At 42.2% G+C, this 57,802-nt stretch overlaps 2 protein-coding genes across 3 annotated transcripts; one reads left to right on the top strand and one right to left on the bottom strand.

Annotated features, from left to right (window-relative positions):
- Positions 1-3,979: 3,979 nt before the first annotated feature.
- EIF3L (eukaryotic translation initiation factor 3 subunit L) lies at positions 3,980-19,339 on the bottom strand. 2 transcript variants are annotated; one of them, XM_054989209.1, is made up of 13 exons: positions 19,225-19,339; positions 18,833-18,881; positions 17,033-17,243; positions 16,324-16,403; positions 14,779-14,840; positions 14,551-14,620; positions 13,550-13,623; positions 12,736-12,907; positions 11,563-11,717; positions 9,900-10,070; positions 7,547-8,044; positions 5,309-5,389; positions 3,980-4,178 (listed from the first exon to the last, which is right to left on the bottom strand). In XM_054989209.1, exons 1-13 carry the CDS (start codon positions 19,252-19,254, stop codon positions 4,140-4,142), a joined length of 1,692 nt encoding a protein of 563 aa, XP_054845184.1. In that variant the 5' UTR covers positions 19,255-19,339; the 3' UTR covers positions 3,980-4,139. The 2 variants fall into 2 exon arrangements, with proteins under 2 accessions (XP_054845184.1, XP_054845185.1); XM_054989210.1 differs by lacking the exons at positions 16,324-16,403; positions 18,833-18,881; positions 19,225-19,339 and having other exon boundaries at positions 17,033-17,111.
- A 1,854-nt stretch (positions 19,340-21,193) lies between these two features.
- Positions 21,194-45,946, top strand: ANKRD54 (ankyrin repeat domain 54). The gene is made up of 8 exons (XM_054989445.1): positions 21,194-21,510; positions 23,064-23,111; positions 26,686-26,784; positions 27,685-27,756; positions 30,673-30,720; positions 30,816-30,940; positions 34,026-34,133; positions 44,210-45,946. The coding sequence occupies exons 1-8, from the start codon at positions 21,282-21,284 to the stop codon at positions 44,282-44,284; spliced, it is 804 nt and encodes a 267-aa protein (XP_054845420.1). The 5' UTR covers positions 21,194-21,281; the 3' UTR covers positions 44,285-45,946.
- The last annotated feature ends 11,856 nt before the right edge of the window (positions 45,947-57,802 follow it).

Here is a 57,802-nt window from a genome sequence, read left to right as displayed (position 1 = left end):
GTAGGTACGCCGGACCAAGGCTGTGAAGAGCCTTGTATGTGCTAACCAATACCTTGAACTAAGTACATTAACTTTATAGCATCTTGATAGCCAATGGAATGACTGCAGAATGGGAGTGATATTCATGCTCCTGCTTGCTCCTGATAACAGCCAAGTGTTTTGCACCAACTTGAGTATCCTAGTTAACTTAGATGGGAGACCTATACTCAAGTCTCGATGTTACCATAGCATGGATCCAGGTGGCCAGACTGGCCATGTCGAGGTAGGAAGCTATTAGTTGGTAAGTGCTGCTAGTTGCCCAGGACTAGAGCTGGATCAGTATGGCTTCTTATTTTCCTTACACTGCTCTCAGTCTTTGATCCTTTCTTTCCAGCCTTTCCTAACCATGTCCTTGCCCAAATATCTGGAATTCTGTGCAGAACTTTAATGCAACTAGTAGAGCTACATGGTTTATGCTGAGTGCAAAATATTGCCACCATTTATACCCAAGTCTTAACTGCAGTGACATGAACCTGCAAAAAAAAAACAAAGAAGAAAATCTCAATTGAAGACACATACTGTCTAGTAGGTTATGTACTGCTGTATGCCTCTGTGGATCGCTGCGATTGAATTGCAGAATCTTTTTCATGATACATCAGACAATACAGCAATCTAGAACAGGGAAGAAGTTAGAAGGGAGATATGTAAAGGTGTTTTGTTCATTAGCACTAATGGTGGGATGGAAGAAGGAGGGAGAACATCTCCATATTGACATGCTCCCGAGGGCTTGAGGATTCCAGCAACAGATCGGCAAACAATACTCAAGATGAAATTATTTCAAGCATCTCCTAACAGCTTGACTCCCAATGCTACGTGCAATTCCCAACATTCAGTTAGGAGAAAACCCAGACATGCTAGCATCAGAACATACCCTTTGTATTCTTTCTGGACATCTTCTATAGCAGTCTCGAATAATAAAAATAAGGGAAACTGACTTACAGTGGATCAGGCTAATGGTCGCTCTGTTCTGCCAGCTGACTGGGGCAGCAGATCCTGAACCTAGGAACTAGTATACTGGGACTTTCCCAGCCTTGCTGGTCTCAGAGGCTGTTTGATTACCAGACAATAGGAGACAGCTCATATTGGGCTGACAGGGCAGCACAGTGGGAGACAGACATGACCCTACTATCCATAGTAGCATGTGTGGGAAGATGCCATTTGGATTGTCTGTCTGGTAGGGTACAATGCTGTCAGTTTTTTACTTTTAATATATTCTTGACTTTTAATATAAAGGGCAGCAAGGTTTGGACTATGGGGACACACATGAGAAATGTCAGGGTACACAACCTTGTTTACTTCTTCAAATCCACTTCCCTTTGCTACCCAAAGCTACTTGTTTACAGAGTGCATTTATTCTGCGATAATAGTGATGAGTTCCTACCTAGAGGCTCTGCTCCTGAGCTTTCACTAACAGCCTCTGATTAACTCTTTTGATCATACAACACAAAACCAATTGGAATACCTTAAAAAGTCTGTAATGACCATGCAAACAAACCCAAGTTCAAACTGTCAAGGTTTTACCTTTAACCTGATTTAAATATGGCACCAGGTATGTAAGAAAATCATGCCCTGTCGTATTCCACATAGTTGCCACACTTGGGCACACAGTGTTAATAGGCCAGAGCTGGGGACTGGCTGACACTGCACTTTAGTAGTGGAGGGCTTCATTTAAACCATAATAGTGGTAGTACATGGATAAGTTCTTCTCTCACCCAGCATTAAATTTAAAACAAACTATTTTTTCCTTTTCCTTGTTCCTGCAGAACTTCTTGCTTAAAGAATTGATTCTATCCCACTTACAGCAGTCCTATAAGAGCCAGTCTTATTCCCAAATCCTATTAGGAAGAACCTGCTTCCTTCAGATCTGACAAGGGTATTTTTCTTACTCAAGTATACCATCCTCCTGAGTTCGTTGCACCAGCCAAGTCTGGAGCTGGGAATTAAAACAATGTCTCTCTACACAGACGTCAATGGCATTTCAACAATTGGACCGTTGATGCGGTTGCATGCTCAGAATTCCTTTAACCTCAGTTGGTGCCAGGCACAGACTCTGAATGAACCCATCCTCCTCCTTACTGCAAAGACCAACTGGTCTGGTTTCTTTCCAGGAGGTCAGCTGCGGTGAGTGAACATGTTCCATTTTTGCAACTTTGTCCTGCACTAGCAAGTGTGTAAATGCATGGTGCCTTCATTCGTACACAAAAACTTGAAAAGCATAAAATAGAATTTACATATTGGAGCATTTTATGTGCAAGTGCCACCATGTATTTTTACCAAACACACTCAAAATATAATAGGCAGTACTGAAGCCTCTCTTTCTTTCCTCTAAAAATGGCTAGGCAGGTAACTCCACACTTCTGCAAGAAGCTTAAGGCTGAACTCCTATGCTAATTTTCTTGGGAGTTTGTTCTACTAAACACAAAGGGACCCATTTACAAAGAAAGATGTACCACATCAGGCTGTAAAGTAGCAATGATAAGCAAGGTCAACAGAACTAAATGTATCTGGCTTCCAGGTAAGCAGTGTTTTGTTTTGGATCATGCCTTTGCAGCACTACCCTACTTATTAGAAAACAAGTACCACTGAAATTGTGGAGATTTACTCCCAGATTAAGTGTAGGTAGGGTCAAAAGCTAACAAAACCAATCCAGCAGTTAGAGTAAAACACATGTAAGTATGTGTACTTAACTTTGCACAATATTCTGTTTCCAGGACTCTGATGGCCTGCGAATCTAGGCTTCCAGAGTTTTCAATGACCAGGGAGGTAGAGGAAAGTCTGGAGACCAAAGATGCATGACCAGTATTGATAGAATAAGAGAACATAGCCTTAAGCAAAAAACCAGAAGGGAGAAGCAAGGAACTGACAGATCTGTTCAACCCTACTCTGGTTCCCAAGCTTCTGAGGCATTGCTGATTTGTTTCCAAACATTATTCCACAACAAGATGTGAAAGATTTTTTTAGAGGAGGGAGGAGAGAAATTTTTTGGATGCCAAATTCTAAGACAGACCCAGTTTCATTCTCATGCTGTGACCCTGTCGTGATGGATACGCACTCTCCTGGTTATGCTTATTTTCGCATGTGAGTCCTTCCAGGTTTCCAGTTTATGCATGAACACAGCTTAAGCTGTCTCCCAGAAAGCAAACACATCTTCCTAACTAATGCTAACTTCAGAACGAATACAAAGATAAAAGCTAACTGCAGCCGTAGCTTCAGTAGGAATAGAAGGGAGTGGAAACAAACAAAATTGCTCGTGTTCTTTCCACAATGCTTTTTCATCATTTCCAAAACACTTGCTGTTTTCACTCATACAATGTCTCATTTCAGCATGTGCTCAGGCATTTTGCTTGTTATAACAAGCAAAAGTGTAAAGGCAACCTGAAAGGACAGCAGTGCTACCTGGTCCATTATAGAGGGCTTTTTAAAAGGGACCAATAAGCCATTGTTCATTTCAGCACATTTCAGAAAAAAATTATCGGGGACTTTTTAATGCATATAACTCACTGCCAGTGGCCAACCTAGACTTAACCCAAGGATACCAGGTGTGTACTATGAAAAGTAAACAATCTACTGCTTGTACCGCTTGAGATTTGAAAAGTATCTCAAATGAAACTGGATTAAACCCACACTGCATCATAGAAAAAGGTAAGTCCCTTCTCTTTTCCTTCAGGTTTTCTTCATGTGCTGTAAAGTGGTAGAGGAACGGGACACAGATCTGTGGTTTTGTTTTAAAATGAGCATATCAAGGTTAATTTTCAAAGCAGTGAACAGCTATGTGAGAATTTCCATACACGTGCTGCCTGTCAATCATCCCTACATACCTCCCAGAAAGTGGAAATGGTGCATTGCCCACAATGTATGCCAATATATCAAAGGAACCTGAAAGCCTGCTCAGTACCTCTTCCTTGAAGAGACAAACAAACTATAACTCAAGAGATGCAGATAGATTTCACTCATTTAATTAGATTTCTTAGTCCTTTGTATGAGCTAAACCATCTGCTATCCAAAGCAAAATGGCACAGAACTATAGAAAATTCCAGAATCCATAGCTCATTTCCCCTCCTACTTCATTTGCCTTCAAGACAAAAAAGCCAGAGAATGGTTCAAGGTCTTTGGCCCATCTTCTTCAGAGTCCGATTCAGCTGGAAAAAAAAACACACCCACATAATTACAAGAAGATTCTAGGGGAACACACACGTGTGTAACCTGAAGCTATTGCTCAATCAGGTGCTCATCTAGTGATATGCCCCAACTAATTATTCACCCAGCTAGCTTGTTGAGTGCAGCAAAGATGTAAATCTAACCCACTTACAGACACTACTGAGATGGAGAGTTTCCAGCAGCAGCTAAAAGCTCGTACTATCAATTTAAGCAGGAAAGGGATTTCAAGGGTGATTAGGTATCAAATCTGCAATGATAGGATTTCCCTAGAACTGTATCACTCTTGTCTGGCTTAATAACCTCCAGAGAAATCAAAGCATATCCTTATGCATTCCATACTATTAAAGTTAGGAAATCAATAATCAGTCTGAAGGTGGCTGCACACAATCTGCATCTATTGCTTCACTTTTTCCCTTCAAGTCTTCTCGTTTTTTGGGGTGCTTTTTAGAAATCTGAAAAATCTGAAATCTGTTCCCCTCTAGTCACCAAATTCCTTACTCTAGGTTACATATGACTAGTTCCTTCCAACTTTCTGAATGACTGATGTATGTTCTCCAGTGAACTAAGTCTGAATCTTTAATTATTATATTTTGGTTACGGAGAAAAAAAACACACTATTCCAGGTGATGCCCATCCAAAATCTAGAATGATACTTTTCCATCCCAGTCCCATGCTTACTGCTTCTGATAATGAGATTCAAAAGGGCACGAACAGTAGGAATGAAAAGAACAGGATGGCCATTGTCCTCACAGAATGCTCATTCTCTTGGAAGAGATCCCTAGATGGGTTCCTGATGCTTTGGTGACCTCTGCTGGGAAGCTGCAGCACCTTCATTACATAACCCTTTGCAAGCTGCAGGAGACACGAGGGTATGTAGCCTTTGGCGAACTCTTTACTCTCACAGAAGTATGGCAGCAACAGCTCCCGTGTCTCTAGCATTCATGGCAACGTTACTGAGAACGGATGCCCATTCACATTTCTCATACCAAAATGACAGCAAACCCACCCTTCTCCTGAAGCACCGGCTGAAAAGCTGCACAAGGATGTTTTACGTCACCTCTCAGATTTCTTAGCAACACTTTTTTTTTAGCCCATTCACTTAGTAGCTCACCTCCTCAAACTTATGGATCTGACGGATGAAGAAGTCACCATAGCGGCGAGCAACCTTTGTGTCTGCAATGTGGATCATGTCCTGCCAAGGGAGACAGAGAACAGTAAGGAACAGTCCATAAACTATTAACAGGGAAGTGCTGGGTATTATGTTTAATCCAGCCTGGAAATGGAACTATAGTTCAGATTTTGTTCCTCCATATCAAGAAAGAAAAGCCAGCGACTAAGCAGGCCTATGTGTTTTAACTAAAGTTCTCTCCATCTAAGATGGATCATTTGCCCTTGAATTTGTCCCTCCCATTAGATACCACCCATTTTAAAAAATGAAAAGAGATTATGGGGTTCTGGAAAAATGTTTTCCTACAGACCAGTTTCCAACCTGTAATGCAATACATATCTCAAAGTACTGTCTTTCTAAAACTTCAGAGATTAATATGAAGTATTAAGATTAATATGAGGTATGAAGCAGGGGAGGAAACCTTAATTTAACTACGTTAGTTGCATTTCAAAGAAAAGGATGAAAATTAAACAATATGAGAGGAAAAGAACTCTCTTTACTACCCTGGGCTAGGGGTGCACGATCCAGCATTCAGATACTGGTTAAACAGACAGATTCATATTACAGAATCCCAGATCAGATCCAGGAAGACAGATACTAATGAGCAGGATTAAACTGATTTCATCTGGTTTAATCCAGCAAACACTGCAGGCTGGCTTCTCCAAGCTTTTTCCCCCCAGGCATGGGGCGGGGGGGGGGGGAGGCAAGACTCTCCCCTTCGCCCCTGCCCGCATGGCTCCCCCAGGTGGCTCCTCTCCCACCCTCTCTGCTTGTTGCCCCCTGTTCCCTACTGGCCTCACACTGCTCTCTTGCCATGGAGTTTGCCTTGGTGCTTCAAGCCACTTTGTGCTGCTGCCCTCCTCCTGCTGCCTGCTTTTCTTTGCAAGGGCTGTGGATTCTCATCCTGCCTCCACCTCCAACCTCCGAAAGAGCCCTTCAAACGGCTGCTGGCCGCTTTTTAAATTCCATGTCTTCCCCACAGAGCCCCACACACCCTGCCTTTAGTTTGGGCTTCTCTGATTTACATTGGGGCTCTATGGTTTCACACTGGTTCCCTTGCCAGTTTGGTTCTGTTGGCCTTTGTTGGTTCAGCTTGCATTGGGAGCAGGGCTTGCACTGGGACTGGCTTTTGGCCAGGGATTGCCTTTGCTTAAGGGTTTTCTTTGCCTGGAAATATTTTCTCCATAGGAAACTTTGGGGAGTGGCTGGGAGCGCCTTGTTCAGGGGCCCACAGAACTAGACCCTGGGGCCAATCTTCCTGAAACTTGGGGGGTCTTTAGTGGACAGAAAAGAATAGGTAGCCTGAAAATTTGGCAGAATTTGCTTGAAAAATGCCCCCTAGCCTCCCAGATAGTTTTGTTTTCCTCACAGGGAATAATGGTTGGCTAAATGTGGGATTCTCTAATCTTACTGAACTGGATTAGTGAATCTGACCAGGATTTCATGGATGCTGAATTTTTATGGTATCCTTGATACCTAGCCGCTGGATTGAACAGGAGCTCTACCCTGAGCTCCTTAGACAAAAAGGGTGGGATAAAAGTGTAATATGCATCACCCATATGGGGAACATAAAGATTCAAGATATGGAAAAAGCAGGAACAGCGTAACCTTGAGAACAGTTACACTGTTCTAAGACCACTGACTTCAAGAGACTGAACAGGGTGTTACTTTGCTTAGGACTGCACTGTAAGTGCTCTCCAAGAAACACAGTTCATTTGAATACAAAACTTCATTTTTCCTTGTAAGAACAGGTGAAGTGATATGCACAGGACACACTGCACATACTATGAGAAAAGGAATCAATTTGATGATGGCATGTGTGTGCATTTTCCATTTAATAGTATGTAGCTACAGGAGACAAAAATGAAAAATTGGGCCAAGGAGGACAGCTAGGTTTCAGAGGGGAATGGAAAGCTTGGGGCAGGAGTTGAAGAATGTCTCACTTTGAATGTAAGCATATGGGGCTAATAATAGGGTATGAAAATGTACCTCTTGTGTTAGGCTGTATACAAATCAAGTGTATTTGACTGTCAGTGTTCATGTCAGCCTCTCACCCCTGCCTTTTTCAACCTCAGAATTCATTCCTACATATATGGAGAGCACATTTCTCTCCAATGAGTTCTAAAAACTGCACAGCTTGAATAATCTGGGCTTCCTACTGTGGATGGAGAGGTGACAGACCTTGTCAATGTAGAAATCCACCTCTGAGGCCGACTGGAACTCCCCATCCAGGGCAGAGATCCCACTTGTCCAGACCAGGTTCTTCATCTTGTGCTTAAAGACCAGCAACTGAATGCGGAACTCCTGCTCAGTGAGGTCTAGGAAGCCGGCCAGCTTGGCGACTGGCATAGTAGTGTAAAGCTTTAGGAAGCTGCGGATTGTGGACAGCTGGGCTTGCTGTTGAACTTCATCAGCAAAGACCTTCAGCTGCTGCAAGAAAGGCTCCTTGTGATAGTTGGGATGTACGTTGTCATAGTTGGGGACCACAGGCGAGAGGAACTTGGGGCAGGCGTAGCTAAAGAGCTCTTCATATACTTGGGGATCTCCCTTCTGCATGCGCAGCATCTTGTCCCCATACTTCTCTCTGAGCTGCAGGTGAATGCTTTCATCTATGCGCATAGGATACATAGTGAGTGCAATCGCCAGAAGGGCATGCATCTGTTCATTCTGCTTGTTAATCTGCAACACAAAAGAAGTTACATTAGAAACATTCACTTCTGCACCTTCTAGCATAACATAAAGATTAAGAGAGTGATGGAAGTCACTAGCTCAGGGGTAGGCATCCTTTCTTCCCTGAGTTCCAAAAACCAGCAGCATCTATCAACAAGCTGCAAGCAAAAAGCAAGGATAGAGACAAGAGCTGTACAGGGCCACACATAATGGGAGCTACCCATTTGAGGGTCCGAAAGATAATGATAATGATAGGCATAAGCCATGTCTGGCATCATCTCCTACGAAGCCAGCATCTTGGGGATTCACTGCTTGAGCCAAGAGCCAGCCCTGCGTGATAAGCAAAATGATGTGATGTGCCACTGTTCAGCATACATGATGGAGAGCTGCCTAACCCTGCTCTAGCTCTTTTGAACTCACCAGATGGTCTTCTCAGAGACAGAAAGACTAGCATGACACAATGCCTGAAATTCCACACTGAAAGCTGCCACTGGACATTCCACTTCAACACTTACTGTAGCTCTGCTTTTCTATGGTGAAAGACTTACATGCCTGAAACTGGCAATCCATTCAACAGTAGAAGTGCCAACAAACATGTCTTTGGATCATAACCCTTTTGTGGCCTTAGGCAAGCTATTATTTCTAAGTTCTTGTTCTGACATACACACCCATCTGCATCATGGAGAATACTACTACCACCATACTTTACAGGCTATGTTAAGGATAAGTGAGATGTAGGGGTGTGCTATTCGGGTTTCGCTTTGGGTAAAGTTACCCGAAGCGGACCCAATTCAGCAAGCCTCGGCATTCCCCAAGTGGGGCCAGAATGCTGGCCCCGCTTCAGGAATGCCGAAGCTAAGCTTACCGAAGTGATTGTTTAAAGGGCCCCGTTGCTGCTTGCAGCTGATAACCGCTGCCCAGCTGATAACCCCGCCGCCATCAGGTAAGTGGGTGGGGGTTGGAGGGGTCTCCCCAGCGTTGGGGGGGTGGAGGAGTCTCCCCGGGGGGGTGGAGGGTAGAGGGGTTGCCCCAGGGAGGGTGGTGGGTGTTGGTGGGGAGTTTCCCCCACTCGCTTCAGTATGTTCTGAATCTTCAGGGAGCATACCGAAGCGATTCCCGAAACCCGAATCCGAAGCGGCTTGCAAGAAAAGGTCATATTAATAAAAGGAAGTTTGGAAGGTGAAGTTGCTGGGGCCGATAATCAGCAGTCAACAAGAAGCTGGCTCCTAAAAAACTTTTAAGGAACAGCTTTCTGAATAAGTTTGGTGGCAGAGTACCAGGAAGCCTGTAGTCAAAAAAGATCAAGTAAAGAGATGATCAAAAAGTCTACAATAAGCACACAATGTAGCCAGGGAAATGGAAGTTACAATTAACATTTCCATGGGATGAACTGGAGAAGACAGATCCATGATTAGCTCTCTTCGATTTTCTTTAAGAGCTATTGTAACTCTTGATTTGAAACAGGGTATGATACTGCAGCAGGGTTTTAACCCTTCCCTTTGCATTCAGTGCCTGTGAACTATTTTAGACCCCAACAGGGGAAGGCTGTCTCTTTTCCCTATCAGAGTTGAAGCAGCTTGGATTTGCCAATTTCTCCAAGTGCCACTGCCCTAACTCAATCTCAGTTAATCCCTTAAAAACAGTGTTTCCGCCATGTTTCCTACTATATTAAAGGATGTAAACATTTTACGGTACCCTTAGTTAAGCCTTTTTTTAGTACAAATCTAATAATGTATTTCCTGCATGATGTCTAGTATGAACAACATGCCTGGGAAGAGGAAGGGACAACATCAGCAAAACTGAAGATTTCACCCAGCTGTTCTCCAGGTAAAGAGGACAGGAAAAGTGCCTCAGAGCATCTTACCATCTCATATTTGTAAGTGGTCCTCTGGAACATGCTCTTGGTCCTCTGAATGTACAGAAGAATATTGGCAAAGACACGGATAGCATCTTGGTAGCGTCGCATCATGAGGTATGCAAAGCCCACATAATAATAGGTGGTAACCTGGCACTCAGGCACTCTAGAATACATACTCTGGAAGGAGAAAGAAAGGGAAGGCAAATGAAAAACTCAGGAATTAATCCTTTCCAGACTCCAATGATAATAGCTTTCTTCCAAGGGGCTTGGTAGAAGAGCAGGGGTGCTATGTTCCTTCTATTACTGATGGCAGAGAGGCAGGGCCATCTGTGTAGTGATACTGAGGTGGTGCAGAGAACATCTTATGCTATGCATGGTAACTACTCTCTAATTTACAGTTTTATTTGGCTTTTTAGCCAACTTGAACAGTCGGAATTTTTAAAATAATTAATAATCAGCTACCTTCATCAGTCTGCAAAAAAAAGGTATCCTCCTACATTTCATGTGGACATGTAAACATATATACGTGATTAAGGAAAGAAGGATGCCACACGGTGCTGCAAAGTAACTATACTTGGCCATAGACACTGACAACATAGAAGCGCAGTGATTTTTTTAGCAACAGCTGTATCCTTTTTGACAAGAATATCCCACATAAGATTAGCTGGACTACTCCATTTGTATGCACATGCAATTTGATTTTAGTGCTAAGCTGTCCTCATACACTTGCTCTGCATGATTTATTTCTATCTGGATGCAAACTATAGTATTTTATTTAAAACAAATACTAGCTTAACAGCAGAGAAGATATGATTGGGAGGTAGTAGGTAAACATGGGGAATGTGACTTGGTAGTCACAAAGAAGGAACAAGTAATTTGTAAGATGTCTTTGATACATGCTTTTTGGTTCTGTCAATAGTACAGGACACTTATGAAGACATGGGTAGCATTGCATCAAGAAGCAAGCGTGTAATAATAGATGATGACTTGACATTCAAATACTTGAGACTGAGAATATACATGCTGGGAAACAGAGGGAAAGACAGAAGCTTTGGCTCCACTAAATACCACATGCTTGTTTTCAAATGCACATCCCCCAATGTTGAGTGTAATACCACACTCATTCCAGATTCCCCAAAGTTTGAGTCATGTACAGGTGCTAGTTGGAACTAAAGACAAACAGCCTTGTATGGTATCAACTGTTTGCACAAAGAACCTATAGGCAGTGTGTATATGTAGGAATAGGGATTTCATATTTGACACAAATGGCACCAAAGGAGGGAGCTGCATTGAGCCTCACCAGCTGCATAACTCCCTTTTGAAAACTAGAGTGTGGTTCAACATTAGGGGGATGGGGAGGGAACAGATAAGCTTTTCTTACAGGGCATATTCTTTTTCACATGCTATGCTAACTGAAGCCCTGACCTGAATGGCCCAGGTGAGCCTGACCTCATCAGATCTCAGAGGGTCAGCCTTGGTTAGTAATGGGATGGGAGACCTCCAACAAAGACCAGGTTGCAGAGGCATGCAACAGCAAACCACCTCTGATAGTCTCTTGCCATGAAAACCCCACCAGTGGTCGCCATAAGTCAGCTATGACTTGAGGGTACCACGCACACACATGCTAACTGAAACTGAAGAAAGGATTTCAGATTAGGACCTTTATTACCTTTTTGTTAAGTTCAATGTTCTCCAAAACTTTGATGGCCTGATAGTAATCTCCCAGCAGTGAATGGAGACGCAGCAGACCCACGAGACTGAAGTAGCCCAGCATCTTATACAGGGAATGGCGGCCATACTCTCCAGCCACGCTCTCAGGGTCACCTAGAACAAAACAAGGAGTGGTTTTAATTGGGGTTTGTAAGGGCACACTGTGACAGATATGATTATATCTGTTCCCTTTCTTTCCACATTACACTGGCTCATGACCAGGCAGAAACAGTAAAGAAGAAAATAATCTCCATATAAAACCAAACATTAATAACAACATAACTGGAATTATCCAAGTACAAAGACGTTACAATCAAGAACCCAGTGGCATAAGGAACAGAAATCTGTCACCGTTTTAAAAAATGTTGGTACTTCCACTGATGCCTTAGCTTCTTCCTTCTGGACAAACACCCCATTACCAATTCTAGCCAGTCTACAATAGCTACCAATCTCTGGCTCTATAGTTACTACTAGCAAGGTTTAGAATAGCAACTTCTCCTATTAATATACACTCACTTAAAAAGAGTCTTTTAACTATCTTTTTGAATGCAGGTAACAAACAATTAACCAGATCTATATTTACACATACCCATTTTTAATTGGGCAAACTTTAAAAAATGCTCAATTATGCAGCCCAATGTTGCAACCCTAAGCACATTTACTAAGGAGTAAGCCTCACTGAGCTTTGGGTCTTACTTCTGAATAACTTATGTTTGTGCAGCAATTCCTTAAGGGGAAACTAATCCACTTTACTTAATATTTAGATTGCATCCAATATGTTCAAAACCTAGCATTTCTTTCAGCCCAAGCTGTGTACAAACGAAGACCACACATTTAGATTTACTTAGCTCCCATAAACATAATGAGTAGAATTTAAATTAGAGTAACAGAGTTGTGGATTACGCTGTACCTATCAAGCAGATAAAAGGCCAAAAGAGTATCTGAGGGCCTCTCAATGCTGGCATTAAGAAGTAATCAAAGGACTCACAATAAATGTTTGTGAAATGATTTGGGCAGACCTTTTTGCAAGCCAACAAATATCACTGAGTTAGCCTAGCTCTGCAGTCAAACTGTAATTCAAGGAGTAAGATTGCTTCCCACTTCACAACATCCACCTTCCTCTTTTCATTACCTCCACTAGTGTAGACCTCTAGCTGTCGATTGATGTTGGATTTGTCCACTAGAGAATGCAACACATTCAGTACACTGTGGACATTCCAGATCTTGGGGTTTGAACGCAAGAAATCAATCTCTTCCTCAGACTTTTTGGCTGTTTTGCAGCGGTACTGACTGAAGGACTGGAACTGTCCAGGAAGATAAAAGTAACATATGAAAGAAAGCAGTACCACCATGTAAGAGCTGCCAATGGCAAGAACACAGGGGGAGAGGCAATTTTTATTTAACATAAATACCTAAAGCCTCCATAGACCAGGGGGAAAACTCCAGATTAAAATACAGTTTAGTTAACCGTTATGTTCTTTATTCAATATAAAAAGCAATTCAAGAACCTATGTTAACCAGACACTGAACTGTAGATACAGGAATTTGATGGGGAATAGACATACTATAGGAAGCCATAAAGAAAACAAGATGTGGAATATTTAATTATACAAGTCACCCAAAATTCCATAAAACAATCATAGATGTCCAATTTATAGGTCAGAGCACCAAGAGAGAGGTGAAGTGACAGCTGTCTTGGTGGTCCTTACGTAGGCAGAAGGTGGAATATAAATTTTGTTAAAGAAATAACTAAATAAATACAAAGTACAGAAGATCCCCATAAAAGATAACTGGCAGCTCTGTGGAAAGAACCACCTGATTTATGAGCCTTTAGTATATCTGTCCTGCATTTTCCAACATTATTATTAGCCATAAAGGATAAAAACATTTTTTTAACCTTAAAAAAGCAGGTTGAACAAAGAAACCTTGGAAACCAGCTATCATACCTGATAGATGAACTCATCAATGATATCCCAGAGCCACTGATTGGGCAGTTCCAGGGGAGCTGGGCCATCTGCATCTATAGAACGCAGGAACATATAGAATGAGACAGAGCACTGGGAAGCAAATTTTCACGTCACAGTTTAAATCAGTAAAGAAGCATTTTTATATGGTGTTTAAATACAACAATAGCAGAAGCCAGATGGATGTCAAATAATAAAGAATTATAATGGTAGAAAATATGCAAAGGAGAAAGGGCATATTAAGGGAATGGAAACTTTAAACTTTGGGTTGCTAAGTTAATTAAGCTAAACAGGAGTGGACAACTTTTGGGGGTCTTGTGCTGAAAAAAATGCAATGTCCACTTGTGAAAGATTGTGGATTGGCAAACAAGAGTGGGAAAGAAGAGATGAGAGTTGTACTTGACCAGTCAAACTACATATGCTGAATATAGATGTTTTAAAATGAGAGTAAGGGCTGAAATAAAGCTACTTTCAAAATGTCTATATGAAATTTCAGTGGTTTTGCTTTCAATGCATGCTCTTGGGAATATGACTGCAAAATACGACTGTGATAAGGTTTTTCTGTGAGCAGAGTGTTAAAAGGGGCACAAGGGCAGCAGATAGAGAATTTACACTTCAACTTTCACTCACACAACCACCACATTACAAATTCTAGCTTTAAACAACTATAACTATACAGGAGGGGACCCTTCCTCGGGATTCTGTAGGATTTCAGACAAACTTTCTGCCTCTGAGCTGTCTAAATTGCTGCTGAGCAAAACAGTCAGGCATACAGGGAACTATCAAGCTCTGATCTGGTATAGTCCTACTGCACTGGTTATTGTATGTCTTATGCTGTCTGATGGAATTTTTAAAAAACATTTTGTAGTAGACTGCCTTGAGTTTCAGCAAGAAAGTCAGGTGATAAACGAAGCAAATAAAAGAAAGTATATAAATATATCCCTGCTTTTGGAGACACTGGTAGTTCAGTTCTAGTAACTCACTGAGAATATAGTTGAATAGATTGCAGTAGTTGTAGTAAGATTCAAATCTCTGTTCCAAGGATGGACCACCCTGCACAGAAAATAACAACAGTAGAGGAATTGTTCAGTTGTCCAGGCTTCAAGGAATACAGTGCATACAAAAAACGACACATGGCCATATAGATGAATAGAGCTATGGAAACAGCAAATTTGCTTCATCCAGAAAAAAAATATCAATCTGATACTCACACTGACTTTAGCATAGATGTGCCTATAATACAGTTCTTTGTACAAAATCAGGAAGACTGCATCTACAGAGGAAAAAGCAGACAAGCGTGTTGGTAAATCAAGAGTGTGGCCAGTTTCTCTCACGACAAAAGAGAGAGGAAAGCATTCTTCTCAAAATGTAATTCAAAGATTCTATGAGCCAAGAAGAAGCAAGTTGCTTGAACTCCCATGCTACATTGACCCCAACAGAGCAATCTTAAGCAGAGTTACTCCAGTCTAAGCCCATTGATTTCAATGGGCTTAGACAGGAGTAACTGTTTAAGATTGTGCTGTAAGTATCTAAATAATGCCCAGCAGGTGCTTTGGATCTCTTCCATCACCATCTTTTCTCACTATTTGTAGTCAGATTAAGTTCAACTGACCACTGCAATATACACGGTATTACTAATGTGACCAAGTATTCTCAAACACAATCAGCAGCTTCCAGTTAAAGTTACACAACTTTACCAACAAAGCCAGCAAACATACACATATCAAAGCAATTTCTGTAAGTAAGGTTCATCATGTACGTTCTTATAATAACATAATAATAATAATAATATTCAATTTATATACCACCCTTCAGGACAACTTAATGCCCACTTAGAGCGGTTTACAAAGTATGTCATCATTATCCCCACAACAAAACACCCTGTGAGGTGGGTGGGGCTGACAGGGCTCCAGATAGCCATGACTAGCCCAAGGTCACCCAGCTGGCTTCAAGTGGAGGAGTGGGGAATCAAACCCAGTTCTCCAGATTAGAGTCCCGCGCTCTTAACCACTACACCAAACTGGCTCTCTTATGGTCTGAATGATCCCATTCTTACTTAAGTAACATCAGAATATATCAATTAGCTGCTAAGGCTGCAATCCTATACATATTTACTAGGGAATAAACTCCATTGCTCACAAGGACTTACTTCCCAGTAAACATGCATAAAAGAGGGATTCTTGCTAGTTACAGGAAGAAAATTGTCATATAGGTGAAAGGCTAACAGTTAATCAATAGGTTTCCCATTTCTAAACTTTAAATAAGCAGTTTTTGTCCAAGTACAACATGCAGACTATCAGAAAACTAAGTAATGTGGGAGAGGGCTTCAGTTTAGTTCATCCAATAAAGACACAAACTTTGTAAATTGTTTGGCTGTACCTGCCCAATAGCACAGCACCTATTTTGTCACAGCGAAATAAAAAAATTCTTAATCTGAAGGCTGGCAAAGACATCAGATAACCAGAGAGTTCATTAAGGGACAGAATACTATGACATGGAAATTTTTCCACATGTGGCTGCTGACTGTGGCAAACAAGGCAGGAGGACAAGATAGGGAAAAAACACATCCACCAACCTGATCCACATTGAACTAGAGGAGTCAAGCTCAACTCAGCTTGTCTCTGAGCATCTTCATGTCAACACAGTTTTAAAAATATGAACAGTTCCAATGCAAAACAAAGACTGCAGCAAATCCCTTCTGTAGAACCACCATTTATTTTCCCTGTTCAACAAAACAGAAGACAGAAAATACATACCATTCCCAACCTGTGGAGCAATAGCTTCAGCCTCTGGCCATGGTGTGTTTTTAAAGAATCTTTCTGTCAGTTTGGTCCAGCTGCAACACATAGGCAAAACAGTGTTTAGTGCCTCACTCTTCAATACCCGAGAGATTAAAGTGCAAGATAGGCAGCAATGGTTAAAATCGTATCTATTTCAACTTGCTTTCCCAACTTCTTTGCATCCCTCATTTTCTTGAAAAAAATACATCCACAATCTGTAATAGCAGAGAACAAAGTTGGGCGCAAGTTTTCCAATCTGTGAAAACTGAACAGTCCTCAAAGCAGAAGAGTGGGAAAGACAGAATTTCCATACCCTTCTTTATCAGGGGCCATAATCTACAAACTCCCAGATTAACATTTCTAATTAAAAGGATTCCATGAAGAAGAACTGAGAAAAAAAATTTACCTGAGAATTTGGGAGAAAAGTGTCCACAATACTGCTCTGGGCAGGATCAATACCAGTGCAATCCTACACAGAGTTTACGTCTATTGATTTCAGACAATAATAACTCTGCATAAATCTGCACTCTAAGGAGAGCGCTTATTTTCAAGCTAAGCTGTTGTGAGTATTCAAGTTCCTCTTCCCTGTCAATTATGTGGTCTCTCCCAACTGTTAGTAGTATTAGATAATAACAATCAATATAGTTGTGATCCCCTACTTTCTTCAACAAGACTGAAGCCGTACCTGTTTTCATAAATGTCTTGGATCTCATATACTTTCTGGTCAATGACATCACTGGACACACGACTGGCCTGCAGCTCATATACTTTCTGATCAATCAGATCAGATACAGTCTTATGAAAATACTGGATAAAGTTTTTAATCACTTCAGGGATCACCTGGTAAGTTTGCTGCTCATATTGTCGTTCGTAAGCTAGATCCTGTTTTGGATCTCCTGTCAGATACAAGATAAACAGCAGTAATATTAAAGTTACTGAAAGGTGGGAGAAAATATTCTAATTAATAGAGGAACATGCAAGAAATGGCAGCACTCTTATCTCATTCCTTCCTCTGGCTCCATGTACCTCTTTTCCACACTAGCTGCAACTCCACTATCTTCCTTCCTCACCTTCTCATCTTCTAAATGGAGATGGCCACTGCTGGATACTATTTTGTATTGCTTTGATAACCAAAAATGCCACCTGAACTGGGAAGGGTGGTGATGATGTTTACATATATGCAAAGATTCTTGTTTACGTGGCATGGGGCTACCCCCATATGCTCTTCTCTTTTTTTTTTTGGCAGTCTTGAAATGTCACCACAGCAGGTCCTGTGGTGCATTAAAAAAAATCCACATGGGAGCCAACTATTGATTATTACATAAAAGGATCTTTTTTGCCTTAATTATTGGGGGGGGGGAATAGGAAAAGTGTTCATTTGTGCTATAAATAAGGACATAAGAAATCCAGACTTGAAAGGCTCCCGTCACTTTAAAACCTTCCCTCCTTTTAATGCATGTTTTACTTAATTTTTCCAAAAATTCACATATGTATCAAGAAAAAATGCAAGAGCTAGGGTTGCCAACTCTTGTTTGGGAAATTCCTTGAGATCTGAGAGCTGTGCCATGGGAAGGTGAATGGGGGAAGGCTGCTCAGTAGGGATTTGATCTCTGTAGTATACCACAGAATCCACCCTTAGAAGCTGCAACTTCCTCCAGAACTAATCTCTGTAGCCTGTAGAATTACAGACTGTAGCTGTAATTCTAGGAAAACCCCAGGCTCCATCTTGACAAAGCCTACAACAACCCCTACAAGGGAGATACCATTAAGTATCAAGAACATTTTTTTAGTTCCTGAGCCACTGCATTTGAAATTCAAATGCAAAGACTAGGCTTTTTTCCATGTATGCCATCAGAGAGAGCAAGAGAAAGAGAGGTCACGTATCTTACAGTTGCATACAAGTTATATTTACATATAATAATAAATTGGAGGGGATAACATTTTAAGGGGGTCATAGTACATTGAGGGCCATCTTCCTTTCGATAAAATATGGTAAATACATATTTCAAATTAAAACGTACGCAGGTCAAGGAGCCCATAGTGTCTTAACGTACAAGACTGCAAACCTGCTAACAATTTAGGGTGGCTTTCCCAGACCTTTCCTCCCTATTATTAAGTACTAAAAAACTCCAAAAAAGATGAAAGTGTTAAGGGCAACAATCAAGCATAAAAAAATAAACAAATTTAACACTTTAAAAAGGGTTACAAAACTAAATACAGAACAAAGATTGTTTCTTTTAGTAGTAGCCTAAGCTGGAAAATTTCAGCAAATGCATATTCTTTGGTTTATCATGGAACTCTGACACAGAAGCTTCAACTATGAAAATTCTCCAAGGAAATTCTACACAATACAGATGGGCTCTAGCATTTAATAAAAGCTTCAGGCCACATACATCCAAGGGGAAATCACTTGGACCCCACCAACCCCACTAAAGAATCGCCTCAAGGCAGCACCACTTTCTCCGACATGACATCAAGGACTCACCTGTATGCATATCATAGTCACCTGGATAAGAATAGGGATCATAGGAGCCCTGAAAACAGAGAAAGTCGAAAAGTCAGCCCAGTCGGACCCCACCCCCATGCAAGGAAGTCTCCGGAAACGTTTGGATTGCCAGCTCTGAGCTCTCAGCAAGAAATAATGCCATACATTCCACCTTCCCAAAAAGCCATTTTTTCCACGGGACTAGTCTCTATCGTCTGGAGATCAGCGGGAGCTCTTCACGCCCCACCGGACCCAGCCCTGCCCAGAGCCCTCCCATAGCTGGGCCCCCACCCGGCTACTTCAACTCTCTAGGCCAGCAAGACCAGTCAAGGCAGGTTGGGGCTTCCATTCACCGACCAAGAAACCGGCCAGCAAGTGGGCGCTGCGAGTACCTCATCGTAATCATCCATCGGATAAGACATGCCGAGGCCTTACAAGGTAAGAAAAGTGAGCCCGCGCGGTAAGGCAGCCGACAGAAACCGGAGCGTTGCGGCAGAGAAAGTGCTCCGACTAGCAACAGTCTAATTTCCTGTATTAGCCGGAAGTATGTGTAGGCATGTTTCGGGCAGGAACAAAAAACTAGATGTTAAGGGTTCCGAAGATTAAAATTGGTTTGTTTGGGAAGAAGTTTGTTACGGGGAGGGGGGTGTTGCTAGCATGTCGTATTCTTGGATTAGAAGGGTTACATTACATGGAGTGAGAATGGGGCCTGAATCAGGCTGTCAATTGGGGCTCCAGGGTTTCATTAAAAAAATTTCTCAGGAAAAGAGTAGATACATAAATAATTACAATATTTAAAACCTTTAGATTAAAAATCGAAACAAAAAAAGCTGTGCCCCTGTGGCAACGCAGTGGAGCAGGTTCAGGATGCAATGGGTGTACCTTGCTTGGGTCACCCAAATGCCTTGACCTGGCCCTGCATGGGGCTTTTTTCCTGCATAAATATGAATCAAATTCCATTGTGGACCAGCTCCATAGTTTTTTTTTTCATTTTCTGGTCAAGGAAGCATCTCTCTTTTTTTTCTTTCTCTTCTAACTACTTAATAACAATGTCTAGTTTCTGTCTTTTTGACAAATCATGTAATATAAAAAGAGTGAAATGTAGCATTCATTCCTGCCAGTTGGACTGAGAAGAGACAGGAGCAGGGAGTTTTCCCACCTACTCTTCATGCATGTGACAAAGTGGGCTGGGGCTCAGGATACCTTAGGTCACGTTAAATAAAGTCGTTGATCTTTAAAGCGCAACAAGATTCTTGGTTCTTTTCTCTTGGCCTTTATCATTCTGATTTATATACAGAACCAGGGCATTGTGTGTGTGTGCGCATGTGCGTGCGCACATATGCGCCAACACACAGTACTGGCACTTCTTTTGGCTGGCAGGCTTGGGCCCCCAAAGTAGCAAACATCATGAATACACAGCACTGGTACTCGTGCTGGCTGGCTTTTATCTTTTTTTTGGTGCTCCGTCATCCTTTTTCCTGCATTTACCAACAGCCCAACTACCTGTTTTTGAAAGATAAAATTATTTATTTCATCAATTATCCCTGTAGCTGCACGAGTAGATGGAGATTCTATCCCAATAACTAGCTTAGGGAGCAGATGAAAAAAAAAACTTGTTGGGGAGAAGGCTTGATTAAGAATGTAAGAAGACCCCTGCTGGATCACATCAGAGCTCCATCTAGTCCAGTATCCTGTTCCACACACAGACCAACCAGCTGCCCAGGAGGCCCAACGAACAAATGACAGGGGTCAAAGTCTTACCCTGCTGCTGCCTGCTAGGAGTGGTATTTCTTCTTCACGAATTAGGCTAACCCTTTTCAAAGTCATCTGTGCTAGCTATCACTACCTCCACTGGAAGTTTCAGGTAGGTAGTCGTATTGGTCTGCAGTAAAACAACTGGATCTGAGTCCAGGCGCACCTTAGAAAAGGAAGGAGCTTTGACTCTCGAAAACTTACGCCCTTGAAAAATCTTGTCGGTCTCTAGGTGCCCCAATCTCAAATCCTGCTGTTGAACTGGCGGTGAATTTCACAAGTGACTTACTCCTTGAGTAAAAACGTATTCGAAACGCCAAAATCAGAATCTAGAATTCCGAATCCTGCTTTTAAAAACATCGGTTTTTTAAAAAAATATTGCTTGCTATTCTCTTCCAGTGCTTTCGCCCCGCGCACGAAGGATTCTGATCGGAGCAAGAGGCGAAGGCAGCGCGCCAGCCTGGCGTTCCACCCACCCGCCTCTCTAGGGCTGACCTCCGCCGTCCGGCATGCTTCGCCCGCCTCCTCCCGGCTGCGCGACGGCCGCTGAGTGGCTCGGGCAGGCGTCGCTCTGGCTCTCCCTTCCCTTCGTTCCTACGGTGGCGCCTCTCTCGGGCGCGCTCCTCCTCCTCCTCCTGCTGGGCCCGGCGGTTCGGCAGCCCGGAGGTGCCGCGCCGAGCCCAGGCTGGCGGTGGCCATGGAGGGCGGCGGCGAGGCCCCGGGCCCGGCTGCTGGCATGTTCTCCTTGGCCGGGCTCGGAGCCGCTCTGCGGGCCGTGCCGGAGGCGCCCGACCCCGCCGCGCTGAGCTACTTGCAGCTGCCCTGGCAGCGGGAGCGCCGCGTGTGCAAGCTGCCCGTCCAGCACCGCCGCCGCAGGGCCGCCCGGCTGCACCGCAAGGTGGGGCCCATGGGCAAGGAGATCCACGGTGAGGGGCTGGGCGCGGCAGGAGGCGAGGGGCTGCCCTGGAGCGCACGGAGAGGACGCGGAGGCTCCGCTGCGCTTCTTCCCGCGCCTGGCGAGCCTATGGCGGGGAGAGGGGAGCCCTCGGGGGAAGGGCTGCGGGGGGTTGGAGTGCGCATTGACCGCGGAGTAAGCCCCACGGGGTTTAGGGGCACGAGCTTCCGAGAAAGCGTTGCCTAGGGATGCGTTCCCGTGCGACCTCATTTTGGAGCGAATCGCATTGGAACAAACGCATAATTCAGGCCCTTCTGTATGTTGCCGTGTAGCTGCCTCTCTAACTGTCATTAGGGCTGTTTTCCTGCAGCCTGAAAATATGGTAAGCGGGGAAGTGAGCTTACTGCGTGGCAAAGATAACACTGATAAGTGTAGATTTTAGTTTCTGCGCAGGGATTAACTTCAGGCTTGTTAAAGCAGGGTTTTTACTTCCTTTCATTCGCACCCTTCAGAGGCAATCTCACTCCAGATTAATGAGGGCTAGTATGGTGTCTGTGGTTGAGCGACTACGGTGATGGATGCTCCTATGACTCTTACCAGGGACTAAGTCTTTGTCTGAAAGCGCTGGATATTACTTAAGAGTAATCAGGAGAACAGCAGGATTTGAGTCCAGTGGCACCTTAGAGACCCACAAGATTTTCAGGGTGCAAGATTTTCAGAATCAGAGCTCCCTTCTTCAGACTAGGCCTAGATGTGGTCTATAAACAGCTCCCTAGAAGAAGAAGAATATAGCCAGTAACAGTGGAATGACTACTAAGACCTGTTTCTGTTCGGGAGTGGGATCTTTGGATTCTGAGTAGAAAGAGAAAGCTGAAGTGTGTTCAATGAATTTAATTGTGAAGTGAATTGGGACAGTCTTAGAATCAGCCTCTTTTTCCATCAGCCTCTTTTTTCACATCCCAGCTCACTTGCTTGAGTGGATGTGAAAATTAAGAACATGTTTGTGCATGAGGATTTTGTAAGTAGCCGTATAGTGTGAACAGTAGACAATGACAAATTACTGGGAAATCGGCAGTCCCATGCAAGTTAGTGAAGCATAGAACTGCCCATTTTCTTGTTCAGCTTCATAAAATAGTAGGATGGGATGTTGGCGAGGATGGGGCTGGTGTGTTTGTTTGCTGCTTCTTGAAATTATCTCAATGACTAAATGAGTGCCTCTGTACAGTAGGAGGACATTATGGCCTCAGGGAATTTATAAAAATAATAATAGCAAAACAGGAAATGTGTATGACATTTGTTCAACTGCATGCTGTAGTGGCAATGATTATACTATCTAGGGAGGATACCTTCATTTCCCCATTACAAAATACTGTATTTTCAGGTGCTCAGAAGAGTATTGTATCCCAGAACAGAAATATGACATTGGGAGGAAGTGGTGGACCACGCACAGAAAATGAGAAACAAATAAGCATTTGTTTTGCAAAATCTGATATTGGAAAGAGCCTAGCAGGCTGGAGAATAAAACTGTTCTTGTTTCCTCATTCACTTTCCAAAAAAACTCAAAAACTGTCTCTTTTTCCACAGCTTTGAAAAGGTTGAGAGAAGCTGCCAATGCTAATGATTTAGAAACAGGTAATATTACATCCTTTAGGCTCTTCTGTATGTTTCCATGTAGCTGTCTCTGTAAGTGTTATTGGGGGATGTTTTTCTTGCAGCCTGAAAATACGGTAAGCAGGAAAAGTTGGTTTACTACATGAAAAAGACAACACTGAGCATTGTAGGTTTTAGTTTCTGCATTGAGTGTATCAGTCAGATTCTTGAGAATCCCATCGGAAAGAGGAGTTCATAAAAGACTGCTAATGTCTTGAAATAAATTAGAAAGCCTTTGGAGATGTCCAGGGACCAACAGTGCAATCCCAAGCAGCAATACAGTCTCCTAAGGCTATGGAAGCAAAGGGCTTAGAAGGGTGTGACTCTGCTTAGGGTTGCTCTGCAAGAGAACTTTTCATGCTGTGTGGCTTCCTTCCCTTCCCCTCCCAGTTGCCCCTTAAGGAACCCAGAATCTGTGCCAATGTGCCACACAATGCAATGGCATTTATGAGCCTTTCATTTTTAATTTAACTTTTCTGCTAAATATACTACCACTTTGCAAAGGTGGCTTAGAACAATAAAAACGAGAACATCAGCTGAAAATGATAAAACAGGCCTAGCAATAAAATGAGATAAACAACTTAGAAAAAATTACTTTCAATGTACATGTTATTAAGCGAATGGGTGAATTGAACGGGCTTCATCTGATGTCTAACAAAGTAGGCACCGGATGTAATAATAATAATAATAACATTCGATTTATATACCGCCCTTCAGGACAACTTAATGCCCACTCAGAGCGGTTTACAAAGTGTTATTATTACCCCACAACAATCACCCTGTGAGGTGGGTGGGGCTAAGAGAGCTCAAGAGAACTGTGACTCGCCCAAGGTCACCCAGCTGGCTTTGTGGAGGAGTGGGGAATCAAACCCGGCTCTCCAGATTAGAGTCCCGTGCTCTTAACCACTACACCAAACTGGCTCTGATAAGTAAAAGTAAATAAAATATAACCAGGGAGGGAGTTCCATCTCTGGGTTGGCATCCCAGAAAAAGGCTCTTCTGCACAAAGGAAAGAGCATAGATAGAAGGTCCTGTGATGTAGATTTAATTCATGGGTAGGTTCATAGAGAAGCCAAGCAAGTGGTTTTTAACAATACTGTGATCAGAGACCATTTAGGTCCTAGTCAGGACTTTGGATCCAGAAACAAACTGGAAGTCTAATTGCATTTTTATGTGACATGGGGAAGTAGTGAGTACTCTTTGGCCCCATTGATTTTAGTTGTACAGTTAAAAGCCTGTGCATAAATCTCTGCTAAAAATAATTTTGGCTGTATTGGGCCTACTGTAAGTGAGCCATGAGACATATTTGAACATCCGTGTCATGTTCAAATGTACTCATTCGCCCATGCCAGTATTAAGTGCAGGGTCCAGAGATGCTTTAGTGTTGTACTGTATCTTATGTAGGAACTGATAAGAACATTCCTTAGCTGACAATAATCACTTTCACTTTCTCAGCCTCACAGCTGCGGACAGTCTGCTCTTTTGATATTGTTGAGACTGGCCTTGGATGTTGCATTGCCCGGTGTCCTGTCTGCTTAGTGTGGGAACTCCAAAAATATCTCCCAGACTGTTTCTGTACTTGTGAGCTGGGGGGGAGGAGCTCAGGTGATTATATTGTCTTGCAATAGCCTGCGGCGTTATTCCTTTCAATGAGAAGTTAACAGGCAACTGCTTTGTGCTTCATGTACTCCTATGGACCTGTGTATGTGTACAAGACTGAATTCCTGAATAAAGATCATTTAGCTAAGGGCATGTGTCATGCTGAAGTGATCCAGGGATCTACCTGCCACAGCCTGACATCCATAGTTTGACAATCAGAAGGAGTGTAAAATCTGCCCACAAGCAGTAGAATGTTCACAGTAAGAGGACAAAATGCACATGACTGCATAGTACTAGCAGTGGGATATAATCTAAATAAATAATCAAGTTAAAGATATAAAGAAAAATACCAGTAAAAATACATTTTCCTAATGTAAATTAATTTACATTAGGAAAATGTATTTTTACTGGTATCACCTTTTAAAGTTTTAACTTCTAATACAAAAGGTGCATTTGGAGTATCAGTTCTCACCAGTTTTTCTTATATTTTCTATTCTGCACACAGAAAGCCAGTTTGGTGTAGTGGTTAAGAGCGCGGGACTCTAATCTGGAGAGCTGGGTTTGATTCCCCACTCCTCCACTTGAAGTCTGCTGGGTGACCTTGGGTCAGTCGCAGCTTCTAGGAGCTCTCTAAGCCCTACCCACCTCACAGGGTGTTGTTGTTGTGCAGATAATAATGACATACTTTGTAAACCACTCTGAGTGGGTGTTAAGTCATCCTGAAGGGCGGTATATAAATCAAATGTAATTAGATTCAGGTATGTTATTAGGTTCAGGTAGCCAGCTCAAGGTTGATCCAGCCTTCCATCCTTCTGAGGTTGGTAAAATGAGTACCCAGTTTTCTGGGGGGGTAAAGTGTAGCTGACTGGGGAAGGCAATGGCAAATCACCCCGTAAAAAAGTCTGCCAAGAAAACATCATGATGCGACATCCCCCCATGGGTCAGTAATGACTCGGTGCTTGCACAGGGGACTACCTTTACCTACCTTTTTTAAACCTAATTTGCTGGTAGTTACTGCTGAAAAAATCTTATGGATCTTCAGCACCAAGCACACTTGGAAACATGATCCACAGTTCACTGCATCTTAGTTGCAGTTCCAATGCAGTTCTAACTAAAAGAATATACTGGATCTGGCACCTCTCCTCCTAATTCTGGGTGCTGATCACAACCACTTCAGCAATCAGGAAGGTGGGACATACTCCCATTTTGTTTTGTAAGACTGAAAGCTCTTTCTTTCCCAAAGGCTAGGCTTTCCAATCTCTGGGTTCATTTCTAGGATGTACCCATACACAAGTCATGAATTCCAAACTCAGCTTAAATAAAAGATAAGTTTATTAGCTAAGGAGTGTTTGCAAAAAGCATGAAGCACTCTTATACAGGTAACAAGCATAAAATAAGAAAACCTTACTGCCTATCTAAACTCGAGAGCTAGCTACCTAGGCCTCTCTGTATAGCATACATTGTTGCTTATGCCCTCTCCCATGCCTAGTTTGTTCAGCATAAGGACATGCTGTGCTGATATGTAGCATGTAGCTTTCAGCTTCTCTTTGCCATACTTGCATCATGGTCGAAGCTTGATCAAAGAAAACTTACTGGGGAACTGAGTGAGCGGAGAAGCCATCTTTTAAGGACTCAGTGAATCACCCGGCAACTGAAGAGCCAATCACAGCCTAAGCTGTTAATTAGCATTTCAGCTGTGTGAAAAACTAAGAAGTTGACACAAGTTTCTCTGAAAACAGCCTCTCCACAGGCAGAGACTGCTCCACAGGTGTTACTAATCCCAGTTCTGCAACCACATAATTGAGCTAAGCCACAACCTGACAGTATTTACAGTTCTGAACCCAAGTTCAGCCATTTTCTTCCAAAGACCTAGTCTCGGGTTAGCAACTTCCTTATAGAGAACATCCTTCAACAGTTTTCACACATCAGCTTGTCTTTTCTCCCTTGATCCCTCCAGTGCAGCAGCTTCTGGAAGACGGGGCCGACCCCTGCGCTGCTGATGACAAAGGCCGAACCGCGTTGCACTTTGCTTCCTGTAATGGCAATGACCACATAGGTGAGTCATATGGGCTCGTCACCTTCTAGTCCTTTTTTTTTTTTTTAAAGGATTGCTATTAAAAGGAGATGGTGCTTTGTGGATGGAATTACCCTGCAGACATCCCAGATTTCACCTGGGCAGGGGCATTGCTCCTGGCAGCTAAAGGAAAAGGGGTAAGAGAGTACAGGGATGAAGGTACTGTCATGCAGACTAGCATGCTTTAGGAGTGTGCACTCCATGAGGATTTGACTATAAGAAACTGCCTTAGACGTAATCAGGTAATTGATCCATCCAGTTCACTATTGTCTATTCTGACAGTCAGAGGCTCTCTAAGAACTTAGGCAGATTTGATTACCATCCCTATTTCCCAAGATCCTTTTAATTGAAGAGGCTGGGGGTTGAACCTGGGATCTTGTACATGCAAACTCTGCCCTTATGTTAAGAACTTCCCTTTTTAAAATACTCCTTTGGATTGTCAGGTATTTATTACTTTTGAGCAGTTTAGACAAGGCCTTTGGGTTTAGGTATGATACTCCGGGCCCTCCCTGAAACGTCTGACATCTTCAAATGTAGGACTAAGGAGGACATTTTGAGAACACACACAACTCCTGCCAATCAGGGTTGACATAGGACAGTATTAACTTATAATAATTTCCATATACAGGCTTGAAAATTTCATGGATATGCTCTAAAATAATTATTTCAGGACACCCAATTCTTCTAAAATACTTTGTAAGGGAATAGAAATGCATTTGGGGAAACACGAGCAGGGTTGATTTTGCTGAGTTCCTTAGCAGATGTCAGCTCGTCATGTTCAAAAGCAAGTTGTGACTGATTTAACATTTAGGAAGAATAAGTTGGTTTTCTGTGCCTAACATTCAAGGGAATCTTAAGATAAGCCTTTTTTGTGTGTTTTAGTGCAGTTGCTTTTGGATCATGGAGCTGACCCAAACCAACGAGATAGTCTGGGAAACACACCCCTCCATTTGGGTAAGGATCACCTATGTGCTATGAAGCAATGTGGTCACCTTTTGCTCAACCTTTGCGGGAGTTCCTTGCCTCTCTCTTTCTTTCCTTTGCCATCATAACAGTAATTGTGCTAGTCAAGAGAATTACCAGGACATATTCCGGGCCTTTATAGATACCATAAAAACAGAGTTGGTGGATATCCTTTTGTCTTAAGGAATTTGAAGTCTGAGAGATACTCGAACTGCTGTAACAGAAAGCAGCAAAATTATCCCTGATACTCATTCTGGGATCTTAACCAGAGAATGTCGGACATGCAAGATACCAATTGAAGCACCAGGAGTAGAATTTGGTGATTTGGTCAGAAAATAAAAGCAGAGCTGGGTGATCCAGGTCACTTCTGAACCATTTTGACTCAGTTACTGTGATGAATGTTGACAAGACCCTTGCATCTGTGAAGAGCACTAATTGTGCACCCATCCTGGCTGATAAAATCTTGAAAAGACAACGTAAGTGAGCTCTTGATGTCTATCATAAATCAGTCATAAATTTAGGGTACCCGGCCACTCAAAAGGCAGTCATCCACCCACTTCTTTTAAAAAAAAAATCTCTAGACAAAAATGTAGCCAATTATTGCCCAGTCTCTAATCTGCTGTTTCTTGGCAAAGTGGTTGAGAGAGCCGTAGCTCCAGGTTTTCTTAGACAACTCTTGTGCTCTGGACCCTTTTCAGTCTGGTTTTAGGCTGGCCTATGGGACAGAGATGGCTTTGATGGCTTTAGTCAATGACCTCTGCCTAAATACAGACAAAGGCCAGGCCTCCTTATTGCCCCTCCTGGATCTGTCTGCAGCCTTTGATACAGTAGACCACACCATCTTGTTGAAATGTTTGGAGGCAGAAGAAGGTATCAGAGGATATGCCTTGGACTGGTTTAAATCGTTCCTCATGGAACAGACTCAAAGAGTTGCTGTTGGCGACCTGTTATCCTCAGTATGGGAATTACCTTGCTGAGTTCTGCAAGGCTCAGTCTCATCCCCCATGTTATTCAAACTCTTATGTAATGCCTTTAGGAGAAATCATCTGTAGCTACTGAATTTGATTTCATCATATCATATGCTCTATATTTCACCATCCAAATCTTTTCGTGATGTAGTAGAGGTCCTGCGTTGCAGCTTAACAGCTGTGGTCAAATGTCTAAAATGAAACAAACTGAAACTGAACCCAGACAAGATAGAAGTGACGCTGGTTGGGAAAACAGAGATCTTGAAGGACATTGTGCTTCTCACTTTGGATGGGGCTCAGTTGACCTTGGCTAACTTGATTAAAAGCCTAGGGGTTATACTGGATCCAGCTCTGCTGCTAGAGAAGCAAGTAAATGCAGCTGCAAAAAAGGCCTTCTCCCAACTTAGACTAGCTTGGAAGAGGGCCCTCTATCGTGATACATCTGATGCAGCCTCCTGTATACACGTCACGGTAACATCGAGTCTGTTGTAATGCACTCTACTTAGGTCTCATCTCAAAGATAGCTTGGATACTCCAGCTGGTGCAGAGCACCACAGCTCATTTACTATCAGGAGCTAGTGGAGCATGCATATCACTTCCATTCTGCAGTCACTCCAGTGGCTATTCATCAGTTACTGGGCTCAGTTCTGGGTTTTAACTACCACATACAAAGGCTTTCATGGCCTTGGCCCCTCATATATGCAGGACTGCCTCTCCCTCTGTGTTCCACCACAGTGGTTCCATTCATCTGAACATGGCCTTCTGCAGTTGGGCAAAATCTACAGCTACCTGTGCTTTCTCTGTGGCAGCTCCCACCTTATATAATGGCCTGCCTGAAGAAGTCAGGAAAACTCCCTCTCTCCTGGCTTTCCACAAACTATGCAAAACTGAATTATTCGGGAGGGCTCTTTTACTCAAGTTAATAGGACTATGTTATAAGAAATGGGTTATACAGATGTCTTGGTAAAGGGACAAGGACAGTAGACTATTCTACTGATACGATGTACATTTCCACAGTGTTAAAGATGCCATGTTGAATTACTTATGCTTTGTTTCAGCAATGTTTTCATCTATATTTTATCACTGTGTTTTGATTTATGATTGTTTTCAAACTTTTCATTGAATGCCCTAGCTGTCTCAGTGAGAAAGGCAGACTATTAAATAAATAAGTGTGATATTGTCAGATTAGGATCTGGGAAACTGTGGTTCAAGTCCTCATTCTGTTGTGGTGCTTACTGGGTGGCCTTGTCACACACTTTCACTCTAGCCTACCTCACAGGGTTGTTTTGTGGATAAAACGAGGATGGGAGAATCATGTATGCTTCCCCAATTTCCTTGGAGGAAGGTAAAATAAAAATATGTAGACACACATATTTTTACACACACATTTTTGATCTCGGGCAGAAAATGTGAAATTGTATACTCAGAAACAAATGGTATAGGTGGAACTATCAGTTCAACACTTTGTTCTTTCCAGGTATCCTTATCTTCTTTCCTTCATCAAGCTGAACAGAATATATCCTAAAGTCTCTTTAATACAAACAGCTTTGTGCTGTCATGGAACTATGCAAATATATTTCCTTTGTTATGGCCTGTTGCACAATTCTAGACTGCCCAGTTGCAGCAGCAGTGTTATTTCATCTCATGTATTCCGAACATTTCTATTTCCGTTATCTTTTGAACTCCTATGGCAGGCTGTAAGGCAGGCCAGTATGTTGAGCCCCATATTGCAAAGGCAGAGGCTGAGAGAATAGAGGCTTGCCTAAGGCTACCTAGAGAGTTGTGCCTTAAATTCACTTTTGAACTGGCTTTTGGCCAATCCACCACGTTACTACCTTTAGAACTGTACCCTGCAGGAAATATACTAATACTCTGAGTCTGTCCTCAGTATGCCGCTGTATTGCACTGCTCAGTTGTGTCTCGTGTTTTTCCTCTCCAGCTGCCTGCACGAATCATGTTCCTGTCATCACCACACTGCTCCGTGGAGGTAATTCTTCCTCTTGGCAAATTATAAAGCTGCCACTTACTTTTGCGTATGCCCCTGGAATGTACCTTTCCTCTTGTGTATGTGCATCTTCCCAGGTGCTCGAGTAGATGCCTTGGACAGAGCTGGAAGGACCCCTCTGCACTTGGCCAAATCAAAGTTAAACATCTTGCAGGAAGGCCTTTCACAGAGCCTTGAAGCAGTTCGTCTTGAAGTAAAGCAGGTAAAAAAAAAAAAAAAGCTCATGCCCCCAGGGAGGCTGTAGGTTGTAATAGCATTATCCTCTGTGCTTTAGAAAGGAATCGAAAAGTTAATTTAATTACAAGTGCATTTGATAAATTGAAGATCAGTGGCTTCTAATTTAACTGGAAAATCTGCATTTATATGTAAAATCATGGTAGGAAGAGAGCGCAATGTAAAAAAGCTAAATAATATGGAAAATTCATTAAAATAGCCTTGCTGGATCAGTCTTGCATGTAGTTGAGGGTGCTTTTCAGATGGTAGCAAAAATTGTTTGTTCATCTGTTTGTTCATGCTGGTGCTATAGAAGTGCCAGTCTTTACTGGTGATGGTGTGTTGTCTGATACCCACAGAAAAGCACAGTGACTGTCGAGGATATTTCTCAAGGGGTTGTTTTTTCAACACCAACTCTATTGTGAACCATTCCTAGCAGCACCTGCCCTGACCCTGTCACAAAACCTGTGTTACCCTAAAGGGGGGTCTCCTTGTGAGTTGGGGGAATTAGCATACAAGGAGACACAGCATGAGGGAGTAACCAGCAGGATCTTCACCAGTGTATACCAGAATCATTCTCCTTAGAGGACTCTCTAATAAAACAGGCGGATGTTCAACAGGAATGGTTCTTGATTAAAGGAGCAGTAAAAAGCAATTGCACACAAAATACGCACTACACGCACATAAGGCTAACTAGGAAACCAGTGAGGAAAAGTGAGAGAGATTTGGAGGAGGGTGATACTTACCAGGAGAGAAGAAGGTCCATGGAAGCAGCAGTGAGGATGGTCAGCGTCTCATGGAAGGAGGAGGAGAGGGCTTAGACATAGTGTGAGGGTGCGTGGGAGGGTCCAGAACACACACTGAGCACATGGCAGGGCAGTCCAATTATACTGCAGAATGTACCCTGGGGCAGGATCGCATCTTCTGCCCCAAAATAATAGCTTAATGGCTGTCTCTGAATGTGAGACAATAAATTGGGAAGACTTGATTGTGTATAGCTAGGCAGAACTATAGGTGAAAATGGTGGTTGATGATCCACAGTTGTCGGATGGGAAAGGCTTATCAGGTCCCTGAATAGCCCAGATTAGGAAAGGTGAGTGAGGAAGGTGCGGAAAGGTGTTGATGAGATAAACTCAGGAACTCCTGGAAGACCTCTTTTTTGCACATCTTCAGGTTGTGGGGCTGTTATTCAGCCTTGCCTCATGACTCACGTTCCAGTAATTTTCCCATTCCAACTGGATTGGGATCTGTTCTGCCTGGCCAGGCAGGATGTCTTGTGCTGAGGGCACATGAGGAGAAGAGGTTTCTGATATTGTCACATTCATAAGCTGGCCTTTCCATGAGAGGGAAGGTTTGACTGCTAACACCTCTGCTGTTCCAGGAAGTTTTTCTTCTCTGTCAGAAAGACAGGTATCATCACCAGTGCTAGAATGACGATGCAGATAGTGGTAGTTCAAGTTTTTCAAAAAGACACAAGGGAAGCAGAAAATGAGGGGTTGCATTTGAGCTTGTCTCCCAGAGTCACTGCTCTTACTACTTTGAAAAGCTCACACACAACATATGATGAAATCATCCCCTTTCTTTGTCCCCAGGATCTTATAACCAAAGGTGTTCTGCCTCTGGGCATGAAGGTTCCACTTAAGTTATTAAGCATTTCAACATCTGTTAGCCATGTCCTCTGAAATTGTTCCATCTTTTTAGAGCCAGTTTGGTGTAATGGATAAGAGCGTGGGACCCTAATCTAGAGAACCAGGTTGGATTCCCCAGTCCTCCACTTGAAGGTAGCTGGGTGACCTCGGTCAGTCACAGCTTCTAGGAGCTCTCTCAGCCCCACCCACCTCACAGGGTGTTTTGTTGTGGGGATAATAATGACATTGTAAACTGCTCTGAGTGGATGTTAAGTCATCCTGAAGGGCAGTATATAAATTGAATGTTATTATTATTATATTATTATTAGAAGCTATACAAACTAGTGGCTATTTCTATCTTCAGGGAATAACTGCAAGTTATTTGTTCTACCAATTCCACCTCTAGCATTGCTTGAATCAGCTTACAGTTACAATATATAAAAATACAATTTGATAATTATAGCAATAATAACTGAAGAATACTCATAGCCTAAAAAATAAAAAGCCATTAACTATCATAATGAAAAAGGTAAAGGAGCAAGCAGTGAGTCATTACTGACCCATGGGGGGATGTCACATCATGACGTTTTCTTGGCAGACTTTTTACAGGGTGGTTTGCCATTGCCCTCCCCAGTCTTAATAACACTAAAATTGACACTAATATCCCATTACAGAGCTTCTGCATTTCTTACATCGGTGTATGTCTCCTGGCTTAATTGTAAGCTGCTTCAAGCAGTGCTAGAGATAAATCCAGCTGATAATATTTTGCATTGTACCTCTGCATTCTGACACCAACTGGCCCTTCTGTGTTCCAATTTTCTGATCTGGATGTGTTTGATGGATCTTCATTCTCTTTTGTATCTGATGAAGTGAGTTTTGACTCACAAAAGCTTATGCCCTGGAAAATTTTGTTGGTCTTTGTGGTACTACTAGACTCAGATTTTGTTCTACTACTACAAACTAAGACGGCTGTCCACTTGAAACTGCAAAAATTGTATAAATGAGTTGTCTTTCAAAATTTGGACTTTATGCTTATAGAAGTTCCTTGTGAAATTTAGAATTTTGTGATATGGGATTGTAGGAGCCTTTGTCAGACCTGCCATGAGGAAAATTGCTCCTACTGCTGTTAGAATTAGCATGCGTGTAACATAGGGAAGGAAACTGAATGCAACTATTACAAAGTATCCTGTTGCTATGGAAAGTAATATTTAGTTCTTACGCGTTGGTGTCAATGGAAAAACAGTGGCATTCATCCCCATTAGTGAGACAACTTCTATTCCTTGCCTCAGAGCATATTTATTTATGCGCAGATACATTTTCCGTAGAGGTTCATCACAGCCTGTAGTCATTCTGCCGCTGTGTTACAACTAATATCTCCTAGCAAGAAGTCTCGTTTTTTCTGTTGTGCATAGTAAAGCCTCCTCTCTCCCATGTTGCTTTTTCCAGATAATCCAGATGTTGCGGGAATACCTTGAACGTCTTGGGCGCCATGAGCAGCGGGAACAATTGGATGATCTTTGCACCAGGCTACAGATGACTAGCACAAAAGAACAGGTCAGTGGCCAAAGAGGATTTTATCTGTTTTTTAAAATACAGTAAGCCACCTTGAGCTTTTATCAATGGAGAGTACAACATAATACAGTTTAAAAACATAAAACAATCAAAAGCAGTGTCAGTGGTTAGAATAACAGCAGTTTAAAATAACAGGGAAAATAAAAGACCAAATACTCTGGTTCACCCACATAAAAGGAGAGGAATCCCCAGACAATGGCCGTTTTCACATTCTTTAAGATCACGCAAAACTCACAGAACGAGAGCGTCTTCATGACGCGATTTCTGACATCACCTCTTCATGATTCTGTTTTTCGGGCGTGATGACATCAGAAATCGTGCCACGAAGATGCCCTCGTTCCATGAGTTTTGTGTGATCTTAAAGAGTGTGAAAATGGCCAATGTATCTACACACAAGTCAGCAGAACGCATGGGTAAATAACACTTTCATCTGGTGCCTAAACCTTAACCATCTCTGTGCCAGGCAAATGTTTTGGGGAGGGCATTTCACAGTCAAGGTGCCACTACAGAAAAGGCCCTGTTGCTGATCACCCCCCTTGCCCCTGAGGGTAGAAGCATGTAATAAAGCCTCTATTGCAGACCGATGATATCATGACTCTAAAGGTAAGTGGGACTGTTAATTGTACTTGAAAACACAATTAGGCAACCCATGTAATTCTTTTCTGTTAGAGTATTACAGCCTACGCCAGTTAACAGTCTGCCTGACACATTATGAACTGACTAAAAATTTTTAGTAGTTTTCAAAGAGTGCTCATTTTAGAGTGCATTACTGTAACCTCTCCTGGATGTGGTTAGAAGACAGATAACTGGCATGGCCTTGCTTTTTCAAGGAAAGACTCTAAAACTCCAAGCTAGTTAAAGGCATTACATGTCACAGAGGAAACTTGAGTCTCCATTTGTAGGCATAGATCTGATAGCAAACACCGCTCCCCACCCCAAGTTACAAACTTGTTCAGTCATGTCTAGAACAAGATGGCTTCTTAAGCCCTGATTGTTGATCAATCAGTGCTTGTTTGGAGTGAGATATTGCTTGTCTTTTTGCTTTCCTTCAAGAATAAAAATGAACAGGAAATGGCTCTTGGGTAGGTGCTTTTAAATAAGGCATTTAAGATGCGTGCAGGAAATAGAATATTTGCATGCAAGGCATTCTAATCTACAGATCATTGAACTGAAGATAACCTTTTGTTTCTGTTCCGCTGTTCTGGTCTTGGGTTTTCTCTTTGAAGCTTGTGTCCTGGGGCATCTAATGTAACATGCATTTTAAAAGTTCTTGAAAAGTTAAAGTCGTGCCATTTTATTTGATCATACTTATAAATTTTAAAAAGCCTGCCTAAAATGTACAAAATGTATTTTAAAATTATCTGCCACTCTCCATCAGAGTGGATGAGGTGGTTCATAGGATAAATCACCTCCCATCCCAAAAACAATACAGCCAGTTAAATGCTAAAAACATTACATGTTTAAAATCACCAATGAACATACAACAACAACGAAAGTAGCTGTCATTCACAAAACCCCACCACTGCTAATTCAAATAAAACTCTCAGCAACCATTTAAAATCTAAACCAACAGCAGAGTGCAAGAGAAGAGCAAACCAGAAAGCAGTAGTGAGCTAATTAAAAGCAAATCAGTCAGAACACTTTGGTCTGGCACTGACAGATGAACAACAGTGGTGCCATGAGTAGGGGGGGAGGCATTCCAAAGCCTGGGCAGCTACTGGAAAGCTTTGTCTGTCATGGACACCTGCCTTCTGAGATGAGATACGGAGTGCACTGCCCTTTAAATGTATGGCTTAGGACCCAGAATGGCAACTTGAATTGGGACTGGAATAGGCAGTCAGTGAAGATCTTTCAGCACCAGAGTGATATGCTGCCTGTAATTTGCACCAGCTGGAAATCTTGCTGCTGCATTCTGGACTAACTAAAACTTCCACATCTTCCACAACAGTTCCATATTGCTAAAATGAGATCTGGCAATGACAGGAGCAAGAATGACTGTGGCTAGATTATGCTTCCCAAAAAAGGTTAGCTGGTGAACCACCCAATACTGGTTAAAAGCAGTACCCGTGACATGTGAAACCTGAGCATTCTCTGTAAATCTAGATAGCTACCAAGGTATGAATCTGCTGTTTCAGGGCGGGAGTACAACCCTATCCACAATAGGCTGTCTTTCACTACACCTAAGGAGTGACATGAGTCAGGATGTGGATGTCTCACCTGACTCTCAGTCACACGTAATGTATAAAGAGGATACACTCACGAAAAAAAACATTCTTTTGCTCCAGAGTACCTGCAAGGAGGGTGGAGTGGCTTCCAGCTTCCCTACTGTGCTGTTTTTGCCTATGGAAATTGCATGGTAGGGAAACTGGAAGCCCCCCCCCCCCCAGCACTGAAGCCCAGCAAAGCACTTTTTAGGTGAGTAGACCCACTTTATACAAGTCATTACAATCAACGTAGAGTTGGGTCGGTCATCCATGTCACTCCTTACATAGGAGTCTCTAACAAAGAAGTCTTTAAAGACAAACAATTTATTACAGCATAAGCTTTCATGAGCACTAAACCAGTACTTCCTTTGTCCTCTCTGGGCTGAGCTTCTGTTTATTGCCAACCCCCAAGTGCAGTCTGGAGAGCGCTCAGAATTCCTAATTATCTCCAGGCTACAAAAATCAGTTCCCTTAAAAAATATTGGCTGTTTTGGATGGTAGATTTTGTAGCATTATGGCCTGCTGAGGTTCCTCTCCTCCCTAGCCCCAGGCTCCACCCTCAAAATCTCCAAGTATATCCCATCCTGGACATACCAGCCCTGCTCACTCCACTTGAATTGGGTAGGAAGGAAAGAGGGTTGCATGTAATCCATGTATTGATGACCACTCCCTAATAGAGGTGGGGCCGAACCAGGAAAATACCGAACCATACGGTTCATGGTTCGTCACGTTTCACGAACCACAAACTTTCACGAACTTGCCCGGTTTGCAAACCAGTTTGTTTGGTTCGTGAAAACGTCACTTCCTGGGCAGCAGAAGATCACTTCCGAGGCTGCAGAAAGCCCCCCCCTGTTGCCTAGGAAACTGATTGATCAGTGCCAGGCTGTCTGCAGCAACGAACCAAAAACAAACCAGCCTAAAGTTCATGGTGGTTTGTCAGAAATGGGCTCTGACAGACTGTTGGTTCGCAAACCACAAACTGGCCCGGTTCGTGATGAATTTTGGTTTGTATTTCGGTTTGTGCCCACCTCTACTCCCTAACTCTGGGTGACCTCTCCTTGATATTTCATGTAGCTATTGAAGAGTAGAGAGAACTGGGGAACATTGTGGCATATCTGCCATGATGTCAAACAAACTTCCCCAGCTCTATCTTCCAGAAATGCTCAACCAGGGAAGAATGGAACCACCAGAGTATGGTGCCCTCGTTCCCCATTTCAGCTGAACAGGTCAGAAGGTATCAAAAGGTGCTGAGACATCTCATGTTCTAATCAGTGTCAAACCTATTCAATGGGGGGAGTTAAAAGTTTACTAGTAGAATTTGCATAGTTAGAAAAACTGGTTACTCTAAATGTCCCTGTACTGCTTTATTCTGTTCATGCATTCTCTTTTTTTTTTTTAATAAAATTTTTATTGGATTAGATATCATATTATTTCACATTACATTCATTTCCCCTATTTCCTATTTCTAACCCCCTCCCTTTCCCCCCTTTTTGTTGACTTCCAACAGTTTTCCAACCCTTTGCCCCTTTTCCCTTACTCATTTTAAATTCATTCTGTCTAATTAACATATACATTCAATTCCTTCTAAGCTTATCTCTATGTTCTTTCTATTCTCATATTTACTTACATTAACAACTACATAATAACAGGAATAATAACTAAATAATATCTTTCTTCTAATTGTAATTCTTTAACTATTTTAGTACTCTGTACTCTATCTTTTGGTCCCTTATTAGACAAACAATTTGTCCCATTTTGCATAATTTCAAATATTTCTATAAACAATTCATATAAGTCAACCAATTTAACTTATACTCTATATATTACTTTTCCTACATATCTCAGCTTCATTCTACTTTGGTTATATTATTTTGCTTTGATTATGCAATTATACGGCTATCATCAAGAATCGTCAATCAATTTGACCTAGATAACTTCAGACCAAGTCATTCAGTTTAGTACATTGTACAATTACCAAAAATAGTATTAATCAGTCTATCCTTATACTTAATTACTTTCTGTCATTATTCTAAATGTATAATAATCTAATAAAATATAATCTAATAAAATAACTGCTTAGAAATTCCCATTTGCCTCTCCTCCCACCGGTAAAATCACTCCCCTCTGCATTTTATTATATTTCAATAGTTCTCAAACTGCCACAGTTCTCCTCCAACCTCCCACTTCTTCACTAAATATTGCTTCAGCTTCTCCCAGTCTGTGTTAAACTGTCCTGGGTCAAGGTTTCTCAGTTTTCTTGTCATTTTGTCCATTTCCGCCATATACAGCAATTTGTATATCCAGTCCTCGATTGTTGGTACTTCTTGTACTTTCCATTTTTGCGCATACAAAAGTCTGGCCGCTGCTGTCATGTAAAATAGCAATGTCCTGTGTTGAACTGGAATACCCTCCATTCCCAAATTCAGTAGCAGGAGTTCTGGGTCCTTATTAATTTAAAATTGTAAAATCTCACTTATTACTCTTATTATTTCCCCCCAGTACTGCCTTGCTACCTCACACGTCCACCACATATGGTACAGGGATCCCTCATGTTTTTTACACTTCCAGCATTTATTAGACGTATTCAAATTCCCTAAAGCTATCTTCTTTGGTGTCATGTACCAACGATAAATCATTTTGTAAATGTTCTCTTTAATATTAATACATGTTGTAATCTTCATTGTATTCTTCCACAGGTATTCCCACGCCTCCATTGTTATTTCTTTATTAAAATTTATGGCCCACTTCACCATTTGCACTTTAACGATTTCCTCTTCAGTATACCATTTCAACAATACTTTGTATACCTTAGAAATTTCCTTCTTGTCTTCTTGTAGAAGTATCTGCTCTAGTTCCGAATTCTCCATTCTTATCCCTCCCTTTACATAGTCCGAATTATAAAGATCTCTGATCTGTCTATACTGGAACCAATCATAATTTAGAGATAACTCGTCCTGCGTCTTTATTTTAAGTTTAGAAAATTCTATTCGTGTTATCTCCTTGTATGTTAAACACTGTTGCTCATTATCAACAGTTCTCGGATCTATTACCTCATATGGAACCACCCACAGGGGGGTTCCTTCTTGTAAATAGTCTCTATACTTCTTCCAGGTTGTATATAGGCTTCTCCGTATGTAATGATGTAAGAACATAGAGTCCGCTTTTAATTTATCATACCATAAATATGCGTGCCATCCGAATGTTTTTTTATATCCTTCTAGGGCCAGTAGTTTCCGATTCTTCAACGTCATCCAGTCTTTCATCCACACTAAACAAATTGCATCGTGATAAAGTCTTAGATTGGGCAGTTGCATTCCGCCTCTTTCTTTTGCATCTTGTAAAACTTTCATTTTCACTCGAGGCTTCTTGCCTGCCCAAACAAAGTCTGAAATTTTCCTTTGCCATTTTTCAAACTGCTTGGAGTCTCGAATAATTGGTATTGTCTGTAGCAAAAACATTACTCTTGGTAACACATTCATCTTAACTACTGCGATCCTTCCCAACCATGACAAATTCAATCTATTCCATTTGATCAAATCTCGCTCTATCTGAGTCCATAATTTTTCATAATTGTTCTTGAATAGATCTATATTCTTTGCAGTCAGTTCAATTCCCAAATATTTCACCTTACTTGTTACTTCACAGTCTGTTATTTCCGTTAACAATTGTTGTTTTTGCTTAGTCATATTTTTGCATAATATCTTTGACTTCTTTTTGTTGATATAGAACCCTGCCAAATCTCCAAACTCCTTAATCTTCCCTATTACTTTTGGCATGTTCTCCGTTGGATCTTCCACAATTAACATTATATCGTCCGCAAATGCTCTAACCTTATATGAAAAGTCTTTTATTTTTATTCCACGAATTTCTTCATCTTGTCGTATTTGTATCATCAGAATCTCCAACACCAAAATGAACAACAGCGGAGACAACGGGCAACCTTGTCTTGTTCCTTTACCTATAGTCAATTTCTTAGTAACCTCATCATTCACCACAATTGCTGCATTCTGGTCTCTATATATTTCTTTCACGGCTCTTATGAACCTTTCTCCCATTTGTAGCTTTTCCATAGTGGCAAACATAAAGTCCCAGTTCAAATTGTCAAATGCTTTTTCAGCATCAACAAAGAAGAAACCAACCTCTTTATCACAACGCTTATCATAGTACTCAATAGCGTTTATCACTGTCCTTAAATTGTCTCTGATCTGTCTATTTGGCAAGAAACCGGCTTGTTCCTCCTCGATGACTTCCGAAAGCCATCCCTTCACTCTTTCCGCCAGTATCTTCGCAAAGATTTTATAGTCATTATTGAGTAACGATATAGGTCTGTAATTTTTCACGTTAGTCAGGTCTTGCCGCTCTTTGGGGATCAATGATATATTAGCTTCATTCCAAGTATCTGGGATCCGTTGATCCTTTAAAACACCATTGATCACCTCTTTTAGGAATGGTACCAGCTCATTGGCCATTACCTTATAAAATTTAGCTGTAAGTCCATCTGGCCCTGGCGCCTTTCCCAGATTTGTTGACTGTATTGCCTTTCTTATTTCCTCGTCCGTTACTTCATTATTCAGTTTATCTCTCCAAGCTTCCGAAATTACTGGTAGCTTCATTTTCTCCAAATATGTCACTATTGCGTCTTTGTTCACCTCTTTCTTATTATACAATTTAGCATAAAATTTGTAAAAGGCTCTACTAATGGCTGTCTGTTCCAAATGCGTTTTGTTATCTTCACAGATTTTATTTATTGTTTTCTTCTCTTTTCTCTTTTTTAATTGCCATGCCAAATATTTCCCAGGTTTATTAGCACCTTCAAACACCTTCTGGTTCAATCTTTTAAGATTCCACTCCAATTCTTTGTTGTTCATTGCTGTCAACTGCTCTTGAAGTATTTTAATGTCCTGATAAATTTTCTTTTTCCCTGGTCTTTTCTTTGTACTTCTTTGGCTTTTATTTTCTCCATAATCTCCTGTCTCTTCTCCTCCTTCTTTTTTCTGGCTCTTCCGTTTAAGTCCATTAGTATGCCCCTAATTACTGCCTTGTAAGTGTCCCAAACCTTATTGGTTGGTACTTCTCTGTTCATGTTGTATTGTATGAAGAAGTTTGTCTCTCTTCTCAGCATTTCCATATTCTCTCCCTCTATTAACAAGTCCTCATTTATTCTCCATCCTTTCCTTTTACTCCTTTTCCCCAACTTCCACATAATTGGATTATGATCTGAGCCAACCATCGGCATTATTTCCACCTCTTTAGTCCATATCGCAAAGTCTTTTGAGGCCCAGATCATATCAATTCTCGATAGTGTAGAATGTCTTGCGGAGAAAAACGTGAATTGTCTACTTTTAGGATTTTGTCTTCTCCATACATCTTCTAAGGTTTCTTGTTGTATCAGTTCAAAAAACACCTTTGGTAGTAGTCCTCTTTTCTTTTGTGCAGTTGTTGATTTTTTATCTAATTCCAGATCTGTCACTCCATTGAAATCTCCAGCAAGAATTATCTGATCATATGAAAGTTCATCTAGTTGCTTCCTCAAGTCCTCAAAGAAGCTTTCTTTTGCTCCATTAGGAGCATAAATTCCAATTACCAGCACTCTCTTTAAGTTCCATATACATTCCACTGCTAAAAATCTGGCTTCCACATCTTTCATTACAAGCTTTGGCTGTAGCTCCTCCTTTATATACAACACCACTCCTCTTTTTTTCTTGTTAGAGGCCGCTACAAAATCATCACCCAATTTTCTTGATTTTAAATACTTTACATCCTGTTTTCGAATATGAGTCTCTTGCAAGCATACAATATCACATTTTTGTTTTAATAGCCAGTGGAAAATGCTTTTTCTCTTATTTGGTGAATTAAGTCCATTTACATTCCAAGATAAAACTTTACACTCCATAGTCATTATCTTATTGCTGGTAAGTCCTTTTCATTGTCCCTTATAAACTGCTCCATCTCTCGTTCAGATCTGATACGCTTTTTTACTCCTCCAAATTCAAAGGACACTCCTTCTGGTAATTCCCATCTGTACCTTATTTTCATGTCCTTCAAAATCTGGATTAAAGCTTTATATTTTTTCCGGTCTAGTAACACCGATCTGGGTATTTCCTTCATGATGATAATCGTCTTGCCATCAATTTCCAATGGATCTTGGAACTGTTTAGTCACAATCTTCTCTTTCATATTTCGGGTCGTGAACTGCACAATCACGTCTCTTGGTAATTTCGTCTGGGTCGCAATTCTTGAGTTTACACGGTATACCACATCTAGGATAGCCACAACTTCCTCCTCCTCCTTTCCCAGGTAATCAGCTAACACCTCAGTAATCTGTTCTTGTGCTGTCTTTCCTTCCACTTCCGGCAAACCGCGAAATCTCAGCTGCTTCTCCATGTGCTTGCTTTCCGCAACCGCCATTCTTCCCCTCATCAGCCTCATCTCTGCTTGTTGCGTGTCAGCTAAATTCTCCACCGCGCCTTCCACTGCCTTAACTCTCTGCTGTGTTCCTTGCAACTCATTTTGCATTGTTTCCATACCTTTTTTCACTTCTGAAAGCTCACTTTTCACAGTCTGTTTAACCTCTTTAATCAGCTCCGGTTTCATGTCCTTGAGTTCTTTTATCACTTCTAAAAGTTTTTTATCCAAGTTCTCTATTGCCGATTGCCACTCTTTTTTCGACATCGTGGGGCTTGCTTTAGCTCACTCCCATGAGTCTGCTCTCTTCCTTAACTCCGTGGCGTTAAATTCAATGTCCTTTTAATTTAAATGTCCCGGTCTTCTCAAACAAAAACTTTTTAGAAATCCAAAATGTCGGGCGTCTTTTCTCTATGGTTCCTCTATGATTTTGTAATCCAAAATGGCTTACTTCCGCTTCCGCTGAAGCCGCGGTTCTTCCCCTTTCAAAGATGGCGATTCCCTTCTTCCTGCCCTCCGGCAGGGACCGCTTCTCTCCAGCAACTCTATTGTTGTTACGCACTTCCTGTTTCCCGACTTCCCACAGCAGCTCTCGCGATGGTAAAGTTTTCTCACAGCTCCGTAACCGCAAGTATTCAAAACAATAGTCCTATTTCTCCAATAACTTCTTTAAACTTAGTCCTTTTTCTAATACAACTCTTGCCGAGTCTTCCCCTCCTTATAGTTAGTCTGTTGCAGTTTGAAAATCTACTTTTATTCTTCTTTACTTTTAACAATCTGTCCCGTATCAGAAGATAGTGATCTTTACCTTCTCGTTCACTTTTCTTGGGTTGTAATCACTGTTTCAATCTTAGTTTCCCCTCCACTCTTCTCTCCCCTGTTGAAGCTTGGGTACGTAGGTCTTATGCCAACCGCATTGGCCCCGAAACTGCCGCAGAGATCTTTGCCGACCTGTCACAGGGTGGGACCTCAAGGGTCGGGGGGAGATCCGTTGCGCAGGACCCCCCCTCGCCCGAGATCGACGCGCCCTGAGGTCTTGAGCGTACTTTGCCTGCTCTCCGCCTGAGAGCAGTCGGCCGCGGGCTAAGTTTCCCCCGCCGGCCGCTTAAAACGGCAGTCCGGTCAGCTCCGCAAATGGAGCTGCGTCAGACCTCCATGAATCCCAAACCGGAAGTCCTGTTCATGCATTCTCCATTTACTCTTACGTTTAATGGAGCCCTTCTGTTCATTCTCTGGTCCATAGTAGGAGAAGTATCTCTTGCTTTAGGCAGTCTGCAGTACCAGATAGTACTAGTGCCATCCTATACTCACCCAACAACTAACAACTCAAAGTTCTGTGCTTCTGGTACTTAGTGGCTACATGCAGCCAGACATCAGGTCCCAGTGTTTGCTCTTTTCCTGCAGGTTTCCTTTTCTCTTCCTTAATGTATTGTCCTATTTCTCCAACAGGTGGATGAGGTTACTGACCTGCTGGCCAGCTTCACCTCCCTCAGCTTGCAGAAGCAAAAGATAGAGAAGAGGTAACTGGCTTTCTTGCCGCTCTCTACTGAAAAGAGAAGCCTGGCGCTCACCTGTAAGACTGTGGCCCTGCTGCCAAGACCAAGTTTTGGATTTGTGCTGAGCCCGTAAAGGACTGTAAGGCACAGTCACTTCCCTGGATGATTCCTCTGGGGCAAGATGTTAGTGTAGAAACTCTGATCTTGAGAATAAGGGGCTGGACTTCACTCTCCTGCTTTAACAAGCAGGGTCATGTCGTGTAGAGGGCAAAATGTTTTCAGCACACCCTTTCAGAGGCATCTTTAAGTTCCTGCAAGTGGTAGATCCATTGTACTTCAAGCACATCTGGGAAGCAGCTGCCTGGTATGCCACCGCTCTCAAGTCTGCTTCTTGTTTGGTGTTCTCTGTTTTTAAGCACACGAATCACTGGACATTTGTACACATGATGGGAGGTGCTATCCCTCTGGTGAGCAACCTTTTTTTTAAAAAAAAAACAAGGGTCATAATTTGAACTGAGAGAGACTGAGAAGCCAGCAGTGCTGCTGTGCCCCCTACTGAGATATGAAAGGCTGCTTACCGCCCCGCCCCCCGCCATCGCCGATCTTATGTCCCTCAGCTGCTCATTCCCATTTCCTGTATTTTTTTGGGACCTGCAGAAGAATCAGTAGCTGATGTACGCAAAGGGAGAATCCTGCTAAAGCTTTCGCTGTTCAAAGCCAAACAGGAAGTCCTTGGGGGACCCGGAGTGAGTCTTCTATCCCCAACTTGCCTATCCATACCGTATATCCTTCTCATGGCTTTCTCCTCACTCCCTTCTGACAGTTATTTAATCTGGTCTGTTCCAGAAAAACAAAAACAGAAGTAACTTTTCATATTACTTTTTCCTTACCAAGGCTCTGCACGTTATATGGAGTGTAGAGGGAGTGTGCTTTCCTAATGGGGCTGCGTGGTTAGGACAATCGACACTTCCTGGGCTGTCCCATTATGCTAAGCTTCAGTTCACTGGGCCCTGGAAAAGTCTTTCTTGATTTGTATCATAGATTTATTACACATAAAGGGCAAGGAAGGCTTGCCTTCTCATTTTGGGGCTAAAATAAAAAGCTTTTTGCAGACTTACTATGAAAAGGGGCTAAGAGAAGGGCTTATCTTACACAAAGGAAGGAGCTGGGCTCTTGATGCTTGCCAACCTAGCAGGCTAAAACCCCTCAAAGATGTAGTTGCTTCATAACACTGTGTTTTGACTTCAGCCTGTTCACAACACTGTGTTTTGACTTCAGCCTGTTCACAAGTGTGCGTGGGGGGTGGGGGGGCAGTGTATTTAGCAAACTGGTTCTCCGGAGTCCCTGGTCTTGTTCTCTGCATCCCTGACATTCAAAACTGGTTTTAGGACCTTGAGACCTATAAGATCCTATGACCTTTGGTTCTAAGTAGGTGGCTTTGGGGGCAGAGAGAACTTAACTGGATTCATATTTTTAGATATGTTTAAATCTTAGCTTTCATGACTCAAGCAGCTTTGATAGAGAATCCTAAATGCTCAGGGGAGGAAAGTTTGGGGCTGACTTGACCTGACCTTGCTGGAGCCATCACTGTGAATATGAAGAACTTCATTCCAATGTGCAAGGAGGGTGGGAGGCTATTTGAACTTTTCCATTGTAAATTTCAATAAAAATACTGTCTGCTTTCAAGGTGTCTTTAGACATTCTCCCTGCATCTTCTTTAGTGTTGCCTTCTCTTTTTTTGTTTGAGCGACTCATCTCTGCCTGGGGCCTGAACGTGGTCCCAGTAGTTTCTTCACATGGACAGTCAATGCTGAAATGAAAGATGACAGTGTCTCAGTTGCCTTGAGCTCAAAAGCCGAAGCATCCTCTCGACCAGATGTAATTTGCTGCCTCTGTTGTGTACCTGTGGCTCTGACCCCATTGTTACGAACTTCTGCCTCTTAATAGAGTTGTTGAAGAATCTACAACCAAAAAAAATCAATGTTTCTCTGCTACCCCCTGCTACTTCTCTGACAGCAGCTTATATACACTGTACCTGGGAAACAGCGCTGCTGTCCAACTAAATAAGATTTCTGTATTGCGTTCCTTTTAATGCACAGAAGGCAAAAACATTAATCATTGCCGTTTGGGAAACCAGTAGAGAAGGGAGAAATTGTCAGAAACTGTTAACCTGACTTGGAAGAGGTAGAAAACAGGCAACAGACCAAGGAACATACTGGTGGTCTAGAGAATGCATGTTCTGCCTAGGGTTTCAGTTACTGAAATTTCTTCCAAAATAAGAATGGAGGAACTAATGACAAATTTCTGCTCAAGATTCCTGCATTGGAAGCCTAAAAAGAGAAAGATCTTGTGTGCAATTCACCAGAATTGTCCATGGAAAGGAATGGAAGCACTTTAAAGGCGGGGGGGGGGGGGAGGAGTTGGGCCACTATGCAAGGAGGTGGTGCTAAAATAGTGTGGTGGTGGAAGAAGCCTGTGGTGTGACTCAAACCCTTTGTGTATACTAGTTGTGCCCATTTGCACAGATTCTGCCCTCTGAACAAGAGGGTAAAGAATCATGAACACTAACTTTATGTGAACGGCCCAGTTGACAATGGAGGAATCTCTGTGTTAGAGGGGTGGGGCTGACGCTGCTCTTCCACTCTAATTCAGCATCCCCCTTAGTTTAAGTGGGGCTTTGAACGCAGTGCACATGTAATCAGTTCATTTATACCGTTTACTTCAACTCTACCACTTCTTCTCTCAGGCACTTTGAAATAAGCTGTAACTAGTAATGGAAAATACACCTTGAATATTTCCCAGAGAATGAAAATGAATGAAAAACACATATTTACATATTTCATTGTATGTCTTGTGTTACATATTTCTCGGCAAGACTGGAAAAATGAAAGATTTGGGTTCAGTACCATCTTGCTTTTCTACCACAAACCAGCATGGCTACCCACCAGAAACTATCTTCATGGAAAAGTATTATTAACACGTTTGTGCTTTGGTGGAGGGGGGGTAGCATATATCTTAACGTTTGAGCACGTGTATTTTAAGATCTTTGGTTTCCATATTACAGGCCTAGAAGAAAGTACAGTACAAAACCAGGTAAGTCATACAACTATTTATATATGATAAAGGTAGGCTGCCATATGATGTCATAGAATCAGTGGAAGGAACCTCTAGGGTCATCTAGTCCAACCCCCTGCACAATGCAGGAAATTCACTACTACCCCCTCCCCCGACTATCCCAGTGACCCCTGCTTCATGCCCATGTCACAAGGGGAGAGCGGACGAAAAATAAACGGCTTTTTTGGTTGCAGTATGAAGTACTGGCATCTTTTGTCAGCGGGCTCTCCCAAGTCTGAAGAGGGAAATTGGTAGAAATCATTACAACTTGTATATGACTACTGGCACCTTAAAAAACATTCTGCATAGGGAATACCATTGTGTTAGAGAGGCTGACCTAGAATAGTGTGTGTGAGGAATTTATTTCCCATTTGTGTTTGTGGTGGTTTGGCTGTTGGGCTGGCCTATGTTTCTCCTGACCTAATAGAGAGATGGAACTGAACTTTAGTGGCTCTTAAAGGCTGAGATTTGGAATAAAATTATGCTGGCTTTGAAAAATCTTAGCTGCTTTCCTTTTTGAAAACTTCAACAGTAAAAAATTAACACCATTTTAAAAGACTACCCCTTCTATAGCATAAGTCAAGAAAAATTAACTACTATGAAGATGCATGTTAGTAAAAACAAACATCATTATAAAAATATTATGAAGTATAATTACTGTCTAAGGCATTTGTCCCTGATCCTCAACCCAAAGGTTCTGAAGGCAGTTTATAATCAAATCCAGACTCAAAACAATAACACTACTACAAAAGCAAAACAATATTGCAATGCAGTGGCACCAAGAAAGTAAGCAAGAGAGGCAACAAAAATCAAAGCAGGTTTATGGGCAAGCGTGATTAACAAAAAATATACACATCAATCAATGGACAAGAAAGCAATCTTAAATGGGCAATAAAAGACTACAGAACAGTAGAGAAGACAGTATAGAATCATGTAACCAGATACAGCTAAAACCCTGTATCTGAGAGTCGAACCACATGATATGAATTACACGAGACTGAGTGAGTGTCAGGAGTCCTATCTTACCCCTAAATGCCCGTGTCCAGCATTCTATCGATGAACCTGTGTCCTGGTCCAGGCATGCATTCAAAATGTTCTGCTCCAGTGTAGCTGCGACGGCGCATGTACACGGTCACGATCAGTAAGTCGGCAATGCAGAGCATCCTTATTTCCTATATCTTCCGCTTCCTATCTATGCAAAGTGGAGATGCATGATGGGATATCTTGGAGGTATGCAGAGAAAACCCATGCCACTGCTAACATGGGTTCAATGGAGGTCCTGCAGTCCTGGCGCATGTAGTTGAAAACAACGTTGGAACACGTGTAAGTTTTCGTGTCATTCACATGTAATTCGTATCGTGTGGTTTGGCTCTGAGGCTGGATGCTCAAAAGTCTTGGAACCAACTGATTTGCTGAAGGAGAGCATACTACAAATGAAGTGCTACCACTGAGAAGTTCTCACACTTGAACACTGAATACCTGTCCTAAGCTCAATATGAGAGAAGAATTCTAGTTTCCTTCATCCTTTAGGAAACTAGCAGCGCCATCTTAAACAGTCTAATCAATGGGGCTCAGGTCTATTCAGTGTAGCTTACTCCCAGGAAAGTGTTCTTAGGACTGCACTCTTAATGTAAAGTGTTAATTGTTTGGCTCTGTTTTATCCTGTGCTCTAGGATATGCTTTTAAGGATGAAAAGATCACACATTTTAAATGCTTGGCTATATCTATATAGGCTACGACTATAGGCGATCTGGTCTTTTGGCAAAACTATATTGGAAGGAAATCAGACCAAACAGTGAATCAGAAATGAAGAACCCTCTGACCAGATGATTTCCTCTTAGTTAGGCTTCACTGTTCTAATATCTGGCTGCCAAGTGATGCAGAGACTTTCAGTTTTTAAGGCTGTGTTACCCAAAATATCCAGTTCAGTGAGCTAGTAGCTTTATGTCTAATCATATTGTTAGAGCAAATGTATAATCTGATGGATCTGGAATCAGCAGAGCGGAAACTCTCACAATTTTTATGCAATTTGCTCTGCTGACTTGATGTCTGGGCTTTTTGTGAAATCTTTTTTCCTATTCCTGGTGTTAAATTAGGATTGAAAAATGGTTTCAAATTTTTAGGCAGAGCCTGAATCCAACTTATGGTGAATTTGACTTCATAACGATAGCCAGAATCAAATGTTTCTGCAGCCCTTTTCAGGACTAGTGTCTAAATGTCTTGAAAATTTAAGTACAGCATTGAATTTCTAGGTGCTCATGGGAGGTTCTTTGAATTTTTCAACACTATGATTGAACAAGGAAAGGATTTTGAACTCCAGTTCAGCAATGAGTTTTACAGGAGAGCCACTACAATGAGGGAATGATTCCCAATGTGACTGTTAGTGTATTTCTTGGTATCTGCTTGTTTCTTCCCAAAGCATCTCTTCCCCTTTGCTTTCTTCCATTTCACTGGAGTGCTTCAAAAGAGCCCAGGATGAGGAAATAGCTGCCTCTATCGCAGGAGAATGCAGGCTTTGAACTTCCCAAGATTTTGTGACTCCCATGGCAGCCGTTTTGTGATTGCCCCCACTACCCCTTTCTCAAAATTCCAGTAGTTCCTACAGGACCAACTAGTTTGGTGATCTGTTTGGAACAGAGAGTGACAGACTTTGCTACCCCATCATGACCTGTTGGCAAGATTCATTTCCACAATGAGTACTTCCAATACATACCACTCTTGTACTACCTCTTAGGCAAAAAGTTGAATTTGCCATTTCCTTATCTATAGCCTTTTATCTATTTCTTATATTTATATCCTACTTTTCTTCCATGGCAGAACTCAAGGCAGTTTAACTTAGGTTTCTGATCGATCTCCTTTCTGATGCTTTGATAGACCTAGGCCATCCTAACTTCTGCATGGTTGCCGCATTGTACACCAGCCATAGCCTGAGATCTAATATTCTATTGGTCATCACAATTAATGGAATGTCAGTTGGACACTATGGTGATGACTAGTCTCATTGAAAGACAACGATGACAGTGCTTGTCTATGTAAGCCAAAATGAATGACATCTAGGTCTCACCATACAGTATAGCCAGTTTGACTAGTGTTTTATCAGCCTGCTCAGTTTGTTAGTGTCTGAGCTGATGCCTGGTCTAGATAATGAAAAAGCAAGAAAACCCAAAGAAACACAGATATGTTTCTCTCTGCCTAATAGTTCAGTGCTAAGATATCACTTGAAAAGAGGGAGTACTTGAACTCAAGTTACTATCCTCTGCCCATAGGTCATCAGTGCTGTGATAATACTGCTCCTTGGTGCAGGTAATAAAGTTTCAACAATGCTACTAGTGAGAGTATTTGCGACACATCTGCTCTCATGAAAAATTTATGATTCTGTGACACTCCAGTGTATTGTACCACGCAACCCCAAACAAATAGCACCAGTTCTTCAGCTACTGAAATATTTAACACATATCTGATGAAGGGTGCTTTGACTCTCAAAAGTTTATACCCTGAAAATCTTGCTGGTCTTTAATATGCCATTTGATTCAAATCTACTGCAAACCAATATGCCCACCCACCTGAAATATTTGTTATGCATTGAGACAACTAGACTTTCAAGAATCAAAATATACCTTCATACTTCCTTTTTTAAATTATCTGGTTCCCCTCTCACATTCTATACTCATTATTTTGCTGTTAAAAAGGGAAAGGTCCCTAGTTATCAATTTTTTTACCTCCCCTTTACCCTTCTTACTCATACCATGCACAGAAAGCATGGATTTGTTTTCCCCACCTCCTACACAATGCACTTGTGAGACATAATTCTCCCCACCCACCCCCCGCCAGCCTGTTCAGCAAGAAGGGCAGTGTGGGAGAACAGCCCAGAGTCAGTGGAGCAGCCATGGTTTGATAGACATGTGGGCAAAGGGGAACTGACATTAAAGCTTATAGAGCAAGTTTTTTTTTTAAAAAAAAGAAAGGAATAAAATCAGCTTGTTTGAAGAACTCAAGCAGAGAACAGAAAAGATGTATAAACTCTAGAGATTAAAAGATGCTGGCGAATGTAATTATACGTGTGTGTGTACATGCGTGCGTGCACATGTGTGTGCATATATGTTGATGGGCAGGGAAAATGAAATTGCATAACGTACAGAAAATTCTCATCTGATGCTTTTCATTTCTACTGGAGGTGGTAAGAGTTCTGGAAGAACCAGCAGCTCTAGCTAATGGGTGAATGAAGGATAAAGTGGTGTTCACTGTAAGGAGCAATTACAACCTCTCTTACACACTGCGGGAGCCTCGATTAATGGGAAACAGGCAGGAAATGAACAGGTTGCTGAACAACTTAATGAAAAACTTTTTACAGGGGAGGGTGGATTCACTTTACTGACCAATCCAAGAAGTGTTTTATTTAAGACCGAGATCAGAGATAATGCTGCCAGTGTTCCACAACAAATATAAAAAGCACAGGATTTGTTTATAGGACTGAGTTCCCACTTTATACCTAAAATAATTTGAAGTACAGTCCAGCAAATGTTCACAGAAGTTGTATTCAGCCTGGATGGCACTGGACTCCTGTTTAAGGAGAATCGTTCACAGCTTAGGAGTGGCATTAGATTCCACCCATACACTGGAGGTCCAGGTAGCCTTTATAAATGTGGAGCACCTATTACCAGCTTATTGCAGCATGAGGCCAAAACCAGAAGAGAAGTTAGAGATGGTGGGGTTCAGGAGCATCCCTGCCCCCACCCTCTGCAACTCCTTTATCCTGTCATGACCTTTTTAGTCCTGCTTGGGCTTGCAGAGCTTCAGAACTGGGGAGGGAGCTTGTAACACCTAGTTGTTGCTCCTCTCCACTGGTTTTCCCTGTTGCTGGCACCATAGGTTCCCGAGTGAGCATCCTGAGATTCATCCTGAGTAAGAGCAGGGGTGGCTCTGGCAACGAGGGTGGACCTGCTCCCCGACAGAGACCCACAATCAGATCTTCTGCAGCTGCTATTTAGAGAAGTTTAAATTTTCAAAATAGCAGCTGTGGAGTAGGTTGAAAACAGGAAGAAGATCAAAGATCTCCCACGGAACTGTAAACAATTACTATAAATCTTAAAGTGCACCCTGCAAAGGCAATTGATTCAAAAGATTCAATAACATGTATTTACACTAATGAAGTGCAAGGTACATACAATACATTAAAAATAATTCAATATACAGTTCACATCCCACAATAATTATGCAAAACAATTACAAAATCCTGAAGACAGATCACATATGTGAGGAATATTCACATATCTCCGTTTTGACTATCTGGGAAGCCTAATATGGCCATTTATTGCAGAGAGTTGCCAACTGATTAACTGGAGATGGAGATTTTTGTTGTTCTAAACGCTCTTGAGAAAGATTGCCAAAACAGGAGAGCAGCTAGCCCCCTGTCAAGTGATTCTCAGCAGCTGCAGACCCCTTCTCCTCTTCGGCTGGACGGTCCTTCGGCTGTCTCCTGTCTGGGAGTTGCAACATTATACCTACAAACAGAGAAGTGAAAAGGACTATTTCTGAAAGGATAATTAGAATTGAGAAACTGTTGTGGACTCTTCAGCCTTATTTTCTTTTGAGTAGTAGAAGAGTACTCCTCACATATGTGAGGAGTACTCGTGGCTTACTGCTGGTTCACCCTTTTTTCTGTTCCCTTTTCCCCTACTTTCCCCAAGGGTACTGTGTGTCCCAATAAGGAAAACAATTTTCCCTACTAGGACAAATTGGAATGTCCAATTTACATGATTTACTGGGAGGGAAAGTATTATTTCCTGTCATCCAATGCTACAATCCAACACCCCATTGCTACTATGGGAGACAGTTGGATCCAGTCATGAATCTAACCTCTTCTTTTGTTTGACTGTGAGTGTTTTTCATGGCACTGAGTAAGCAGCAAAATTGCATGTGGATTATTTTATATGAGGAACATGTCATAATTTGCCAAACTTGGCATCCCACCATTTGTTCGTGCAACATACTAAGATGTAAGAAATCATCATGTGGCGATTAAAGTGTGAGTTTTGCAGTTTCAGTGCACAGAAATGATTTTCTGAGTGAGAAAGCAGAGTATTTGCAATGGCCCTGATGTTTCATGCAAGTAAGGTTGCCAGCCCCCTGCTAGGGCAGGGGATCCACTGCCCCCAGCCACGGCTCACCTGGCCAGCAAGTGGGGAGGACTGCCCTGACCACATGCACTCCACTTGGGAGGCATGCAGCTGAAATGAATGAGTACACTCCTACGTCACCAGAAAATAACAATTTCTGGTGCTACCTGGAAACGAAGGGTCACACCATGGCCAAGTCTCTAAAACTCAGCCCAATATGTTTTGGGCTGAATTTTACAATGCAATCCTAAGAAGAGTTACTCAGTCTAAGTCTATTGGTTTCAATGGGCTTAGGCTGGAGTAATTCTTTTTAGGATTGCACTGTAAGAGACTCAGCCCTGACATGACCTGTCACTTCTGTGTCATGCTGGAAATGACATCATTATCTGGCAACACAGGAGCATGTGTGCAGGGAGCCAAGTACCCAACATCCCTTTGTTTTCCTTTAGGGGGACCTGGCAACCCTGCTTGCAAGCCTTGCAAAACAGGTTATACTGAAAGACAGTGGCCACAATCCAGCACAAAATCATGAAGAAACAGCCTGTTCCAACTCTGTGTTCCTTGTAAGGCAACTGCAAGGAGAGTGGGATGGATGTTTCACTAGGGGAACCAGCACTAGAGAGGAGTGCTTAATCTGTTTTCTCCTGCAAGCCCCCCACTTAGCCCAGGTATAAATGGGGAGGGGGAGTACGTTGGTATCTGCAGAGGAGAATCAGTAGGTATAAGAGGGACTAAGTTCTCATCCCTCTCACTAGAGTTGCCAGCTCCAGAATGGGCAATTCCTAGAGATTTTGGAGGTATACCTGGACAGAACAGCATTTGGGAAGGGGAGGAAGCCCATCTTTCAAATCAGCCATTTTCTCCAGGTGAACTGATCTCTATGGCCTAGAGTTGTAATTCTGGGAGATCTCCAGCCTGCCCCCCCCCCGTCCCCGCGGATGCTGGCAAACCCACCTCTCACTTGCCAATTTCCCCTCTAAACACACCTTTTGTTTCTTCTATTCACATTACTTCAGTAAAGCAGCTTTGGGAACACATATTTGCCAAGATACTGAGTATCTTGCTTGGTTGCACTTGTGTGTCTGTCTCCCTCGGCTGATTGTGGCCCACAAGCTTTCCCCAGACATTTATAGATGAGCAATTATTTAGTTCAGGATGCTGCACATTTAGACTCCTAACTCAAACTATGCAGCAGGTTGTAGCTCAGATCCTACGGTTAATCTCTGCTAACAGAAGGCATTTCTGTCTGCAGAACATGAGTCCCTTGTCTCGCCCCTCTCACTGCAGCCCAAAACACTCCCTGAAATGTTGCTGTGCCTACTGGGGGACAGGGAACAACATGAAAGGCAAAATAGGAATTTTAGCAGGAGGGGGAATCAGCAAAATCACCCCCATTCCTTTATGGAAATTTATGTAAGCAAAATCACCCTCTTTCATTTGTGGAAATTTATGTAAGATCCAAGCTGCAGTACATGTATTTTTAGGTGCCATTTTAATTCATTTGGTTTACTTACTCCTACAGTTCCTTAATATAAAACCAGAATTCCTCTCTGTCTGTGTCAAAGGTTGAAGTGTGGTGACTTTGCTTGTAGCTACAGGAAATAATGAATCTGGGTTGTAGGACATGAGAATCTGCAAAGTTAGTCAGATGTTATGACTATTCGATCTGGCTGTCTTCTAATTGACCCAGAACAGCCCAAGCCTGTGGAAACATCTGTGTGTTAGGCTGCAGTATGGGGTCAACTTGACCCTTGTCGCTCTCATGCTCTTTTTCCATTATCCTCTGATAACAAATTGGACAAAAATTGGAGCTTTTTCTGCACAGAGGTACAAGCAATGGGGGATCCTTCAGAGACTATGAATCACACTTCAGTACAATGAGTGTAAATGACCTGCCTCCTGCAGCTGTTATGAGGGAGAACCAGATAACGATTGATAAGATTTTTTAACAGTTAAAGTGCACAGAGACAAGCTGATAAGGGGTATTGGAAAAAAATGATACAATTGTGAGGAAACATTGCAGCCAAAATCATCACTGACCAGCATTAATTTATAGGAATTCAGTTGAAATATATAATTCACTTTTGAAAGTGCAGGTTAGAAGTGCTATATAAATGTCAAATATCACAAATTTCTCAGAGCTGTAGTTGTGTAATGAACAAAATGGGGTGTAAATGGGTATTAGCCAACCTGGTGTTCCAGAAACATATACATCCCCATTCTAAGTCAGTATTCATTTTTTTAAAAAATGAGAATTTAAATTGATCATTAATGACTTATTCAAGCCCAGTTACTGTACTTCTTCTAATGTACTGACCCATATATCAGATCTGATGCCCATGAAGGGGGAGATCGCAGCCAGAGACTTGCCAGAATGACTTCTGGATCTATCGTGCATTAATAACCAGAAACTCAACGGAATTTGCCTTCAGTATTTCTCTCAGCCAGTCTTAGCCCTAGGATTGTTCAGGAGAGCTGCCTTGTCCTATCACATAGTCTTTCCTGAAGGAGAGGGAAATTTTAAACAGCTCTTAACAGTTATATTAGCCCTTTTATGTCATATATGTGCTGTGCTGATCCTCATGTCCTGACAGAGAGACTTGGCTGGTTGGATCCTATCCAGATTGCTCTGGAATCTTTTCTCAACAGGCTGCATTGATTCATTTCAATTATTAACTTATTACTACTAGCTGTCCTTTTTCTCCAGAGAGAAGGTAGTAAGGTGGGGTGACATATGGTCACTGGGAGGTGTTTCTTGGGAGAGGTATTATTTTAATTGTTATGTAGGGTTCTGTGTTGATTGTTTTGTTCTTCTACTTTTCCTTTTCTGTGGTTCAGAGGAGTTTGTTTCTTATTTTTTTATTATGTTTAGTTTTCTTTTTCTCAGTTAGCAAGCTACCGGTTTCTACATTTTTGTAGATTACACAGAATCACTAATGTTACATTTTACATTACATACATTTGGTTAGGGTTGCACCATTTTTGTTAGGTTCATTATTATTATTTATTATATACCTAATCCACTCTCCCTGTGAACAGGCTCAAAGTGGAATAGAACATATATAAAATACATAAACATATTTTAAAACCAGATAAAAACATCAATAAATATTTAAAACAATTTCTAAATGACAGCAGCACACATATTGCACAACCCAAACAGCAATCCATGGGGCTGGAAGGCCAGCTATTAGATGTTGACAGAGGAGACCGATTTCATGGCCCACCCACCTTAATCATCATATGCCTGGCAGAACATTTCTGTCTTACAGGCCCAGCGGAAAGATGACAATTCCTGCTGAGCCTGGATCTCCACAGACAGAGAGTTCTACCAGGAGGGAGCCAGGGCTGAGAAGGCGCTGGTCTTGGTTGAGGCAAGGCAGATCTCTTAGATCCATTGATCTAAATGTCCTCTGAGGAATATAGCGTGAGAGGTGGTCCCGTAGATATGCTGGTCCCAGTCCGCTAATGGCTTTAAAGATTAAGACTAGAGGTGGGCACGAATCACAATACAAAGCAAAAAAATGCACGAACCAGGGCAATTCGTGGTTCATGAAAACGCAGTTCGCGGGACCGTGTTTTCCACGAAGTGCACGACTTTTTTGACCCTGTTAGTGCGAGTCGTCAGTGGTTTGTAAAGCCAGACAGGCTGACGCCGCTGATGATGTGTGAAACTGACAACTCCGTTTTCCTGCCGCTCGGGTGGCAGGAGAATGGGGCTGTCAGTTTCACAGACCCCGCATTGGATTCAGCCAATGGGCTGAAGCCGGTGCGGGGTAAGTGAAGCTGATAGCCCCTTTCTCCTGCTGCCCGAGTGGGGTGGGGTGCAGCATGAGTGAAGCTGGTGCAGGGTGAGTAAAGCTGACAGCCCCCTTCTCCTGCCGCTTGGGTGGCAGGAGAAAGGGGCTGTCAGCTTCACCGACCCTGCACTGGGTTCAGCCAATGGGCTGAAGCTGGTGCAGGGTGAGTGAAACTGACAGTCCCGTTCTTCTGCTGCCCAGGCGGAAGGGAACAGGGCTGTCAGTTTCACACAACCCGCGCTGGGTTCAGCCGATGGGCTGAAGCCGGTGCAGGGTAAGTGAAACTGACAGCCTCGTTCTCCTTCCACCCAGGGCAGCAGGAGAACGGGAGCTGTCAGTTCCCCCTTTCCAGCTGGCTCTCTCCCCCTTTCCAGCTGGCTGGAGAAATGGAGGGAGAGTTTGAAGGGAAGAATGTTCCTCGTGCTGCTTGCAAACGGCATGGGGTACCTTCTTCCCTTCAAACTCTCCCCCTTTCCAGCTGCCCTGGACAGCAGGAGAACAGAGGCTGTCAGTTTG

This window comes from Eublepharis macularius, chromosome 9, assembly GCF_028583425.1.
Source record: "Eublepharis macularius isolate TG4126 chromosome 9, MPM_Emac_v1.0, whole genome shotgun sequence".
Taxonomy (NCBI): Eukaryota; Metazoa; Chordata; class Lepidosauria; order Squamata; family Eublepharidae; genus Eublepharis; species Eublepharis macularius.
Note: the sequence above shows the minus strand (reverse complement) of the source record. Positions and strands in the feature narration are given on the sequence as shown.

Coding starts and splice junctions, on each gene's coding strand:
- ANKRD54 (XM_054989445.1), top strand. CDS start 21,282: ATGGAGGGCGGCGGCGAGGCCCCGGGCCCGGCTGCTGGCATGTTCTCC. Junction 26,785..27,684: donor TAATGGCAATGACCACATAG/GTGAGTCATATG, acceptor TGTGTGTTTTAG/TGCAGTTGCTTTTGGATCAT. Junction 30,721..30,815: donor CACCACACTGCTCCGTGGAG/GTAATTCTTCCT, acceptor GCATCTTCCCAG/GTGCTCGAGTAGATGCCTTG.
- EIF3L (XM_054989209.1), bottom strand. CDS start 19,254: ATGTCTTATCCGATGGATGATTACGATGAG. Junction 11,718..12,735: donor AGAGGTCTACACTAGTGGAG/GTAATGAAAAGA, acceptor GTTTTGTTCTAG/GTGACCCTGAGAGCGTGGCT. Junction 4,179..5,308: donor AGATCCATAAGTTTGAGGAG/GTGAGCTACTAA, acceptor TTTTTTTTCCAG/CTGAATCGGACTCTGAAGAA.